The sequence below is a fragment of the Lutra lutra genome, chromosome 3, assembly GCF_902655055.1.
Source record: "Lutra lutra chromosome 3, mLutLut1.2, whole genome shotgun sequence".
NCBI lineage: Eukaryota > Metazoa > Chordata > Mammalia > Carnivora > Mustelidae > Lutra > Lutra lutra.
The window spans coordinates 136,015,942-136,088,030 of NC_062280.1; the positions used below are offsets into that span (position 1 = coordinate 136,015,942).

The following is a 72,089-nucleotide window of genomic DNA, read 5'->3' on the forward strand; positions in this document are numbered from 1 at the left end:
ACTTCAGCTGGTTCAACTGGTGGGACTAGGGGTGACAGTGTAAGTGAGAATTGTTATGTTCTCCTGCCTGGACCTAGAGAGAGAGAGGGGAGAAGTGTCTTTGATTCAGAAGAAGCAAAATATACTACAACACGAAGGAAATACAAAAGAGACAAGGCAACTGGGGGTACACTAGAAGGAGTACATCTTGCAAAAAGCCTTGAAGGTGAGAATTTCATCTGGAAAGGAAGTCGGGAGTCCCCACTGCTGGAGATAGTGCGACAAAAAGTCAACCAACTCAGCTAGCAACCTGGGAAAACCAAAGGTGCGCGAAGCCAACCCAGACTGAGAATGCCTCTGGTCCAGCGCAGCTAGATTATGCAAATTCCTACACAGTGAGATGCTCTCACGGGTAGGTTAAAGAATACCAACACTTGTAAGTTTAGCTATCTAAAACCATTATGTATATTCACATATGATTAACTCAGTGTCAATATCGTTTCTACCATTAAATTAATAGCTCTGTGTGGAAAGCCCCAAGCAAAATAGTTTCCTCTGGACTTAAAGGAGAAGTACCAGAACCTACGTGACTCCTACTGAGTCACGGTCTTCATATTTAGGCAGGGCTGGTCCTTGACCTATTCTTCCAAGGTACCAGTTTCAGGAATCCTTCAGTTCTTGAACAATGACCAATAGTCTTAAATTGGTCATATTTATGAGTACTTACCATGTGCTGGTACTGTTCTGAATGTTTTAATTCATTCTTTTGTTCAACAATACACACAACAGCCTTGTTTGGATCCTTATTTGCTTTGAGGGAAATAGACACAGCGAAGTTCAGCAACTGGCCCAACTCCCAACCCAGTTGAAAGAAGTGGAGTCAGGATTCCACCCGAGCCCGTAGTTTTAGGTAGTTTGATGTGTGTTTCCAGGGAACCAAGCCCCACAGAGTTGTGGTTGGAGAAACCCACTCTATCAGGGAGATGTGACAGATGCCTGACAAAATTAAAGGCCAGAGCACCCTGGGAAGAGAGTTGGAAATACATCACGCTAACATGACCTGTCTTGTTAGCATAAATACCACCTACCGTCTAGGACTAAAACAAATGTCTCTGGGAGGCCACTTTGGATCAAGGTAGTAGTAGTTCCTCTCTCATAGAGAGGGTTTCCCAACTCCTGAGATACCACAGAAGTACATTTTTCTGGAAACTTATAACTCAGTTGAATTACCATTGCAAGCACAAGCCCAGGTGAGCTTGTTTTAGATTTGTTTTTTTTTTTTAAGATTTTATTTATTCATCAGACAGAGATCACAAGTAGGCAGAGAGGCAGGCAGAGAGAGAGAGAGAGGAGGAAGCAGGCTCCCGATGTGGGGAGCAGAAAGCCCGATGTGGGGCTCGATCCCAGGACCCTGGGATCACGACCTGAGCTGAAGGCAGAGGCTTTAACCCACTGAGCCATCCAGGCACCCCGAGCTTGTTTTAGATTTTATCTTTAAGTTGCAATTCTATATGTAGTAACATCCAAGTAAACGAGTTTTCCATTTTATAATCCCTTAACCCACTCTATTTCCCATATTCCTCGACAATTATTCCATATTTTGTTACTTTCCTCAAACCTCTCATCATTTAACCCCCATCCGTACTCTCAGCTAATGACTTGCTTATGATTTACTTGAGAAAATCAAAGTAATCTGAAGAGATGTTCCACAAGTGTCCATAGCATATCTAAGGAACCCTGCAAACGAGATCTTACAGTCCACCTTCCTCTTTGTTATTACGGATGTACTATCCTGGCTCCTTGCCAAGGGCAACCCTTGCACTTGTATGTGAAATTGAAATTTCATTCCCTGGAAGACTCAAGGATATTACCCAGCAATTCTGTCCTCTCCTTCTCAAATAGTCAGTTTCCCTGTTACCACCTACTGAATAATTTCCATCAGCTATTACATATCCCATTTCTGGGCCATCTTTTTGCCATTTTTCACTGTCAAACTCCTTAATTGAGTTGCCTCTACTCAATGTCCCCAAATCCTCCCCTTCCATTCTCTCTCAAATCAATCCCAGTTATGCTTCTTTTCTCACTTCTACCTACACTGCTTTTGTCAAGGGCACTAATGACCTCTATATTATGAAATCCAATCATCAAAACCTAATCGTATTATTTAAACTACAAGCAACATTGTCAATCAATCCTTCCTCCTTGAAATTATCTCTTCATTTGACTTCCACATTATCATTCTCTAGTTTTCTGTTTATCTCTCTGGTTACTCCTTTTCAGTCCTGTTGGCTGTTTCACGGGGTATCTCTGGCCTCTAAAAATTGGAATGTTTCTCTTTCTTCTCCCACACTCAGAGCTCATCTCATCGAGTCTTATTGCTTTAAATGCCATACTCATGCACATGGGCTCCTGGATTTATACCTCCAACTCCTACTGCTCTCCTGAGCTAGACTCATTCATCAAATGCCCACTCAAGGAATGGACTATCAACTCTTAACTTTTGTTAGGTGAAAATGAAGGAAGGCAAGAATTGAAAAATAACAGGAAGTATATGTGGCAGACCCTGTTAGTAGTCTACTCAAAATCCGTTCTCTTAACTGTTCCTTGCTAACAGTATTCTGATTTTGCCTAGGTATCCATATTTCAGGAAAGTTTTCCCACCCTAGCTCAAGGATAAGTCCTATATAATCTTAAGCAATGAAGCAGCACCCATGGTAATCTTTGGTCGAGGAGAAGTCATTTCTGGACAAAAGATGCGAGGAGAAATATGATGGATGGATTCTGAGACAGGTTTCCTTGACAAAAAGACATGTAGAGGAAGGGGTGGTTACTCTTTTGCCAATGGATTCTAGGGTGGGAATGTTGGATGGGATGCCTGGAGCTCCTGCAGCCCACCAGTGGCACAGAGCCAGGGTTTGCCTGAAGACAAGCCCTATACTGTGGAGGGTTAATTAGGATGATGAGAAGAGAATGAGTCCCTGATAATATCAGCCTTTGAAATAACAAACCCAGGAGCTGCTCTACATAACTTCCTGTTATGAGGACATAAGTTTGCCTTATTGTTTAATCTCATTGAGTTGGCATTTTCTGTAACTTGTAATTTCAACATGAAAACTGGCATAGTGTGGAATTTTTCAGGGGTGTACATTTGAATGTCCTTATCTATGTTTAATTGGGATAGTCAACAACAGATTCTCTATTCTTTTCTGATCACCTGTTCTTTCAATCTCACGGCCACCAAAAAAATGACCCTGGGTTACCTGCTGCTTTCCATACTTGATCATCCATTGTGTTGAACATCCTCTTTCTCACCATTTGGCTTAGAGGCAAGATTGGAATTTTTCAAAAGAAATGATATAGAAAACTAATAGTATAGAAAAAAGAGTATGTCTTTTCCCCTCTCCTTCCTTTTTTCCTCCCTCCTCCTCCTTCTTCTATCCTTCATCTCCTCCTACTTCTCCTTTTTCTTTCCTTCCTTCCTTCCTTCCAAATTAAGAGCACAGATGAGACTAGTACTGCCTCTGGGCATTTATCTCATCCAGGTAGAGAAAAGCGCACTGCAAGGGTTTTGTAGCGAGGAGGAGCTGGGCTTGTTGAGGGAATAGGAAGCAAGCCAGTAGGACTGATGTAGTGAGAGAGGGACCAAAGAGCTAAACAGGGCAATCACATGGGCTTTGTGACCTTGGAAAAGCTTATGACTTAACAAAGAGTGCCATGGGAAACAAGTGGAGGCTTAATCAGGGAGGGATTCAATCTGATTTATATTCCTAAAGGTTTCATCTAACTACTCTATGGGGGAAGAGTCTGCAGGGACAAGGGAGGAACTGTGAGATCAATTCAGAGGCTACTTTGGTGCTCCAAGCAAGAGATGATGGTGGCTAAAGGCTAAGATGACCCATAATGGTGACAAGAAAGTGGCCTCATTCTGGACATATTTTGGAAGTAAAGCTAAAAGATATTGATAATTTCTAGGAACTGGGAGTGGGGTAAGAATAAAGGAAAAAGGGAAACCCAAGATGATCGCCAGTTTTCTACCTGAAGAAGTAGTAAATAACTGTGCCATTTCCAAAGATGAAAAAGACTGGGATAAAGAATTGATCAATGATAATCAAGTCATTAGGTATTTATATTAGAAATGTCTAGTGGATAAATGGATACATTAAACACACACACATTTGTGGAAATTTGTTACAGCAGACACAGAATTAATACAAACTTGTAACACATTACAACACATTACAGAGTTCTTAGTGGTTTTTGACGGTGGCTTAAAATATCTATTCTCACATAGTTCTGGAAACCAGAATTCCCAAATCAGTTTCACTAAGTTGAAATCAAGCTACCATGCTGCCTCTAGAAGCTCTGGGGGAGAATCTGTTACTTGCTTCTTCCAGCATTTGATGATAGCATTACATAGCCTGTGGTCAGTCCCTACGTGGTCTAATCTTCTTCTGCCTCTCTCCTACAAGAAGGTCTGTGATTGCATTTAGGGCCCACATGGATAATCCAGGCTAATCTCCCATCTCAAAACTGGTAATTTAAGTCACATCTGCCAAGTCCATTTTTGCCATATCAGGTTACATTCATTGTTATGAGGATTAGAATTTAGGTATCTTTGGTGGGGGGGAGGGGTGGCATAGGGAATGCACACACACAGTTATTTCACATACATAAATACACTCAGGGAAATAGACAGTTCCTGGCCTCCTAGAGTAAGACTATACTTCCCATCTAGCTCAGAGAATTTTCTTCATGGATGGCCAACCCATATATGTCCTCCATCTGTTACGGTATTCTCTGGCTCTCAAAGTTTTTGCCCCTGGTCTTTGGTTCCACCTTGTTTGGTTTCCTTAACGTAAGTATTTCCTGTTTGAATATACATCATTATATAATCAACTTTTGCTGTCTGGTTCACTGCTATACTCCAGTGCCTAGAAGGTTCCTGGCATGCAGTAGGTGTTCAATGAGCATTAGTTCATTAAATGAATGAATGAGGAGATGGCAGTGAACAAGCAGATTTGAACTTGATATTTCAGTTCATGTAATTTTAATGTCTTGGGAATTGAATCTATCAGGTGATGCTGGGTTCCTTTACTTATGATTCAGTTAGTGTCTAGCCATACATGGCTTTGAAGACAGTTGCTCCTGTTCTCTGGAACCTGGCCATATTAAATTAATTCATCAAGTGCCCAGCAATTGATTCCTTGTAATCTCATATTTCCAAGTGAGCCAATCCATTTTTGGGCACACTAAATTACTATTTCCTGTTGGAAGTGTCCCTCCAATCCTTACATCTTTGCAGCATAAGACTAATGGGAAATTCTTGATCGCAATGACGAATCAAATGCTGCCTAACCGCCATTATTCACTCCCTTTCATGGGTTCTTTGATGACCTTTGATCCTTTAGATCACATTTCATTCTGGAAGGAAGTATTCTTCTCAAATGCTTCAGTTACATGTACATTCACAGTGCTAATGGAGCTGGTTTTCTTTTTTTTCCTTTCAATCATACTTCTACAATAATAATAACAAAAATTCATCAGAGAGAAAGAGAGTTACTTGTTTAGCATGCTTTGTAATTTTTTGGCCACTCTGAAAAACATTCCTTTTATAACTAACCCCATCAAACTGTGAGACTAGGAAAGGGGTATGATAACTCCTGGATACTTCTGTTTCAAATGTGATCTTGAACTGAAAATAAAAATCCAGGGAAGCACCTAACAAAATAAGGGAATTGACGCCTTCTGGTGGAAAATGAAATTCAACATACATCTTAGAATTTTCAAATTATGCCTCTGGGAATAAACAATTTGGCCACCCAAATAGGCAAATTGTTTTTGAATTGTTTTCAAACTTGGGGGCACATTCAGGCATCATAGCAGACATACAAATAAGTGTATCTGCACCTATATTCATAAATCATTGGTTCAAGTAAAATGCCAATGTGTGTTAAGAAAAGAGAATTGCTTAAAAAAATTATTAGGCCACTATAGAAATTAATAATACATATTCAGCGTTAGAACCAGGATCTTTTTAAATACGGGGTCCAAAAATAGATAAACAGAAAAAGAAACTGACCAAGTAGGGCCAAATGAATGTCTTGGTAATAAAGGAGGAAGAGAACTGTGGGAAAGAAAGAATTCTTCAAATGAATGATAATTGGACTTGTTGCATCATTACCTTAAGAGTATCTTCAAAAGCAGAAATATGGTCTTCAGTGGCAGCAGCAGCAGCAGCATTGAAAACCGCTAAGAACTCTGTATCTTAATTAATTTATTTGACAGAGATCACAAGTAGGCAGAGAGGCAGGTGGAGGGGGGGAGGCAGGCTCCCTGCTGAGCAGAGAGCCCAATGCGGGGCTCAATCCCAGGGTCCTGGGATCATGACCCGAGCTAAAGGCAGGGGCTTTAACCCACTGAGCCACCCAGGTGCCCCCAAGAACTCTGTATCTTAATAAAAAAACATGGCACCATTAAAAGAGAATTTCATCATTTTTTTGGAGCTAATGTTTTAAAAGGAAGTCACCCTGAAATGTCTGCACAAGTGAAGAGCATACTGATATCTCCCAAAGTAAAAGACATACTGGCTTAAAAGGATTATAGAAATTCTCACCTCAAAAACAAATCCTGAATGGGAATTCTCTGCACGATCTTCTCAACTTTGCTGCTAATCTAAAACTCATCTAAAATAAAGTGTATTTTTAAAAGGCCTTTAGATTCTATGCATGTTGGAGGTGATTGAAATTGGATGGAATTTGCCAGGGTAAATATTACAGAAGGGCATGAAGAATGACAAGAATGTCTTTGGGTCCTTACCTACGGGACGCATTAGAGCCTTATGGAGAAAAGCAGGACTTCCACAGCAGTTTGAAGGAATTGTGGAAACCAGGGTGGTTGGTGAGGGATGAAGTCATAGCCCTGTGGCTTACTTTGAAAGAAGACTCACCGGTAGAGTGAGGAGCCTGGACAATAGAGCTTCTGCAGGCATGAGGCAAAAATACCATAAAGATCAGAGAAGAGACCACTAAGTAAAGGAAACTTGCTCCTTAATAACCAACAGTGACATTTTGGACTCAGTAAATCATTACCAAGTTTGCATGCTCTGAACTATCGCATTATAATTGGTGAGATAAGTAAAAATCTAATTTCTTTTTAATTACAAGAGAATGAGGGGACTTAACATTTCTGATTTTCTTGAACTTCTGAAGAGTTTGACTAGTTTAAAGTTAAAAAAAAAAACAAAACAGCTTTTGCAGGCAGTCAAAACATGGTATCATGCTTTGTTACCATTCTTGTGGAAAGTAACCCAGAAGGGGAGAAAGGCATCCTGCCATGTGGGTCAGCTTGCAGCTTGTGAAACCACACCATCCTTGAATCCTGCCACCCAGTGTCACCACTCAGATGGACCCTGTCCTTTTGCTTATACCTCATCAGCTCGTTCGTGGACACCAGACATAACTAACCAGTTTTGACCAGCTATTAGTAGAGAATGCTGAGGAGAGGGAAATTGGAGTCTGAGATATTACTGAGCTCCAAATTATATTAATATTCAACAGGAATCTTTTGGTGGTTCACTGGTTTTTAAAGTTTCCTTCTTAATCATAAGATGTTTTTTGTGAATTAAATATGTATAATCCCAAATATAAAATTGATAAGGCAGAGCTGATTGACATGGGAATGCGGAAGGGGCCTAGAGACCCAACAGCTTCATGTCACCCTCTCTCTAACCTAGGGGTACTTCGTAGAACATGAGAGCTGAAAGACGCCCCTACGTCTGATTCCCAGAAATGTGCAATGAGTTGTCCAAGGTGGGTCGTAGCAGTCAGGGCTGGGTGCAGACCTGCTTCCCCTGAGGTGTTTTCCCCACCACATCACTCCTATTATCTCTCTAGCAACCCTTTGTTAGAAGCCCTCCACACACCTGAGGTGAAGGATGTGTTCACTAACCTTATTGTGGTAAACATTTCACAATATGTATATGTAGAAAATCATCACATTGCACGACTGATATTTACATAGTGTTATATGCCAATTATATCTCAGTAAAGCTGGGGAAAAATTTAAAAAAAATAAAATAAAAAGGAAAAAGAAACCCTTCCCAGTGCTCCTTTTAGAGAAGCAGACTGGGAGAACACAAGGTGCGATGGTCCTGGGGAAGACACAGCAAACTATGAACACCCCAGTGGAAAAACCCCCTCCATGCCCCCACACACCTGCCCCTGAGCTCCTTGACAATGGAGCCAAAACCTCCTTTGGGATGTGTTTTCTAGAGGACATGAAGGGGCCCTGCCCGGGAGAGGGTTCTTCGCAGGCATTCCCTCCTGCTGGGGCCCTTTAGGGCAACTTGAATCTGCTGGCTGTCCAAGGTCACAGTGAACCCTCTGAGAGACCCTTTGATTTAACACATAAGGGAATTCCCACTGGCTGATAAAATATTTTTATATTTTATCATTTTCCTGCAGCTAGCAGCTTTTGGCATGCAGGGTATTTTTATGAATGTTATAAGTAAATATTATGGGGTCAGTCACAGAGACGAACACGGACCCACAAGCCTGGGGCTGGAAGACATTAGGCTTCACTGGAAAAAAAAAAGTGGGAATAAAAAAGGAATATATTGAGGATTTGAAAGGACTTGCAAAGCATTGCAACTGTGCTTCCAAAATCCAAAGTTAATATAATTAAACCAATAGAAGCAAATTGATCTTAAGTGATATATCTAGATATCTAAGAGATCGAATTCATATTATTTCGAATTTGTGGCATTTATTAGAAGGGAGTAAGCAAGGTTACACTTTGACAGTAACAACCATGAGTTTTGTTTTCCAGACAAAATTAGACCTTTCCAGAATCTTCCACAAAGCACAACAGACAGATTCCTAAGAAGCCAAGCCACTACTCAGAGTTTCCAGGGGCCACAGGCCACTCTTGGTCCAAATGTCCCCTTGGAAAATACGAGAAAGAAAACGTCAAGTGTGGGCTCTGGCGGTGGTATGCTCCAGTGCCTTCTTGAGTGGTGACGTCTCCATGATATGCTTGGAAGCTGATGTCACAAATATCCTCCTTGACACAGGGTGACTCAGTGCAGGAACCATATTCTTTCCTGGGAAACCACTAACCCTCTGTGCCTGTTTCCCAACCTCCCCTCCAGCCCCTCCACCTGGAAATCCCCAGGGAATCCATGCGTTGTGTCTGGGTCAGAGGCTCCAGAATGGCAGCTCCTTCTGGGTACTTCCCCAGACAGTCTTTTTCAGTTTCCTCTCTTCTCCCCTTGTCTCTGGCACAGGGCAGGAGGAACGGGAGGAGGGGCTCTACCATCATCTTGAGTATGCCTTGCTGCTTGAGCTTGACCCTCTCCGTCTTTGTGCACCTACTTCCTGGTGCTTTGCCATTTGCCCCTCTGCTACCCCAGTCCACTTCAAGTCCAAACCACTTCACCATCTTTCCAATTGGCTGAGTGCATTTCTTCAACACATCCTGTAAATGCTCTTCTCCCTCAGGGTGCTTTCAATACTGTTCACTGGCATCTTCAAATATAAGAGCTCAGCCTAACCCCAGATCATGAACAAAGTCTCAGTGCCAGGCATCCAGCAATAAATAGATTGGCAGGAAGGAAGGAAGGAAGGAGGGGAGAAAGGAGGAAAAGGGGAAAAGAGAGAGGAGAGAAGGGAAGGTGGGAGGAATCCGCCTAGAACACAGCGTGTAATCCTCCTGGGGGTTTGGAAACACTTGGTGAGCATCCTGATTGAAGCCTGGACCCCGAGACAGCTGAGGTCAGAAGCCACCGCCCATGAGGCAGTGTTGTGGAAGCAAGATGTCAGAAATGGCCTGGAAGGAAGGAAAAAGCTGACGGGTCGGATAAACTATGAACTGGGCTAACTTGACAGGAGAATGGTGTGAAGAGTGCCAGCCCAGCTCCAGGGAGGAAGGTGTGCCAAAACTCTTGCCATGATCCACGGCTCAGATCTCCATGGTCCTTCCCAGGATCCTCTGTCAACCCCGTTTGAGTGGGGCATCCTCTTAAGCTCATCCAAATGGGATAAAAGCCTTTTGGAGTCTAGGTATGATGGTGTCTTCTACTTCCTTTTTGCCTGCCTGGCCTGCGTCAGAAACATCAGGAAGAGTTTGTTGTCTGTCATGGAGCCAGTCTCTGCACACACTGGTGAAGAATGTTCTCACCCCTCCCCCACCCCCGTTGGCTACCAGCCATCTTCAACAACACCCACACTTACCCCAAGAGCTGAGTTCTAAGAGTTGCAAAAGAGACTCACAGAAAGAGATTGCCAGCCCTCTAGAAACTACTGTAGAATACTGTACAGTTGTTTCCTCTGCTTGGAAACCGGGGTACCAACTGGCCATGTGTGTTTAGGTCCTCCTTGGAGAAGCTCTGGTGGGGTTTCAAGAGAGGCTTTTCTGAGAATGTGGGAGGGGGAACCTACTAAGGGACATACTTACTTCAGCTGCAGGAAATGAGACTTTCTTGACTTTCCGGGGAAATCCTTCAAGGCTAGGAAATAGCTAGGGAGGGAATGGAGACAAAGACAGACGATGATTTTTTTGGCAAACCCTGTGTATTTAAAGGCAAGTTTTATTGTCTAAATATACAAAGTAGATCTTTGATGATAATTATAATATTTAATAAGATGAAATACTAAGTGCCAGGCAATGTGAACCTCTTCCCTCGGTCTTTACAAGAAGCCTATTAACTAGATTCTTTTACTATCTCTGTTTAACAGAAGGGGAAACTGAGGCTGACAGAAGTGAAGCAAAATGCTCGAGGCCACGCAGCTGGTAGATGGCAGAACTCGAATTTTTGAATTTGTTTCTAGTTACTGTTCTCTTCTCTTTGGACCTGGGGCCACACATATACATACACTAACTGGGTAAGTCCTATTAAGTAAATCTTGTTTCAAGATGAAAACCAATAATTGCTTTGTTCCTCCTCCAGACTGAAGAGTGTTTGGGGCTTGTATCTGCAGTGACTCGCTCTGGGGCAGGTTTGCTTACATACTGCATTTTGCCACGTGACAAAGTGACGAGACCCCTGTCCCCACCCTCCAGATCCATCCGCCAGGCCCCAGGGCATGGGCACTAAGTACTCCCAGAGATTTGCCCTTTCCAGTGGGTCTGGAACCCTGGACTAAAATCTCCAGCGGCTGCCGTCTGACTTAACATGGGCAAGCCACGGTCCTCCATTTTCTGTTTGTCCCCGAAGATTCTGCAGGGCCTTCTGGTCTACGGCTTCCAACTCAAGAATCGTTTTCAGAGAGAGGAAATTCTGATCAAGGAATTCTCCAGCCGTCTTCCCCCTGGACTCCACTCTGCTTTTTTGCGTTTGTGCGGGGCATTTTTGCAGGGAGGGGCTGGAAGGAAGGTCAGGTTTTGCTCACCAGTTTCTCTTGACTCTACATCTCTTTTCTGGGCTCTGGGCAAAGGAGGCTGCATATAAGGCTCAAGCCTGGTGTCTTGGCATAGCTAACCCCCGTCCCTCAAGATGAAGGCTGCACTCAGCCATTCTGTGGCACTGAGAGAAGGAAGGTTCACTGAAAGAGAGGCATATTTCTTCAAACTCTAATTTTTTTTTTAATTTTTAAAAGATTCCTATTTATTTATTTATTTATTTGACAGCGATCACAAGTAGACAGAGGGAGAGGAAGGGAAGCAGGCTCCCGCTGAGCAGAGAGCCCGATGCGGGGCTCAATTCCAGGACCCTGGGACCATGACCTGAGCCGAAGGCAGGGACCTTAACCCACTGAGCCACCCAGGCACCCCTTCAAACTCTAATTTCTTAACACAAGTAATTGTAGTTTCTTCCTATAGTGGGAGTTACAGAGAAACCGAAGCCCCTCGTAGCGACAGTATTATCCTGTCCTAGCCCACTGTTTCCACTTTCAAAATGTGCTAAAACAATAATAATAATAGAGCTATTCCAAATATGCCAAATCTAAAAAACCTGCACTCCCAGACTCCACTATTGTGACTGTTTCTAGCTGATATTTTATAATCTTATCACTTTGAGCCACACATCCACATACCACCCTGGGTTATTTATGAAGATAAATCTTCTGCTGAGATCAAAATTGACAATTATTTTTTGCTTTGTCTAAATTTATTTTTGCTGCCTTAAAAAAAAAAGATTTTGAAAATATTTTCCAGCGGGTTTATTTGTTTAAAGAGGATTTTGGTAAAGAAATTAACTCTGAACAAAAATATATCTTTTGGGTTGTCAGCTACCAACTACCACATATTTGGAATATCTTGAGTTATCCAGGAACTGACAATTCAGTTTTAGCATTATTTGCAACCTTGGCTGTGTTACTACGTTTTGATGTTTTCAAAGTTTGTCTAAAAATATAGCTGCAACAATTAATTTCTGGCTTCTTGTGAGCATGGGCTCACTAGCTAGTTGAACTTTGCATTACCCATAATTTATGAGTTTTGAGTTCCTCATCTCTAAAGTAGAAAGAATAATACCTATTGTATAGAAATTGCTGTGAGAATTAAAAGACTTCATGTGAAATAATGATTACCCACCACACAGTAAGTGCTCACTAAAGGGTAGCTTGAAAATAACATCTGAAGAGTGAAGCTTAAAATTAATTAGGTGACAACAATTTGTGGCCATGTCTTCTGTCCCCACAAGCCTGCAGGCTCTGGGGCGGTGGGCAGTGGCTCTGCAGACCTTCACCCTTTCCCAGTGTTCAGACTGGTCCTGACACACAGCAGTCTCTCCGTGAATCTTGGTAGAATGAAAATCATCTGAATCTCAGCCTGCCATTATCTTCAATGCATTGACAAGCAGTCGTGTATACTTGTCTATATTTAGAAAGGAATTATTTTCTCTAAACACATTTTTAAAAATTTAACTCTAATTGTAAAGATCCTGTTTTTGTTTTCCTCTTCTACTTAAGAAACTGAAGCTGAAATTCTAATGTGAATTCAGTAAATTAGCGTTAAATAAGTTCACACCTAAAATAAGTCAGCAGATAAATGATGTCATCGGCTTTTCCGGGGAGAGGTACAATCCAGACAACTTGGGAGAACAGCAGGAATTTGTTATTTGCTTTGGGGCTTGTCTCAGAAACAATGAGCTACGGTCTGGACAGCTGAAGTACAATGAAGAAAAGATTCGACCTCACACGGGAATGCATTGATCACTCTACCGGGAGGAGGCCAAGGTCATGAAGCCACCTGCTTGAAAGCGTCATTTAAAAACACACTGGGCTTGAACATGTTGCTTTTGCTCCATAAGGAATATATTTCCCAGCTTTTCATCTAATAAGCCTTTTGTACCCTTTAAATTTAAAAAAAAAAAAAGTGTATCGGCAAATGCTCCAAACTAATACACAAATATTATTTGGGGCTATTGCAATATCCTAAGCATATTTGGTTCAGATGCAAATTTTGTGTGTATGTGTGTGTGTTTAAAGCAAACTTCATAGGACTGTATCAATATTAGTCCAACAGCTATTTAAAACGCCCAATATATGCTATGAACGGTGCAAATAAAGCTAACGGTTTGGCACAAAAGAGTTCGAGGAAAATACTCAGATGCTGGAATGGAAGATTGGGGCCACATTGTGCGATGCTGTGCTTCTGAATTCAGAATATATTTTATCTTAAAGGACAAGGTTGGGAAATACGTTGGCCTGAAATGAAAAGCAATGTTAAGTATTGGCTACCTGGAGAGCCACGATGGAAAGTTTCCCAGGCTGAAAGCAGCTTTATTGGACAAGTGTGCCCTGGGAGACAGTAGTGGGAGTGGCCGCCCACCTGCTGAGTATTTGTCATTCTTTGTCCTGTGGTCAAAGAGTCGCTAGAGGTTCCTGGCAGAGAAAATGGCCTCCTCATCCTGTCTGTGCCTCAGAAAGGCCTTTCGATGGTGAGTAGAAAGCCTTTGAGAAGGGGCAGTTCATGTATTTGATGTCACCTCATGGGTAGCTCTCTTCTAGACACAGAAGACAATAGATATCTCCCTTTGCAGTTTTCCTTGGGCGCCTGTCTTCTCAGTTTATGGGAAGGCAGGACGATGCCACTCCCGGGAAAGGTTTCCCGTGATGCCACAGTGCTGCTCTGTTTTGCCTGCCCACAGAGGGAGGGTGGTCTTCTTTTCATTCACTTGTCTTGCAGGAATTGAATCGTAGATGTGTCCGCATTTCAGATTAGAGGACTGAGGCTGTGTGTTTAATAAGACACATTTTCTGAACCCCACGCGGAGACTCAGTCTTATAAATATTACTAAGTTGTTCAGGAAAGTGAATTCTTATCTTTTGACCCAAAGTACCCTCCAGAATCTGCTGGTATCTGAGCACATTATTTCAACATCAGAAGCATTTCTCTGAGAGAGAAATAGCAACAGTAGCTCTGTGTGTCCCTCAGATTTCCAGCAGGAAACAGATGGCACTCTCCAACTGAGTAAGTGAGGGATGTTAATAAAAAAGTGAGTTACAAAGTTGTGGAAAGATCTGGGCATGTGTACAAAGGATGGTGAAGGACCTTGGGGCTAAGACAGTAGAAGGTGATGGTGATTGGTAAGCTCGTCCTTCCCCCGGGGTCTGAAGGGGCCTGTGCCAGTTCCAGATCTCAGGGTGGGTAGCCATAGGGAGAGGGTCACTGGAGGAGAGTGTGACATTTGATGGAAATTTGTGGCCAAATTGTGTCCACAGCAGGAAGGGAATTAAAATTCACAGCCTCCCTCTCCTCCCACTGGGGCTGAGAACCCATTGATGTGGTTTGTGCAGATCAGCCTGCCGGACACAGACTAGGACAGAGAAGGGTGGAGAGTATATCTGGAGGGCAAAGGGAAAATAACCAGCTGGGTGCAGTTTTGGTATGCAGTAAATCCACAGAAAATAACAGTGATGGGACATCTGAAAAATGTTGGACTAGGAAGCTCCAAGTTCATGCTCCTCCATATAATCATGGGGAAAAAAACCTCAAAAAACCTTTGTACAAATGGCAACCATCTTAGACTCAAGGGGTGGCAACTCAGTTCCCAGTTCCACTCTTCAAACCAGTGGGAGAGAGCAGAACTTACTTGCAGATTATTATGTACATCTGTTCTAACCTGGCTGGGGATGCATGAAGAACTGACTTGCTCTCTCTTTCTCACATCATTCAGAACACAAGTAGGAAAAGCTGCAGGCTTTGCTCCTAAAAGCAGCCAGAGAATACACGCACATAGACACCCTGGGCAACAGATTCTCACTGGAGGCATACAACAAACCATCGAAGGGCTGGAGGAGAAAGTGGGGTAAGACTCTCTGAGAAATCAGGAGATTCAAAAGTGTTTATATAAGGGAATCTAGAAAGCCACATGCATACCCAGGGAAGACATATGCTCACAAAAATCTGGGAAGATTTTAACCTTTCACCTAGGGCTGATCCCTAGGCTGAGAGCAAGCCTAACTAAGGGAGAAGTAACCCAGCACAGAGCCCATCCGCCAAGGTTATGAGTGGGGTTTGCTCTCCACCCCACCCCTCTCTCTCTCTACACACACACACACACACACACACACACACACACACACACACACATATATAACTATCTCTATCTCGGTGTTTTCATTTGTATGTTTCAGTTCCTAGCATAAGAAAATCTCTATCAAATTGTGTTAGCTCAACACAAGCTCAAATAACAGAGGCTTCAGTGAGCACATGCGGCAAAGAATAGACTTTGCAAAAATAGTCTGGAAAAGTCTCAAAACAAATGGACTATCACAGTCTCCAAAAATCAAAAAAAGCAAGCCCTGGGAAAAGGGAGAAATCTAATTTCCAGAATTACCATATTATAATAATATAATGCCCAATTTTCAATGATGGCGATAGCAACAACAAACCCAAGAAAATATGGCTTATTGAAGGGACAAAATAAATGGGCAGAAACTGTCCCCAAGAAGGCTGTCAATGGACTTACTAGGCAAAGAGTAAATCAATTCTTCTTTTTTTATGTAGCCTCCACACCCAGTGTGGAGTTCCAACATGGAACTTGAACTTACAACCCTGAGATAGAGACCTGAGTTGAGCTCAAGAGTCAGACGTTTAACTGACTAAGCCACCCAGGTGCCCCAACAACTCTTTTGAATATGCTTTAAGTGCCAAAGGAAAGCATGGAAATCAGGAACATAACATATTTAAAAAATGAGAATATCAACATAGAGATAAGAATTTAAAAGGGAAATAAACAAATTCTGAGTGAAGAAATGTAATAACTGAGATGGAAATTTTACTAGTGGGCTGCAACAGCAGAGATGAGCAGGCAAAAGAAAAAATCAGAGAATTGGAAGATAGGACATCTGAAATTCTCAAGTCTAGGGAGCAGAAGAGAAAGGATAAAGAAAGTGAACTGAATCTAAGAAACTTAAAGGATACCATCAAAAGAACCAATACTGGCAGTGTAGGTTCAGCCTCAGACTGCTGCAAGAAAGTGAATATTTCAATAAAGTGAGCCAAATGAATGTTTTGTTTTCCCATTGTATATGAAAGTTACATGTATACTACACTGTAGCCTATTAAATGTGCAATAACATTATGTCTAGAAAAACAATATATATTCCTGAGTTAAAAAATACTTTATTACTAAATGCTAACCATCATCTGAGCTTGTAGTAAGTAGTAATCTTACTTTGATGTTAATGGTTGCTGACTGATCAGGGTGGTGAAGTCAGGCTAACTGTGGAAACCTCTTAAAATAAGACAACACTGAAGTATGCCACATCAATTGACTAACATTTTACTCACATTAGAACTTCTTTCAGGGTTTCCTGGGCGGCTCAGTCAGTTAAACATAGCCTTTGCCTTAGGTCATGATCCTAGTGTCCTGGGATCAAGTCCCCCATCAGGTTCTTTGCTCAGTGGGGAGCCTGCTTCTCCCTCTGCCTGCCGCTCCCTGCTTGTGTGCTCTCTCTCTGACAAAAAAGTAAATAAAATATAAAAAAAAAAGAAAGAAAAGAACATCTTTCACACTTGGAGTCAATCCACTCAAAACCTGCCACTGTTTTTACCAATTAATTTTATGTAATAGTCTAAATCCTTTGTTGTCGTTTCAACAATCTTCACAGCATCTTCACCAGGAGAAGTTTCAACATCAATAAACCATTTTTTTTTTTTTGCTCATCCATAAGAATCAACTCCTCATCTGTTAACATTTTATCATGAGATTCCAGCAATTCAGTCATGTCTTGAGGGTCCACTCCTAATTCCAGTTTTCTTGTTATTTCCTCCAAATCTGTAGTAAGAATAAATACAGTATGCATCAGTTAAGTTTTCTAACTTATGAAAGTGTGGTTTTGTGGCTCCTTAAAACTCACAAATAGTAATACCACTGATCATAGATCACCATAACAAATACAGTAATAACGCAAAAGTTTGAATTACCAAAAGTGTGATAATTACCAAAATGTGACAGAGACATGAAGTGACCAAATGCTTTTGGAAAAAAGGTGCCACAAACCTTCAATTTGTAAAAATTGCAGTGTCTGTGAAGCAAAATAAAGTGAAGTGCAATGAACAAGGGAAAAAAAAAAAAAAAAGAAACCTGTATGCAAGTTATGGGAATCCCAGAAGAAGAAAGAAAGTGGTAGAGAGTTTATCTGAAGAAATAATAGCTGAAAACCCCTGGATTTCATGAAATACGTGAATATACAAATCCAAGAAGCTCAATGAACTTCAAGTAGGATAACCAAAAGAGATATACGTTAGGACACATAATCAAACCATCAAAAGCCAACATCAAAAGGAACCCTGAAATCAACAAGAGTGAAGCAGATCATCATGTACAGGTGATCCTTGATAATATGATTCCCTAATTTCTCAGCAGCACTCTTGGAAAACAGAAGACAGTGGGATGATATGTTTTGTAAGTATTGAAAGGAAAAAGAAAACAGAATTCTGATAGAGAAATTAAGACATTTCCAGAAAAAAGCAAAAGCTGAGAGAGTTCATTACTACTAAACTTGCTCTATAATGAATGTTAAAGGAAGGCTTTCGCAGATGAAGGTTTTTCCAATACCACCACATAATTAACTTAGTTCTGACACTATCTACCTGAAGATCATGTCAGGTACAAGAGGTTAAATGTTCCATCCTATAAGACTACTCCCAACTTTCCCACTTAGATGTCAATCCCAAGTCCAGTTTGTCACCTATGCTTCTGAGTGATCAGATGTTCCCATGATCCCTGCTTGGGTTTCATTAAGTTACTGGCATAGCTCATAGAACCTAGAGACACATTTTACTTTCTAGAGTACTGGTTTATTGTAAAAGGGAAAACTCAAGAATATGCAGATAGAAGAGATGCATAGGACATGGTCAAGGGCACAAAGCTTCCATCGTCTCTGAGTACCTTCCCATGGTCACCAACCCAGAAATTCTCTGAATTCATCCTTGAGGCTTTTATGGATGCTTCATTACATAGGCATGATTGATGAAATCATTGGCCATTTATTCAACTTTCAGGCCCTTTCCCTCTCATAAGGTCAAAGGATGAGACTGAAAATTCAGATCCTTTAATCGTATGATTGGCTTTCCTGGCTACCAGTTCCCATCTTTGGGTTATATAAGGACTTTCCAAAAATCGTCACATTAACACAACGAAAGACAACTTTATCACTTAAGAAATTCCATTGGTTTGGGGAGCTTTGTGCCAGGAATGAGTGAAAACCAAATATGTGTTTTTTATTATAAATCATAACATCACACCTTCAAATAGAAATGAAAGAATCTTCGAGAGTAAGATAACTCAAACACAGATGAACATACAATGACCTCTGGATAAAATATATATATAAGAAAATATAAAAGCCAGTGTTATAATAATTTTGGATTTAACTCCACTTTAACTTCACTTCAAGATTTATGGGACAAATGCATACAGTGTAATTGTAAATCTATATAATTGGGTATATAGTGTATACAGATATAATTTGTGACATTAATAGCATAAGGGGGTGGAATTGTTATAGGAGTAGGGTTTTATGTGATTGAATTTAAGTTGGAATCCGTTCGAATTAGATTGTTATAACTTTAAAAGTGTTATATGTAATCATCATAATAACAACAAAGAAAATATATATAGAATATCCAAAAAAGGAAATGAAAAGGGAACCAAAATGTTTCTCTACAAAAATGAAACACAGGAAGAGACAGTAATGGAGGAAATAAGGGACAGAAAATGATATAAGACTTATAGAAAACAGCAAAAAATGGCAAAAGTAAGTCCTAACTTATCAGTAATTATTTCATATGTGAATGGACTAAACTCTCCAATCAAAAGACATTGGTTGGCAGAATAGATTTTTAAAAACTGAACTATAGTCTGTCAACATGAGACTTACTTTAGCTCTGAAGTCAGAATTAGGTTGGGAGTTAAATGATGAAAAAGATATTTCATGCAATTAGTAACTAGAAGAGTGCTGGAATGGCTAGTATAAACCAAATAGACTTTAGGTAAAAAAATGAGCACAAGAGACAAGAATACATATTGATAAAAGAGTTAATTCACCAAGAAGATATAAAAATTATGAACATATGTGATATACAAAATATCAGAGCTCCAAAATGTATCAAGCAACATTCATAGAATTTAAGGGAAGAAGTAGCTTAAGATAACAGTAGGAGACTTTCAAAAATGCCTACAACAACCAGACAGAAGATCAATAAGGAAACAGTGGACTTGAACAGTACTACAAACCAACTGGACTTAACAAGACATACATAGAACACTCTACCCAATAACAGTGGAACACACAGTTTTCTCAAATGCACATGAAACATTCTCCAGAATAGACTCTGTGTAAGACCACAGGATAAATCTTAATACATTTTAAAAGACTAAAATCATATGAAATTTCTTTTCTGACCACAATGGAATGAAGCCAGAAATCAATAATAGAATGAAAACTAGAAAACTCACAAATATATGAAAATTAAACAATGTACTCTTGAGTAACAGATGAATCAAAGAAGATAAATCACAGGAGATTTAGAAGTGAGTTGGGGGAAATCGGAGGGGGAGACAAACCATGAGAGACTGTGGACTCTGAGAAACAAACTGAGGGTTTTGGAGGGGAGAGGGGTGAGGGTGAGCCTGGTGGTGGGTATTAAGGAGGGCACATATTGCATGGAGCACTGGGTGTGATGCATAAACAGTGAATTTTGGAACACTGAAAATAAATAAAATAAAATAAAATGGAGAAAAAAGAAAAAGAAAATACCTTGAGACAAATGAGAAGGAAAACAGAACACAAGATACAAAAACTGATGGGATGCAGAAAAGCAGTGCTAAGGAGGAAATTTGTAGCTTATATGCTTATGTTAAAAAAAAAAAAAAAGGAAAAAGATCTCAGATCAATAACCTAAACGAACTCTTTGAGGAACTAGAAAAAGAAAAGCAAACTAAACCCCAAGCTAACAAAAGGAAGGAAATAAGAAAAATCAGAGCAGAACAAGACAGAGATGAGAAAAACAATATAGGAAAAACAACAAAACCAAAATTGTTTTTTTTTTCCAAAATTTTATTTATTTGTTTATTTGGAGAGAAAGAGCGAGCACATGCACAAACTGAGGGAGGGAGAGAAACAAACAGATTCCATGCAGGAGCACAGAGAGTGTCCTGGGGCTCAAGATCCCATGACCCCGAGATCATGACCTGAGCCAAATCAAGAGCCAGATGCCCAACCAACTGAGCCACCCAGGTGCCCCTAGAGTTGGTTCTTTGTAACAACCAACACAATTGACAACCCTGTAGCTAGACCACGAAAGAGAGAGAAAACTCCAATAACTACATTAGAAATCAAAGAGAATGTTAAGAACATCTGTATGTTTAGATTAGATAATCTAAACAAAATGGACAAATTCCCAGAAATGTACAAAACTGAATCATGGATAAATATAAAATATGAATAGACTTACAGCTAGTAAGGAGATCACTCAATAGTCAAAGCCCCAACAAAAAAAAATGTCATGGGCTAGGTGCTTTCACTGAAGAATTCTGCCGACACTTAAAGTTAACACAAATTTTCATCTCTTCCAAAAAATTAAAGCCGAGAACATCCTAACTCATGCCATATAGCCACAACTACCCTGATAGAAAACCCAGCTAAGATGCTACAAGAAAATAAAACTACAAACCACAGTCGCTTATGAATATTAATGCAGAAATACTCAACAAAATACTAGAAAACTGAATTCAATGGTAGTATATAAAAAAGATTATATGCCATGGCCAAGTGGGATTTACTCTTGGAATGCAAGGATGATTCAATGTACAGAAGTTAATCAATGTAAATACATCACATTAGCAGAATGAAGGATAAACTCCCATGGGACCATCTCACTTGATACTGAAAATGCATTTGACAAAATAACAACTATGACTTCTCTTTATTTGGGATGTGCTATGTACGAAGCTCTACATGAGGCATTTAATAATGTTTTGAATCCTCAAGCCAACACCCTCAAATATGTAATAGGATATTATTGCATCCCTCTTACATATGAAGAAGCTGATGTTTGGTCTTCAAAAATTGAAGTCATGGGGCGCCTGGGTGGCTCAGTGGGTTAAGCCGCTGCCTTCGGCTCAGGTCATGATCTCAGGGTCCTGGGATCGAGTCCCGCATCGGGCTCTCTGCTCAGCAGGGAGCCTGCTTCCCTTCCTCTCTCTCTGCCTGCCTCTCTACCTACTTGTGATCTCTGTCTGTCAAATAAATAAATAAAATCTTTAAAAAAAAAATTGAAGTCATTTGTCAAAATCATATCTACACAGTAAGGAGTAGAGTCAGTAGGTATGTTCTAGATTTTCGCGTTATAAAGTCTAAAGCATTTCTCATGTTTTGTGGTTTTTGCTCCTTTTTCTAAAGAGAATCAAAGTGAAGTTTCCAGGAGCTGATTTGCAAAAAGTCAATCAGCAAAAGCCCATTGCAAAAAGTCATCATTAAGGTGATGGGCTAATAAAATGGCCTTTGGTGTCTTCATCCCTGTCCCCATCCCCACTGGTAACAATGTGCTACTATTTTGGTTGCATGTTAACTTTTGTTGCTGACTTGAGGGTCTGACCCAAGTCACTCCCATTCTGACTTCGGACTGCTGGATGCCATTCCCCCCGCTCCACCCCCTCAGCTCCATCCAGGGCTAGAAGGGTTTGCGTGGACCCAGCAGCCCAATAATGGAGCAGGACCGCGGCACGCAGCTGCAGAAGCAAAAGAAAACACAAAGGAAGTTCACAAATTGAGAAAGCTGGAATCAATTTGGTTTTGACTCAGAGTCATGCTCTGTCTCTCTAAAGGATTGGTGCCAGCTCCCTGAACTTGGGTTATAAATAAAAGCCTGAATTAAGAGTTTCCAACTTTTAATGAGTTTTAATAGGTATATTGTCTAATTTCCCAACAAACTGATGAAATGCAGATCTGCTAAATTGTAAAAATGCCTACGACATTTGTTTACTTGGACTATTACAAGAAAAGAGATCTTTTGAGATTATATCCTTTTTGTCGTAAACCTCAAAAATATGCTCCCGAGGACTTCTGACATGGTACATCTTAAACTTTTACAATCCCTTCTGAATGTATTCCCTTGCGTTAGTACCACCGCAGCTGGGGAGACCGCATACCTGTTAGGCCGGGAATCCCTGCTTTGTACCTGGGAAGGGGAAGAGCAGATGGGGACTCAATCTTTGTGGTGCTTAGCCTGACACTTGGGTTTTTCTCTCACTTGGAGATCTGGGATTTCTGGGGAGGAGACGCTGGAATGCAAACTAGTTGTTGTTGGGAGTTATGCACAGAAGTAACTCCACATTTTGCTTAGGTACCATTTATTGACCTCTGCCTTCTGGTAGTCTTACAACATCCTTGCTCTGTTACTGGCCACATGCATAGAGGTCATTGGACTGACAGTAACAGGAGAAGCCTTCCCTGTAAATCAAGCGATTAAAATGGACCCAAATGCTATGCATGATGTTAATGGTGGCTGCTCTACCAAGGAGGTTTCATATTATGCCAGTTTCATAATTCCAACCCAAGTTCTCTTACAGGGACCTGGTTTATTAAAGATAAAGCCCAGGCGCCTGGGTGGCTCAGTGGGTTAAAGCCTCTGCCTTCGGCTCAGGTCATGATCCCAGGGTCCTGGGATTGAGCCCCGCATCAGGGTCCCTGCTCAGTGGGGAGCCTGCTTCCTCCTTGCTCTCTGCTGCTTCTCTGCCTACTTGTGATTGCTGTCTGTCAAATAAATAAAATCTTTAAAAAAAGAAAAAGAAAGATAAAGCCCACCTCCCCTATCTCCCTTAAGAAAATGGAAGGTTAAAAAAGCGGGGGCTAAGAAAAAAAAAAGAAGACAACTTTCGTTTATAGTTCACACCAGGTCAAGTGACTTCTGCTATCTTCTCTAGGTTGCACGTTTTAACCACGGAAATAGAGCTGCATACATTAAGCAAGAATTTTCCTATCACCGAGGAAATCTGCTTATTAGGTTTGCCAGAAGCTGTCCTGCCTCCCGGCCAAAATGACAGACTGGTGAATCCTCGGCCACTGGGTGTGGGAGGCTTATCAGCTTCTCATCTCTGAAGATAGAGGGTACAAGTAGGTCACAGGCAAAGGCACTGGTGGCCTCGTTTCAGTCCCACCTCCAGATTGAGGAGGTTTGGCTTCTTAAGCTAACCTTCGGGGTCGAAGCAAGGGGAGGGGGCGAGTTAGCAGGTGTCTCTGGAGGCCAGGTATCTCTGAGCACCAGCAAGAAGAGGGGCAGTAAAAAGCCCCCTCTGGTGCTATTAGAACCCCATCTCTTCCCTACCAAAATTCTTCCCAAGCCTTTAAACAAAAGACTAGCAAATCCAAAGATCAGTTCTGCTCTCTGGAATTTTTCAAAATCCATCCCACCCTTGTGGGTTGGAGGAGACATCGTCCTTGCCCGCAGAGAGGACTGGCCACTAGCCTCCAGTCATGCCATGCCCGGCTGCATTTCTGAGTTCTGACCAGCAGCTAACTCTGCTGTCAGCGTTAACTTTTGTTCAAGTTCAACTCTGGAAATATCCTTCCTTTATTCTCCGTTTTCCCTTCCTCAACCCACTCCACACTCCCCTGTCAAAGAAAGCCTTTGTAGAGCCAAAAGTAAAATGCTGCTTCAGAGCGGTCTCCATTCCCGGGGGTAGCTGCCATTCTGCAGAATGGAAGAGGAATGTGCCCTTTCATTGTATAATCATCACGTCTACAAACAGCGGAGACACCCCTTACTATACTGGTCGGTGATACACAGACGCATGGCTGATGAGTAATCAGCGTGACAGTCATCTGGGGATAAGCAAGAGAGAACAATGAGTAAAAACGGATCCCAAAATATAAAAATGACTATCACAAACCTCGAAAGATGTTTTCATCGTAAACTGAGGTTTTTGTTCCTTGATCAATTCCTCTGCTCTTTTATTCTTTATTTCTTAAAGTCTGAAGAGCTGCCCCCATCCACACCTGCTCTTCAAGAGCAAGTGGGAACCCTCACTCCCTGGTGCTCTCTGATGCAACCCACAGCGGGGCTCCTGGAGGGGTGGGATCCCACGACAGGTGCAGCTGGGTCTCCCGAAGGTGGGAGTGCTGCGAGCCTGCATCCTTCTGGTAAAGACACTTCCCCTCCACTTCACAACACTAAACCCACTTTCACAATATGTAATGCAGATTTTCAGGTGACTCTTCAAGCCGTCATTTCTCCACTGCGAATTTAGGATACTCTAACCAGCAATTTGCTCATTTTCAATAAAAGCTAACACGAAAGCAAGAAATACACAATTTCAGGGAAAAAGGACAGAACTTGACTTCTTTCCCTAATTACTACCTGTGTTTTTCCCCTTCTCCTGTAGATTACGAGCATCAACATTGATAAAAGGGCAAGCGTCTTGCCTTTGGGGACCAGAGTGTTTTTGACGGTAACAGCACAAGAAGTCTTGGGGTGGAATGTCTTGGGAGCAGTTAAAGGTTAGCAAGAGAGCCGATAGGCCGGCTACGTCTTTGAAGAAGGGCGGTGTTGTGCACTGTGGGGCCAGGAATGAAGTTACGGGAAGCTTCCAGCCTCTTTCTCCAAATTTCCAGACACAGCAGGTACTGTTGCAAGTTGCCTGGGGCCAGGCACAACGGCACCCTGGGGGCAGACGCGATGTCACAGGCTAAGAGTTGCTCCAAGCTGAAAGGCTCTTTATAGATCCTAAAGACTGACTTCCTTAATTTACTGGCTAAGGCCTATGTAACCTAACTTGGATTATGCACAAGTGTATTTTCAAGCCTTCCATACCTTGTTAATCATTTTCACATATATGACGTCATTTGTTTCTGTCCCCACAATTTGAAGTACCCATACTCGTCCCATTTTGCAGTTGGGGAAGTTGAGGCTCAGAAAAGATCAGGGCTAGTTCTAAATCATAGAACAGCAAGTGGTGGGGCAGAGACTTGAGTCTCAGTTTTATAAATTCCGGGCCCTTGTCCCTTTAGGCCACCCTGTCCGTACCTAGAGCAGCATGTCCTCTGGGGAACATTTATTTTATGCTTTCTAGGTGTCTGGGACTGTGCATAGCTCATAATCTGGGCTCCTGCTATGTGTGAGCCATTAATAAAATAGTGTTGATGAATTGTAATAAACTTTATTTTTTTGGTTATTTTTTAATTTCGTTAAGGAAATCAATAAAAGACTTGGATTTTGCCCCCCTTCATTTTCTTGTACCGGTAAAAAGTCCCATTTTGGCTCATCCCATGAAGTTGATACAAATGCACCTTTACACAGACAATGATACAATCTCCTGGGAGGTACCTGGGAGAGTACTGAATCCAACTTTGTCATCTTTAGAGAGGAGAAAATTCACACCAGGAGCTTCAGTTCAGTTCTCCGAGGCCACCCAGCTAGCTAGCTGCTGAGCCAGGACTGAAAATCAAAATGTCTGATTGCCAGTTCAGTTTATAAATAGTTTTTAGCCAAGAGTAGCTTGGTTGTTTCATATTAGTGCTTCTCTTTTCAAGCTTTTCGAAGAGGATAGGATAAAAAGAGACACTTTTAGGTCGAAATGTGTGTGTGTGTGTGTGTGTGTGTGTGTGTGTATCCAGACCTACAAGATCAACAACTAAGCACGTTCATCTGAAAGAAGATGAGAAAAAGAAAAACTAGGAGCATTTCTGTTCTCTGTTACATTTGTCCTTCCTAATCAAAACCATGTGAGAAGCTAGAAAAGAACGAAGAGCCCCGTGTGATTGCCAAAGACAAAGAAGGGACAGTGGAGAAAGAAAAATGAGGGAACAGGGAAGCAGAGACCCAGTCTGATTTCCAACATTTTAGCACACAGTCACACTTCCAGTTCTTCATCAGATAAGAATGTTTTGCGCAAATTGGGGCAATTTATGCTGCACAGGAAAGCCTGTAGCTGTGCTCTCAGCCCACCACTTCCTGTGGGAGTCAACGAAACAAGCTCAGCCCTTCCATTCCTTTGACCAAAATGCTTCCAAGCCCGAGGAAGAACCTCACCGCTCATCCTGCCATTTGGTGGAAGGAGTCCATGGTCAGCCCCTGACAGCTGTTAGGGAAATATTGTCCACTTCTCAGGTGTTTTCTTCCCCATCATGCAGGAGTGCATGTCAGTAAGAAAGCTTAACCTTCTTTTGGCTCCCTGCACTCCAATCACTCATTATTCATGCAAGTTAATTCCTTGCAGTTGTAATTGTAAATTTCCTTTTTCCATGACAATGCAAGCACTTTTAGGTATGGGAAAAGGCCGCCTACTTGCTTGCAGCTGACCTCCATCCACAGTCCCTTTTCAGCAGGGCTCCAAAACCTTGCATTCAGGACGCTGAGACAGGAAACGTTCACGGGGAGGCTGCCTGCTGAGTTTCATTCCTTGGATTTTCATTCTTAGATCAACTTTTCACGAGGCCAAATGGCAAAGACAGATAAATGATGTGGCGTCATTTAATTCATTTTACACCAAAATTCACAAATTTTCATTCATGATCATCTTCAAACTTCTTTCCAGTAGTCTTCTGACCTACTCTTCTTTGTTCCTGCTTCCCTTTCTCCATGATCAACCCCTTGCTGATAATAATAAGATCCCATAGTGGTTTTCCAGGTGCCACCACAATCGCCAGGGACATTCTGTCATCCCTCCATCCCTTTTGATGTCCCCGTGTGTCTGAGATGGGAATGGGAAGAGAGTGCAGCTGACTCACCTGGTTCCAGTCACCTGGTCCAAGAGTGCTATTCTTTCTGTCTGGTTCTTCCTTGAGTGTTTTCCTTGTGGGCTCCTGCCCCTCACCCCAGTCTGATCTCCTCCTAGGAAAAATGCTGCTCTGGTTGGAAGGTTCTTTGGGCCAACCAAGAGCCCTCAGTGTCTCCTGGTCTGCAATAACAAGAGCTCACCCCAAAGCTGATTCTAGGCTGGCTCTACGTGTATAAGAAGCAAGACAGTAACTCTTTGTTCAGGGATGGAAGCCTGTGAGATGAAATGGCGTGTCCACCATCCACACAATTAGTGCAAACCACAGGACTGAAAAGACTCAGCTCTGAGCTTTAAGTCAGTTCTCTTTCCAGCATCCAAGTTCTAGTAAAGCCAAGCTGCATGGAGCATCAGCAGAGGGTCAGTGGGAAAACTTTCTGCTCAGAAGACTTTGTCCTCTGGTTTTTTTTTATTACTTTTCTTACTGAATAAGAAGAATTATTTATTTTCATTAGGAAATCTAAATGAGTAGAAAGCCCAGAAACCCTGGGTGGGGATTGCATAATTTATAGAGAATTCCATGGAGGGCAGGGGACAGGAAAAGAGGATGACTGAGGCAACCAAAAATTCCAGAAATGAAAGGAACCTAAAGATCTTCTTCATAAATTCCAGATTCTTCATAATCTGAAGATATTCTTGCTCAGTGCTTACACCATTTTTAAACCCAGGTTCTTAGATAATGCTTTTTTCAGTGAAGCCTCTATGTATCTTTATAACACAAGGTTTTGAGTAATTTCTCTTGCATTTGGGATCATGAAGATATGCACCCTTATAGATTCTTTTGTGTCCCAGGAGGACTAGGTAACTTGCCTTCTACTATCTACCAAGGATTCCTGTAGCACGATGTTGCAGAGAAAGACAATGCCACGAGATGGCCTCCCTATAGATGGTTAGCTGCCTCCCCAAGATAAGAACAGGTTTCCTGTCTTCAAGTCAAGAGCTTTATCCTCTATAACATTCTGAGTCCCTAGAGTTCAAATGTATCAAGACTGTGAGATGTACTTAGTGTTTTCAATTCTTCAAATTCTTTAAAGTGCTCAAAATATTTCCTTGGGGAGAGTTATTCTATTCTTCTTCTGGGAAACAAGCACATGGTATATCCATCTTCCACATGATTCTTTAGCCAGAGAGAGAAACATTGATGTTAGAAGCAGAGAATAGAGCCCCAGCCAAAGTCTTGATCTGCCTCTCAGCAAAGGGGAGGGACGTGAATGAGGATGAGACCTGCATAAAAGAAGGCCCCCATGACCACTTGAATTTGGCATAGTAAGAAATGATGAGGACATAGCCCAAAGCAGCATAAAGCCTAATTTCCAGATTTAAAATTTTAAGAATAAAACTAATCAGGCAAGTGAAACAAGAATTAATAAATGCTTGTAAGTGCCCCAGGAATCTTTAGAAATTTAAGCAACACTCTATAATTAATACATATGGGATTTTTTTTTTTTTAAAGAAAGAAAAAGTACAGCTGTACAGCGGACTCACAAAGGAAGACAGAGGGTTTCATCTTGAAAGCTATAAAATGATCTCTCTTTGAGAATATGAAAGAAGGTAGATTCAGACTGGAGCAAGCCTGGGAACTGTAAGGGACAGGAAAGGACAGTAGTCCCTGGAAGGAATGTGTGAGCAGAAGGGTTATAAGAACTTTTATGAAAGGACTGGAGAGAAAAGAAACATGGGAGGCCTATTAGCAAGTCACAGAAAGATGGATTTAATGACGAACATGACATTCTTGAGATAATGAACTCTATCATTAAATTCATCTTTTAAAAGGAGGAAAGAAAATATATCCCAGGAATATGAATACATATATATTTGGTGGGAGTGGGATAGGTAGAATCTGAATCTTTGTTAGATTGGCCACTAGTAAGCAAGCAAATTTTAAAATAAAATGAGTTCAACAGCAAGCAAAACTACCCTGTGGTGTGGGAAGTGGAGAGGGGGAAAACCCTGAAGAGGAGGGGTGGGGCATCGGGGATCCGGTGATGTCCTTTTTCTGCACCTGTGCCAGATTACAGAGGGGGTGTTCTTCATGAAAATCTGGTTGGCTGTTCACTGTGACCCATGTGCTTTTATGTATGTGTAACAAAGGACTAAAAAGTAAAAGAAAAATGAAATAAGATGGAAGTTTTAAATAAGGTAAACCTGAGAAGTATGGTGATATATAAACCAGAATCAAAGGTGGGGTGGTAAACTAATGAAGTCATAAGGCAGCACATAGATATTTTTAAAGATCAGTGGTGAGCTGAAGATGAAAAAAACATCAATCAATCAGGGTGCAACCACATTTTACTTTTTTTTAAAGATTTTTTTAAATTTTTTTTATTTAACAGAGAGAGAAATCACAAGGAGGCAGAGAGGCAGGCAGAGAGAGAGGGGGGAAGCAGGCTCCCTGCTGAGCAGAGAGCCTGATGCGGGACTCGATCCCAGGACCCTGAGATCATGACCTGAGCCGAAGGTAGAGGCTTAACCCACTGAGCCAACCAGATGCCCCACATTTTACTTTTGCCAGGGATATATTTCTGTGCAATTTTACATATTTAATAATTTATTTTAAATTTTAATTTTAAATTTTCAAATTTAAATTTTATGGTGGGTGGTTCTAATTAATAAGAATCTTACATCCCATTTGAAATTAAATCATCACTCTCTTATTTTTCTTTTTAAAAATAAATTCAAGTTTCCATATATACAATTTGTTTAAAATGAGACCTATCCAAATTTGTAGAAAGGAATGAAGTCATATAGCCTAATGTGACTTTCAGGGAAAGACTGGTCAATCAACCAAAAATAAATTGATTGCTAATTAGGCGGCCAACCCAACACTAGTTATCATCAAGGATGCAAAAGAAGTAAAAGTTTGTTTCTATCAAGAACGAATAATCTAGATGGGGAGAAAACACTAATAAATATGAATACTTTTTCATCACTCAATGTTGTCTCTGTACAAATGATAATATGAATGTGGTATGAACATATGTTATCTTTTTTTTTTTTTAAAGATTTTATTTATTTATTTGACAGAGAGAGATCACAAGTAGACGGAGAGGCAGGCAGAGAGAGAGAGAGAGGGAAGCAGGCTCCCTGCTGAGCAGAGAGCCCGATGCGGGCCTCGATCCCAGGACCCTGAGATCATGACCTGAGCCGAAGGCAGCGGCTTAACCCACTGAGCCACCCAGGCGCCCTGAACATATGTTATCTTAAATAAAGCATGACTTTGACTCTCCTGATAAAAAATGTTGAAGATGTTGAAATAAAAACTAATACGTTGACTGAAATTTGTATAGATTATAAACTAAAGGCTATTTATTTATTCCATAAGAATTATGTGATGGAGATCAAAATTAGAAGTCATCTCCTTAGATGAGTTCATTACAATATTCAAAGAATATTCAAGGAATTTCACGAAAATGACATTTGTAGGTGGCACTAAATGACAGCATTTTGTGAAAACCCTAGAAAGTTTTAAAAAGAGGAAGGGGAGGAAATAAGAAAAATGTCCCAAGTTAAATGTCAGTACCACTGGGAATCAATTACCTACAGGATAGGTGGGAGAACATTGGTCAGCACCAAGTGCCAAAGGCAGTGTTGGAAATAAGAATGTAAACCAAGCTACATCAGGCTTAGGAACATGATTTAGCAGGAGATGGCAAAACAAATAGCCAGAGTCTATGTCTCCGTTTCCCCAGAAATTAAAAAAACAAAACAAAACAAAAAAACCTCTCATATTGAGCAATGAAAAAACAGTCTAGTAGAATGAGCAATGGATGTTGGTAATGTCCATTTTTCAGCCCTTTTTCCAGTCCACAGTCTGTGAGTGAATCAGAATTTTTCCCTTGGTTGAGTTGACTTCTGGCTGAGTGTGGTAGGCTAAATAAGGGCCCCAGAAAAACATTTATGTCCTCGTCCTTGGAACCTGTCACTGTTCCCTTATATGACAAAGGGGGCTTTGCAGATATGATTGATATGGGCTTTGATACAGGAAGATCCAGGGAGCCCAGTGTAGTCACTTATAAGAGGGAAGCACGAAGGAGAGATGATGCCAACAGAAGCAAGAAGCAAGAGCGATATGAGGAATGGTTCACAAGCCAGGGAACACAGCAGACTCTAGAAGCTGGAACAGACAAGGAGAAGGATCCTTCTCTAGACCCTCCAGAAGGAACCAGCCCCAAGGACATCTGGACATTAGCTAAGTGCAACTGATTTCTGACTTCTGGTCTCCTCAACATATGGAAATAGACTTGTGTTGTTTAAAGCCATTCACCTTATAGTAATTTTGTATAGCGCATTAAGAAACTAACACATTGAGTAAAGTGCTCAGTCTAATTAGACCTGGTTTTCTCTAGGATGCTTCTCTTTCGGGGCAGTTGATCAGTGTGTCATTTTGACAGAGGGACAGGTAAGGAAATTAAGCAAGGTTTCTTGCAGCCCTTTTTGGGGGAATTTTTCCTTCTGTCTTTGTGGCTCTAGAATCTTTAAGCTTGGAGCCTCAGCTTTTTGTGCTCCAAGCTTAAAGATTGGGCAGTTGTCCTGAAATTCATGTCTATCAATAATGCATAGGGATTGGTACTCCAATTCCAGGGGAAAAGAAACTGAGCACATGGCTTAAGAAAGAAAATTGGCAAGTTATAGATTAAAACACCAACTCTCAAGTGTAAGTCTTCAGATGTTTCTATAAGTATTCTTTGACTCGAATGTCTTTTTGGTATGTGATTTTTTTCCTCATCTTCACAGCAACAACCAAAGTGTGAAAAGGATACTTGTAAAGAAAGGTTTAACACATTTTTCTCCCTCATTGGATACTGGGCTCTTTGAGGTCAGAAACCTTGAGTTATTACTCTTTGTTTCTGCAACAACTGGTGGAGTACTTAGTGAATAGCAAGTGACAAAACAGGTATTCCATGGAAATAGGAAAGAAAAGAAGGAAGGAAGGAAAAGAAGAGAGAAGGAAGAAGAAAGAAAGAGAAGTTGTATTTTCATATCTTTTTTTTAATTGAAACTGAGTGAACTGGAGGGCCAGAGCAAATTTCATCAACAAGAAGATATATAATCTTGAAATTTATTTATAAAAAGCATTACATTTAGTTTTGTACCAGTTATCAGCCTACCAAGTAAGCTTACTACTGAGCCTAGATTGGAGGACAAAAATCAGATATAGTGGTCTGGGTAGTGAGAAATCATAAAGGAAAATGGTGGTGCTCCAAAATGAAGTGTCAAATGAAATTTGAAAGGAATATTTTGGATATTTTAAGCCTAAATAACTAAGCTTCTACTTCTTTTGTGTGCTTTTTTAAAATAAAACTAAGGTAATCATAGACAGAACCTTGGGGAGGTTTCCCACACATTGTACAACCATGACAAGATTGGCATAAGAAAGACACTTGTCAATCATTCTAGGAGAATGATAAGAAGCTACTTGATGGAAAGAAAAAAGTCTTGTGCTTGAATAGGAAGGCCTCAATAGATATTTACGGTTGGATTAAACCTTTAGTAGGAAGGGCACTGGGAAGAGAAACGGTTTAATGTGGAGAAGGAAATACTTGAGTTACTGGCTACACAGATGCTGAAAGGAACTTGCCCCCAATGTTCTGGGCTTCATTCAACTGTTCTGGGCGTAGCATTTCTTAAGCAGGCTCCAGAGTTTGTAGTGTCCAGGCAAGGATGACACCGCATATTGACAAGTGTGGTTGACATGATTTGCATGTGGTGGGGCATTGGGCTAGCCTTGTGCCAGGCTGTAGGATGGCTTTGGCCCTTTCCACAAAGGGAGGACATCTTGGCAGCAGAATGGAGCAGCAGGAAGTCAGGAAGCCTGGATTCTAGTCTGATTATAACCCTGTGACCATTCCTGACCACCCCGAGACTAAAGTTTCCTCCCTTTGGCATGAGGAGGTTGAGTCAGATCAACTCCAAAGTCCCTTCCTATTCCGAATTCTATAACTCTCCTCTTGGCCTAGAGAGCAGTGTTGTGCATTAAAAAGGAATTTTATCCTCTGTCGGGTTCTTCTGCCCCAAATATTTTAGATCCTGACCTGTACACTGTGAGGAACAAATAGCATCTCCTTTTGATCCTGTGGTTAAAAATATTTAGTTTTTTGGTGTTTGAAACATTCTCTTCAACTAAATATCCTAACCTTGACATAGCTGAATTTGTACTTAACTGTTATAAACACATACTACTGGCAAGATCCTATAAAATAATTGACTTACAGTGACCTTGGTACTAGTGGCATAACAGCTCAAGTTTTTCATTATCATTCTGTGCCAGATAAGGGAATTTTCCTCTCGTTCAGCTGATTTTCAGCCTTTGTTGGGTAGTGGGTAGTCAGAACTTTAAAATGCTCTCATGGAATGCTGCGATGTGAATTTCAGCAGCCTATTTGGGTAGCTATTTTTAGTCTCTTAATACATGATTAATGTGACCATTTTCTCCTTATCACTATCTTAGATTTAATTAACAATCGGTGTGATTATTCTTCCAGGTTGTGATGCAAGGTGTTGAAACCTTTGAATCATGATCTCAGCCTTAGAGATTTAAAAGCTACCAAAACTGCTTTTGATGGGACAGGGGCGTGATTTTCTCTGCAGACTAGTGAGTTTTGAAAAATCTCTTTACAGAGCTACATCGTTATTGATTGTAAAATAAATGTGAGCAGGCCCGTGGTTCAAACACTGCAACAAAAAGGAATTGTATTGTTCCATAAAATCTCACATGTAGGGCGCCTGGGTGGCTCAGTGGGTTAAGCCACTGCCTTCGGCTCAGGTCATGATCTCAGGGTCCTGGGATCGAGTCCCGCATCGGGCTCTCTGCTCAGCAGGAAGCCTGCTTCCCTCTCTCTCTCTCTCTGCCTGCCTCTCCGTCTACTTGTGATCTCTCTCTGTCAAATAAATAAATAAAATCTTTAAAAAAAAAAAAAAATCTCACATGTAAATTTAATGAGCATTTCCTTTGCATAGAGTAAGATTTGGAAAGATTCGTTCTCAGCTCAGGTTATTCTTCTTTGTGTTATTCCTTTCCATAACAACGGTGTAACCCAGAAAGAAGCCAACCGTGGAGAGCGAGCTGGCCACCACTCCGATACTGCCCCACCCCAGTAAAGACCGTTCCTCCCAAGTTAGACTCTGTGCTCCTCCTGTGAAAAGGTGAGCAGCAGTCCCTGGGGATAGGATCCTGATTTCCTAAAACTGAGATGGATGTGTTTAGAGCTATCTCGGAACCACGTGACAAAATAGAACTTTTAATCAATTTTCAGGTGGTAGGTAGAAACTGGAACCCCTCTTTTCCTGCCCTTTCCCACTTATTACTCTCATCACCAACTGAAAACAATATAGCAACCAAAGCAGTTGAATCCCCTTCTTATTTACTCCAAGTAACCCAAAGCAGGAATTTCCAAGAAGTCAAAGTTGCGGGACCTTGAAGGAAAAATGGTAAGAATAAACAAGTGCTAAGAGTTTAGTACAGGGTCTGGTACATTTGAGATATTCAGGAACTGGTGACTATTATTAATGACCTAACGGCTACTATTTCAAGGCACTCACACACCAGTCTTGTGTTCTCTTCTATTCTCGCTGCCTAGGAATGTGAAGCCTAAACAGAATATTCACTACAGCAAAATTCTACTCCAGGTAATTAATTAGCACATCCCATAAAGTTAATCACAATGGGATCTTTAACTGTGTCTCTGAAAAATGTACTATTGCATTTATAAATAAAAAACCAGTTTGGGAGAAGGGTTCAGATGGAGTCATTTCTAGAATCAAAGGTATATAATTTTACTTTTATAAGATATTGGCTTGTGGGAAATAATGTTATTTATTTTAGAAAAGAAATTGTGTACTCATAAAAATCAGTGAGCTTTACAAAGTTACTCAGAAGTGGATCATTTGAGCTTTGAAGGAAGTTTAATCCATGCTCTAGCATAAAGTTGTTTTGACGGTTTAGGAAACTCGGTTAAAATGTCTGCCTTAATTTCTTTATCTATAAAATGAGAATTATGTTATAATACCAGATTAATTCTTATAATATTATGGTAGAAGTATACATCCCTGGAGGAACAATCCCCAAATAAGGTCTTAGCATAACAGTGGAAAGTCATTTATGGTTGGGAGCAGGAAGATGGGCCAGAAGGATTGTCATGGCACAAGTATCTCTGTGATGTTAGGAACCTACAATTGTCCCTGGGGCAATGCGACGACCAGTTTTGAGCAACTGAAGTCTAAGGGCTTAAAGAGAAGATATCATGGTTATGGGAGAAAAATAATCTGAATCTCTACTTTGTATTGCCAGACAATAAAAATTCGCTTCTATTCAAATTTGAAAGAATACACCTTTTATTTATTTATTTACTTACTTACTTACTTATTTTTAAAAGATTTATTTATTTATTTATTTGACACAGAGAGAGAGAGATCACAAGTTGGTAGAGCAGCAGGCGGGGAGTGTGGGGGAAGCAGGCTCCCCATTGAGGAAGGAGCCCAATGTGGGGCTTGATCCCCGGACCCTGAGATCATGACCTGAGCTGAAAGCAGAGGCTTCACTGACTGAGCCACCCAGGTGCCCCACGAGTACATCTTTTAAAAACCAAAAATATTTACTGGCTGATTATAGAGCTGTGATAGTAATGATGCCAAATCAGGTTGGGTAAATGATGCCGGTACACAAAGGCCTTCAGTAAATGTTTGTTAAATTAAATCTGAATGTAGGTGATACAAGGTACTTTGGACATAAAAAATACCACGAAATATTAAATATAGAAAATACAAAAGTCAAGTATTATTCAGAAAAATATTAGAGTAAAGCTTAAATGATTTGATTCCCAATCAATGATTCATTTACAGGGGTTTTCTGAGAAATATTTAATAATCAGTGTAAAGGCTTTAGATTTTAAAGTGTAACCCAGTGATCTTTTTTTTTTTAATTTATTTATTTGTCAGAGAGAGAGAGAGGGAGAGAGAGCAAGCACAGGCAGACAGAATGGCAGGCAGAGGCAGAGGGAGAAGCAGGCTCCCTGATGAGCAAGGAGCCCGATGTGGGACTCGATCCCAGGACGCTGGGATCATGACCTGAGCCGAAGGCAGCTGCTTAACCAACTGAGCCACCCAGGCGTCCCTAAAGTGATCTTTTGAATGTATTTTTCTGCCTTTTAGATCATCTTATGAATTTGTACATTTTGGCTTCTTTTTTTTTTTTTTAAGATTTGTTTATTTATTTTAGAGAGACAGTGGAGCGGAGGAGCAGAGGGAGAGGAAGAGAGAGACAGGAGCAGACTCCCAGCTGAGCACAGAGCAGGGCCCTACCCAGGGCCAGATCTCAAGAACCTGATACCATGACCTGAGCTGAAATCAACAGTCAGATGCTTAACTGACTGGCCACTCAGGCACCACTGCGCCTTTGGATTTTTGTCAACAAGTATTTATGGGATGACTACCAGTTCACCCCAGGTGTGAAGGACTTTTCGAAGCCCTGGGGAAGCAGAAGTGGACAAAACAGGAGAAAATCATACCTTCATGGAACTTAGGCTAGAGTAGGGGAAACAAATAAATATGTAAATTATATAGCATATCAAATGCTAATAAATTGTATGGAGAAAAGCAAAGAAGGAAAGGGGGTGAAAGATGTTAGGAGGAAGGTGTTTTCAACAGAATGGCCAGAAACGCCTCCCTGAGCATTTGAGCACAGATATGATGGAAGAAGGAAGTGGTGAGCCCTGGGGGGTCTGGGGGACAAGCAACCTACACAGAGATAACAGCAACACCCAGGGAGATGCCATGCCCTGCGGTCTTGAGGATAACAAGGAGGTTGCATGGCTGGAGTGGAATGAGCAAGGGTGAGAGCAAAGGAACTTGTCAGAAGGGTAATGTGGAATCAAATTGCATAGAGCCTTTAGGTCAAAATAAGAATTTAGTCTTTTATTCTGAGATGGGTGATCTTTCACTTTTTTTTCCTTTTAATTGCAGTAAAATGCGTATAACATGATATTTATCATTGCGGCCATTTTTCAGTATACAGTTCAGTGGCATTGAGTGCCATTTACTGTGTATTACATTATCATCATCTGTCTCCAGAACCTTCTCATGTTGCCCAGCTGAAACTCTATACCCATTAAACAACAATTCCCTATTCCTCTGACTCCCAGCCCCTGGCAACCATGATTCTGCTTTCTGTCTCTAGCAGTTTTCCTCGTCCAGGTACCTCAGCTAAATGGAACCATATCATATTTATCATTTCGTGACTGGCTTATTTCATTTAGCATAATGTCTTCATCTCTTCGAGTCTTCCAGGCTCATTTATGTTGTACCATATTTCAGAATGTCTTTCTTTTTTACCACTGAATATCCCATTGTATGTATATGCCATATTCTATATATCCATTCATCCACTGATGAATACTTGGCTATTATGGATAATGCTACTGTGACTATCAGTGTATAAATATCTATTCAAGTCCTTCCTTTCTTTTTTTTTTTCATTAATTATTTTTATAAGTCCTTCCTTTCAATTCTTTTGGGTATATACTCAGAATTGGAATCATTTCAGGTTTTTGAAAAGAAGGATGTCTTAGGTTTTTCATATTACTCTGGCTGCTGTGAAGAAAATAGGCTGTAAAGAGACAAGGGTAGGGTGCCTGGGTGGCTCAGTGGGTTAAAGCCTCTGCCTTCAGCTCAGGTCATGATCTCAGGGTCCTGGGATTGGGTCCTGGGATTGAGCCCTGCATCAGGCTTTCTGCTCATCAGGGAGCCTGCTTCCCCCTTCTCTCTGCCTGCCTCTCTGCCCATTTGTGATCTCTCTTTCTGTCAAATAAAAAAATAAAATCTTTAGGAAAAAAAAAAAAGAGAGAGACAAGGGTAAAGGGGAAGACATGTGAAGGAGATCCTTACTGTTGGATCTTGAAAATCTTTTGAAGGAAAAGACCACAAGATTTTCTGGCAGATAGGTTGCTGGTTATGGGGGAGAAAAAGATGAGTCAAAGATGGCTCCAAGATTTTTTTCCATTACAATAGTCAAAGTGTTCTCTACAGGCTGTTTGGAAATAAAAATCATCTAATGCAAGTTTCTAAATGGACATATTTCTGCACATTTCAAAGGCATATTACATTTGCATGGAAGGTGCCAGTAGAGATAAAAGACTTTGCATTGATGTGTCTCCCCAAAGGCTCACATATTTTATGGGGGGGGGGGGAAACTGAGGCTTTATGAGACCTCACGAAAAGCAAGAGATGATGCTGTGGGCAAATATGACAAAGCTTAATCACTTATAACCTAATATTGAATGACCAGGAATCTGACGTGAGTTTGGCTTATTTTTGAGCAAATCTATTAGAGCTAATCTCTAAATGTTTCTTTTCTTTTTTCTTTTTCTTTTTTTTAAGATTTTTATTTACTTACTTGAGAGAAAGAGCAAGAGAGCATGTGCATGAACAGGGGAAGAGAATCTCAAGCAGATTCTGCACTGAGCACGGAGTCTGAAGCAGGGTTCCATCTCACAACCTTGAGATCATGACCTAAGCCAAAATCAAGAGTCAGACGTGGGGCACCTGGGTGGCTCAGTCATTAAGCATCTGCCTTTGGCTCAGGTCATGGTCCCAGGGTCCTAGGATCAGCCCCGCATCAGGCTCCCTGCTCAGCGGGAAGCCTGCTTCTCCCTCTCCCACTCCCCCTGCTTGTGTTTCCCCTCTCGCTGTCTCTCTCTGTCAAAAAATAAATAAAATCTAAAAAAAAAAAAAAAAAGAGTCAGATGCTTAACTGACTGAGCCACACAGGTGCCTTTAAATGTTTATTCCCAATAAAACCTTTCATATTTAATATTAACAAGATCACATAATGTTTTAGTATGAAAACACTCAGGGTTATGAATCAACAGAAAGGTCACTAGCTAGGCTGTACACAAATGTTCTGTAATCATAATTTGTGAAAAAAAATTACAGCCAGAAGTTCTTATTTTATCATCCCAACAGCCGTGGGAGCCTATACAATTATTTTACACAGGGGTGACTGAGTCTCTAAGAAGTTTAAGAAACTTGCCCAAGATCACAAAGGTATTTTTTGACGCTAATAATTTGAGCAAATATTTTGGAGACTGGTTGAGAATCCAAGCTGATTGAGCCTGATTATTATACCCAAGATGCAGCCAGAAGGCAGGCAGGAAAGTTTGATCGATACCTGTACCGACTTCTGCCAGAGTGACTCAGAATGAGATGTTGTGTCCATCAAAGTGCACCAGTGGGAGGAACAACTTTTCTGAAGTCTGCAAACTTTTCAAGAAGGTATTTCCTTCCAGATACTCAGTGTCATCGTGGTTTCTCTGGAGAGGTTACCTGGGGATGACAGGTGAGGCTGCTAGGTTTTCACCGCGTGAGTCCAGCGTGAAATACACAGCATGAAATCAATAGTGTCGCTCACTCAAAGTGCATCCAAACTACATAACGGTGTGCGGCAGTCAGTTATCTCTAGCATCTAACCTTCTCTGGCTTGACTTATCCAGGCAATCGTCTTCAAAGGATAGCAAAGTCCCGCAGGTGATAAATATATCTGTGCCTGCGAAATGAGTGACATCTAGTTCTTTCCGTGTGGTAGCGCACTATACAAATTATAAGAATTGAGTCAAATGTAGAAAATATGATTAGCCCCACAACAAGCTATGGCTACGTGAAGCCAAACAAGAGTAATGTTTAGCCAGCCATCAATGGTCTAAAGAAAAGCAGGTATTCAGATATTCAGATATTTGCAAATTTAACCATTCATGAACTTAATGCATTCGATAATTCTCCTGGCTGCACACAAGGTGGGGTGACAGTCAAGAGAAACAGTGGCTCCATCTTTTACACCCTTTTAAATTAGTTCCTTCTCTGGGTGGCTCCATTGGTTAAGTGTCAGCCTTCTGCTCAGGTCATGATCCCAGGGTCCTGGCATCAAGTCCCACATAGAGTCCCACATCTGACTCTTTGCTCAGCAGGGAGCCTACTTCTCCCTCTGGATCCTTCTCTCCCTGCTTGTGCTCTCTCTCTGACAAATAAATAAGTAAAATCTTTAAAAATAAATACATAAGCAAATAAATTAATTCCTTCTCTTTGGTATTCAAATCATCTGTCCCTTATAAAAATCTCTCCTCTGATGTTCAGCAAACATCCTCTTTCTTCCTTTCTACACAAAATTTTCTGAAAGAAAAAGTAACACTCATATCCTCACTTACTCTACACCCTTTGCAAGCTGGCTTTGGCTTTAGGATCTCTTTAAAGATTTCTGTCTTAAAGATATCTTATTTGGTAAATAAATCCAGAATTACAAAATTGTCTCTTCTCAATTCACAGTTGTGATATCCTGATTTAAAATAAAAAATATACATTTGATCTTCCTCCTGGTTTCTGGCACAGAGCAATAGATGAAAGCAATAAAGATGTCTTTTTTTTTTTAATATATTAAGGAGGTGACTTTTGGACCACAGTGAGGGGAGCTGGTTGCTGGTGGAACCAACCTTGTGATGAGAAGGTTGGAACTCTCAGTTCTACTCTCCAAACTCCTGGAGGGGGTAAGTTCTGGGAATTCAGTTCAGTCACCAATGGTCAATGATTTCATCAACCATGCCTATTGTAATGAAGGTCTCATAAAACCCCAAATGGGTCTGCAGATCTTCCATCTTGGTGAACACATGGAAGTGCTGAGGGGTGAGCTCAGAAGGAATGGAAGCTCTATACCCTTTCCCCACACCTTGCCCTATATATCTCTTCCATCTGACTGTTTCTGAGTTACATCCTTTCATAATCAACTAGTAGTCTAACAAGTAAAAGTGTTTCTCTGAGTTCTGTGAGCTGCTCTAGTAAATTCATTGAACCCAAGAAGGGGGTCATTGGAACCTCTGATGTATAGCCAGTTGGGCAGTAGCATAGGTGACAGTCTGGACTTGTGATGGCATATGAAGTGGGGGTCCCTCTTGTAGAATGAAACCCCTAACCTGTGGGATCTGATGCCATCTCCAGGTAGACAGTGTCCAGGTTGAGTTGACTTGCAGGCCTCCGAGCTAGTGTCGGAGAGTTCCTTGGTGGTGGAGACACAAACTCCCTACCTCTGCATATCATAATTGGTGACCATAATGTTAGTAGTGGGTTGATAATGTCATTAACTGCTAATCAATTAACTCTTTTTGGAATCATTTCTCATGTTTTGGTTTCAATGATGTTATTCTTCTATTTCTTCTCTTGTAACCCTATACTCCTATTCCTTCTGTTAGTATTTTATCAACCTCTTCTTGGTCTGCCTTGGTGTGGACTCTAGTTTTGTTTGTTTGTTTGTTTTATTTTGTTGTTTTAGTCACTTCCTTAAAGAAAATATTCCTGTGGTTCCATTCCCACTCTCTCCTCTGGTGCCTCCACATGCTCTCAGATGGTGAGTTCATTCATTCCCAAGGCTTAAACTTTAAATCTATCTCTGACTTAGTTCTGCTATCTCATACTTTATTTTCAGTAATCTTTTCAATAGTTAAGCCATGGTCTTATGAACACCATGTTGCTGAAAAAGTCACAGAAAGAACCCAGAAAAAGTCACAACCTCTCTAGACAACTTATCCTCTTTGTCAAATGAAGGAGTAAGTCTTTCAGGTTTCACAGGGATCTTATCAGTCAAGGATCTTGTATGGAGACAGAAACTTAAAGAGAAAGTGAATTTATTATAGGCTACCTGCCAACTTTAGAATTGCTAGTAAGGCTGAGAGACAGATTTTAGGGCAGAACAGGGCACCTCCAGGAGTTTACATAGCTAGAATTACAGATAAGTCAAGTCCCACCAGAGGGAATGTTTGGCTTTGCTGGCAGGCTAGCTCTGCAGACATGACCACAGGTACTGCTGCCTTCATCACTGCGACTGCTCCATGTACAATGAACTGACCATTGGTCATGGTCCTGACATCCCACACACAATTCAAAGTCTCCAGTTGGAACATCCCTTTGGCTGATCCTACGTCATACTGCCTGCCCCTGGGAGTTGGCAGAGGAAGGACCTAGCTGACCCAACCCACAAAGGGGATTTTGACCCAATGGCAAAGGGTACTGGGCATGGGACAGCAAATCCTCTCCTACTAAGAAGTGTGTACCATAGATATCTCAAATCTACCTCAGACTCAAGACAGTCAAACCAGAACACCATCTGTTACCCAGGTAACTTAAGCTTCAGACATCTGCTGTAGGCACTCAGAATACGGATTCTTGCTTCACAAGTCTTTGTTTTAATAGTTGTTCAGTTTCATTCAGTAACTACTTTGGTCAGGTTGTTAACTTTTTGAATTTTTGATCACTTCCTTCTCTTCCCTTCCAGTTCCACCCATTGGTTTTGTTAAGAACTGGTTACTGAAGGAGTGATTTAGGGGCTAAAGGCAACACCAAGCAAACCGCAAGGCATAGTTGTGTCAACCTAGGATGAAATCATCTTGACTTGAAGTCTTGCTCTTATGTGTGATTTTCAGGACCGTCTCTCCCTTGCAATTTTCAATGAGCTTCATTTCCCAAGTAATGCTTTTTGAACCCCTGAATGGTAATCACAGAGAACAGAACCTGGTGATTAAGGGCCTCCCTTCTACTAGAAAAGGAGAGTGTACTAAGGCAACCCTATCTCTGGTCTTTGATTCTTTCATGGTGAGGCAGATCACAGCACTCTCAACGCATAATCATCGTCATCTTTTGGAAGTATATTCAACTCAAATATTTAAACATTTTCATATGTTGATGAAAGAAACATCCAATAAATTGGGTGTGATCTGTACCTATGGCAACCTACAGATGAAGAGGAGGTGGAGGTGTGTTATCACTCAAATAGACATATTTGCCTTTGCTTTTGATTGTGAAACTCAACACATCCCTTGCATTCAGAAACAATAAAGGAGATAATGCAATGTTATTTGAACATCTATAAATATCCACGGAGGATAATAAATGCCTTTGCTACCTCCAACCCCATGTGTTATGTGCATTTTCAGTGTCTAGCAGTTGTCACAGATGCACTTTATGGTTTTCAAGCCTGGGAGCTGATTATATACTCAGTGGACTTTTAACTGAATTACGTCTTTGAAAAAGCAAACAACCCACCATATTTAAAATTAGAACCTGCCCCTACCACCTTGGCATTCCTAATCCCCTGACCCAGCTCTGCTTTTTTTTTTTTCCCTAGAACAACTTAATCACCTTCTGAAATAATATATGATTTAATTGTATGTGTCTATTATCTATTTTCTGTCCCTTCCTCTGGGAGGACAGGAGACTTTATCTGTTTGATTTACTTATGTCCTGAGAGCCTCAAACTACCTGACACATTCTAGGCATATAATTAGCATCTGTTGAATGAGAGAACAAACAACACCCAGATAGCTCTGAGACCAGTTGAAACTCCTGAGACAGTTGCCCTTGCTGTGCCTTGGTTTGCACTCAATTCCTGGTCCATGGTCCCTTCCTTATAAAAACCTGCTTTTCCAAAGGGTCTTAAAACTCACTTACTGCAAGCTTTCAGTGACTCCTCACAGTTTAATGCACTTCTATTTCCTGGAATTATTGCATTTCAAGCTAAAAGAATTTTTTGACACTTTTTTTAGAGCATTTTTACAATCACAGCACAATTGAGAGGAAGGTACAGAAATCCCCATATAGCTCTGGTTGCTATATATGCAGACTTCCTCAAGGTTAATACCCTTCACCAGAGGGCACATTTGTTCCAATGGTTGAATCTACAGTGACAAGTATAACACCCCAAATCCATAGTTTATCTTAGAGTTCACTCTTGGTGTTGTACATTCTATGGGTTTGGGCAAATGTATGATGACATGTATCTGTCATGACATCTATCATACAGAATAGTTTCATGGACCTAAAAATTCTTTGTGCTCTGCCTGTTCACTCCCAACCTCCACAATCCCTGACAATTCCTGATCTTCACACTGTGTCCCTGGTTTCCCCTTCTCCAGAATGTCATATAGTTGGAATCATAAAGCATGCGGCCTTTTCAGGTAGGCGTCTGTTACTTAGTAATATGCATTTAAGGTTCTTCCGTGTCTTTCATGGTCTGATAGCTTTTCAGTGATGAGTATAAGTCCATTGCGTGGATGTACCCCAGTTTATTTATCCATTCACCAACTGAAGTGTATCTTGATTGCTTCCAAGTTTTGGTAATTATGAATGAAGCTGTTGTAAACATCTGTGTGCAGGCTTTTGTATAAACATAAATTTTCAACTTCTTTGGGTAAATACCAAGGAGCACAATTGCTGGATCATGTGGTAGGAGTACGTATAGGAAACCACCAAAATGTCTCCAAAAGTGGCTGTACCATTTTGCATTTCCACCAGCAATGGGTGCCTGTCTCCACACATCTCTGCCAACATTTGGTGTGGTAGGAATACAACTTTAATGGCTAAATTTCCACCACACTTTTGTCTCTGGGGGCAGCTTAGATATTCTAGCAGGGGGTAACTTTTGTGTGAAGAGAAATACACTTGCTCCCTCTGAGTATGACATAGGATTGCTAATTTATGCCTTTGTTGTGAGAAGAAAAGTGTCCAAAGGGAGTTGTGTCATGACTGAAAACTATGTGTTATATAGAGAACAAAAGAAGTATAAGTCATAGTCTAATCACAAGTTGCTTGGTATTTTTATCAATTGTTCCAGAAGACCTGGACTTAATAATTCACATTGTGTTTTTCTTTAACACTCTTTTTAAAATCTATAATCATCATCACCATCCTCCTCATCACCATTATCATCATCTTCATTTCCCATGAAGTTTGATATTGAATTATTTTAAATTTCCTAACCAAAGTACAGGAAAACCATACTTATCTAAAGGCCATAACTGGAAACCACAGCACTCTGGGAACTGAGTCAACAAATGGTCTCTAGCTGTGTTGAATCACCTCATTAAAACTATCTCTTCAAGATCTCCTTTCTTTTCTTTTTGCCAGCTTTTACGTTCTGCTGGCTTTTGGACTCCAGTGGAGGTCCTCTGGAGCAATCTGCTTTCTTGCAGCCATTTGGCCTAGGGTGTTGAAGGGAAGAATAGCGTCGTCCAGGAATTAGGAAGGATGTGGCTAGGGCTGGAGCTGTGGAGGAAAGCAAGGCCTGAGGGAAACACGATGTGGCTCCGCTATTGTTTTCTGGGCTAATCCCATTAGTGAATTAAAAAAAGTAAAGCTCTTTAGTCCTTTGAGATGTCTTTATTCCACCTTTACACTTGACTTAAATTGTTTGGCTGGGTATTAGAATTTAAATTAAAATTTGTTTTTTCTTTTGATTTTGAAGGCATTTCTCCTTTGGCTTCTAAACCTATTCCTTGTGTTTGACTATTTTTTTTTTTTTTTACAGTTTTTTTTCCTTTATCTTTAGAGCTCTGACACTTCTAATTGATGAGTCTTTATGTAGGACTTTTTACAATACAAAGTTGTTTTAGCTAAGCATCTGAAGAGCCTTTTCAGAAGGTAGACCTGACTTCTTCAGTTTGAGAAATTTTCTCCTGTAATTTTTCTTACGTTATTTCCATTGAAATTCACCATAAAGGGATGGGGCAGGGATTAAGCCTTTGAGCCAAGCACCTTCGAATGTCAGCGTGCCTCAGACGCCTTTGTTTCTCCATCCTTCAGTTTATCAAGAAATGTAACAACTTTTATTTAGTACAAATGGTCAGCTCCTTGATGATTTGGAAATTGGTTTTGTTTTAAGTTACATATTATCTAAGTTTCAGATGAAAAAGGATAATTCTTTGATGTGTGGCTGGAAAATTCCTTCTGTTGATAGGTTAAGAGCATTATTTTTCACCAGCTGGCTCTTTGTCTAGTGCTCTCTAACTCTGTGGGTGGCGCCTCCAATGTCTCAGGTTAGTTTTCTGAGTTGCCTAAATGAAGTACATGAGGGACAATCTGTTGCATCTTTTCTCCTAGCTTCTGGTGCTTTGCTGTCAACCTTTACCATTCCTTGGGGGTGGAGACCACCACTCTGATCTCTGCCTTCATCTTCACACAGAGTTCAGCTTGTGTAGATGTTCGTCTCCAAATTCTCCCTAATTATAAAGATACCAGTCATATCGGATTAGAGCTCACCCTAATGAACTCATTTTAGCTTGATAGCTTCTGGAAAGCCCTATTTCTAAATAAGATCATATTCGGAGGTACTAGACGTTAGGACCTGAACATACAGATTTTGGGGTACATGATTCAACCAATGACATTTCAAGAACTTAGATATTATTCCCGACACCTCCCTCCTTCTCCTCTCCACATGTAAACTGTCAGAATGTTCTTCCCATTGTACCCAAATACACATTGTGTCTAACTATTTCTTTTTATGTTTACCCCAACATTATCTTTCTTTCTCTGGCCCATGGTAATAACCTCCTCCTGGGTCTCCTGTTCCTGCTCTAGTCTCTCCTAATTCATTTTCCATTTGCCAGAGGTCCTCCTGAAGTGATTATTTGATTATATCTCTCCTCTTTGTACAACATTCACTGGCTTCCCATTGCCTAAAGATAAACTTAAAACTCCTTCATGTGGCTTACACATGATCTGGCTCTAGCCTTGTCTCCCCTATTTCATTTTCCCAGTGCTCTGAGCTGGGGCCAAATGGGAGCTTCTTTCAGTTCCTTGATTGCACCACACTCTTGCCTCTGGGCTTTGAACATGCTGTTCCCAGTCTGGAATACCCTCTGACCTCAACTCCCCAGACATTGACTCATCCTCTGGGCCTCAACTTTAATGTCGGCTAACTTTAGGAAGGCTAGCTCTCTGCTGTAGGCTGGATGTGGACCTCAAGAGGACACATCCATGTCTCAATCCATGGAAACTGGGACTATCCCCTTGTTTGGAAGAAAGGTCTTTGTACATGTAATTCAAAGTCATAGCTCTACCCCCAGTTCCTAGCCCAATGCCAGGGGTATATGATAGGTACTAGTATTTAATATTAACAATAATCTATGATATACCAGAAACTAATACAATATGGCATGTTAACTATACTGGAATTAAAATTAAATAAAAAAAAAACAATACTGCTAACAATAACTTTCCCTCACTAAGTAAACAGTCAATCAATGTTTCAAACTCAGCACTATCCAAACGGTACAGATTTGAAAAACATCAGAGGTCTGGCACCTATGAACACCATAGTTCTGACCCTCCTAGTATCTTAAGAAACTTGCAGCCTCCCTAGTAGACAAAATGCTCACATCTGGCAAGATGCTTTTAAGAGCCCCCAAAGCAACACCACTCCCCCAAATGAAAATAAATAAAATCTAATCTGATTAGTAGTTTAGGGATCCTTTTATCAAGACATTTGTCAAAATTTATTTTGTATGGAATGCCACCTTTGTTACTTAGAGCTGTTTTTAGAGGATTAACATGATTCTTAACCTAGGACATTCTATAGTGCAATAAGAGAAAAGAAGAACTATAATTTTCTTCTTATAAGCAAATAGCAACAATATATGAGAAGACATATATTCTTAAAGACTAAAAGAAAAATAACAAAGACAGGAAGAAATAATAATAAGCAAATTCACAAGTTCCATGTCTGTTGACCTCCCATTCATAGCGTTAACCATCTTAACCCTTGGGACTTCCTTGTATGCCAACAGCTTTTCCTTTCAGAAGCTGCTCCTTCCTGAAGTCCTATTGAGCAATAAATCCCAGGACCCCACCTCTTCTCCCACAGGAGAGGCCAACTGGGATACCTTGCCCCTAGATAGGGTGATTGCTTCCGTGGTAAGCATACATCTCAAGTAAGATCAATCAGATTTATTTTCAGGGATTGCTATGGATTTCACAACAGAGAGGGATGATTTTTGTTATTTTCTTTTTCTTCTGAGACTGCTGGTTCTGAAGACGTATAATACACTCTAAGCTCCTAATGACCAGCATGGCCGCATGTAGTGAGAGCCTTCCTGAGAAGGAAACCTACAAAGGGGGGAAAGCAAAGCAAAGACAAGCAATGGAAGTGAGACACAAAATTTTGCTGAAGCTGTTTAAGCCCCTGCATCCAGGAGAGCCTGTGACTCAGTCTGCCCTGGGATGAACCCCATCCTTAGGTTGTGCTACAAGCCACACAGGGATCTATATGATGTGATAGAGGATGGGTGGAGGGGATGTGACAGAGATGGCTAGATGCCCCTAAAAATGAGTGCTCCCACTTCCTCTGTGATGTGGAATTGTCACTGGGCAGTGGCTGTCTGCGGGATTACCTCTCTCAGCCCCTGGCATCTAGATGGGGACATGTGACTGGTGGTTGCAAATGGGATGAGCGTGGGAATGAAGTGTGTCCCTTTATGTGTTTATTTGGTATGAATGGACTTGAGTTTTTTAAACGTTTTGAGGTTCCATACGAATCATCCTGTTAATATGAGCAGCAATTTCCCCCAGGTTTATGGAGTTGCAATTGACATGTGACATTATGCACATGGACAACGAAGTATGTCCCTTTAGAGCCTAGGCAGTTAGGAACGGGATGTGTCTTCTCTACCCTCTCTTGCCCTCTTTTGTTGGCTAGACTCCAATGGTTTCAAGGGCATTTTTATTTAAAATCAATAGAAAAGGGAGTAGACTGCTGATCATTAATCTTAATGCAAATGAATTTAAGACTGAACTAGTATGAAAGACTATAAAAATTCTCAGCATTGAAATGTTTGTGCCCTTTTTGAATTAAAAGAAATAATCAAATCTGCTTAATGATGAAGACCATTAAATGATACATCAAGCCATGTCCCCTCTACCTGAGTGCCTAGCATTAAAACTTTATGTTCCAGGTGTGGGCTTCTGTTGCTCATGAGCAAACCATTTGGTTTGGTCGCTTCTTTAGGTCTTGGTGTCATCATCACACAGATGTCATAGTTTCCTTCCAGCCCTGCAGCTCTGACTCCATCATCTGGTTGCCTTATTGGAACTCTTGGAACCATAAGCTTCTCACTTACCAGGAGATACTCCAGTCAAGACTGTCCTGGAGCCAAAGAGCAAAATGGACAGGCTTCTGTAGCTTGTAGGCTTTTCTGCCCGAGCACTCCTTAAAAAAACATCGTCACATTTTGTTGTCAATAAAGCCCCCTCTGTTCAGCCTAGGTTGTTCTGCTGTCTTTCTCCTTTCTTTAAAATGTGTGCAAATTTGAAATTTAAACTCCAGTGGACCATGGGATCTATAACTGTATCCAGGAGGCTCAGAAAATATTTGAACTTTTGAGTTAAGAATTCATCAGTTAGCCACAACAAGAGAAAAAAAAATGCTTCAATTGGTTTAAGATAACAATGATCCTATTGTTTTGATTTGGAAACTTTGAGGAAACCTTCCAGAGCCTATTAGAATTTGAGGATGAGTCCATTCATTGCCACGGGCTAACGTGCACGGTAAATGCCAGACCGGGAGAATATTTGTTAAGCTTTATGAGGCAGCAAATTACAGGTCCCCTGGAGCCAGGAGAACTTTTCTCTTTTATATTGTCCATGTGACTGTCTATTCCAGAAGCATCCCTGGAGGTCATGAATGTTGCATGCTTGAGAAATATTCTTTCTTCTTCACTGAGTCAGTTGTTGGTAATTGGGTTATTACTAAGAGATAGGCAGACAGTCGGAGTATCATTAGCTTGATGCTGATACTCTTTCCCATTCTTTGGATAAGTGCCCATCTACTTTTACCTATCTTGTCATTACAGGCCAGCCCTGAACTCGTTTGGCTAGCGCTGGAATGAGTTGAGGAGTGGTTCATGGGATTGGTTTGGGGAACAATAGATTGAAAAGAAAAAGGTGTCCTGAAGAAGAACATGGGAATGAAAGAGATGAGGGGAAGGGAAATTGAAGGGTAGGAGTGGGGAAAGAAGATTAGTCCAGAGGCGCATATATATATAATACTACACTATTATATAATACTATTATATATATAGAAATAGCGAGAGAGAGAGAGAGAGGCTCTAAGGAGTTCCAGGGTTGTCTGAACAAAAAATATGGCAAAGGACATTGGGACCACCCATCCATTCATTAACACACATAATAAACCTTTCTTGAGTTGCCTACTACATGCCAAACTTTAAATCAGTAACCACATCTTGTAAAAGGACAGCATTATTTTACATCAGTATTTGTAAGTATTTCACAGGAATTTCCAAGACGACTGACACTAATATGTATATTTTGCAGAGGAGGAAAAGTGAACCAGTAAGAGGTTAAAGGACTTGCCTAAGGTCACAAAACAAACTACTGGCTGCATAGTGATGAGGAGCCAGAGACTTTAAATTTCAAATGTATGGCCTCTGGCTGGATAATAACTAAAGTTTAATTCATCTAATAGAATTTTTAAAAATAACTTTCTTTTAAGACCAGGTTTATAAGCAAGTATAAAGCCCTTTTCTGGGACCATTCCCTTGTGGTGTGAAGTCAAAAACATTTAATGCTAATTACTCATTTGATCATTTTTTAAAAACTTATTATCGGATGATGTCCTTGGTGTAGAAAAGGCAATTTGCTTTTTTTAGTATGTTCTTCCAAATCAGTGCAAGGGCAGCGACACTGTAAGCATCCTGGCTTTCTTCATAAACATCAGCCTTTTGTGTCTGTCATTTTGTCCCCTAGACTAAAAGTGCCTATAAAATTGGACCCAAGAGCATCACCAGAGAACAAAGCTTCAGGAATCCAAACTAAGATGAGCATGAAGAGAATCATAAATCAAGGAGTGACAGCTTTAAGAGAAACCAAATAATTTGAACTCTAAAAGTATATAAATGCTCCAGTAAGATTATGTTGCATGTAGAGATAAACCAAAGGACATATAAAAAGTGAGAAAAGATTGGGCAAAATGGCCAAGTGTTGCACATTACCCTAAGATCCCCATCAACTCCAGCCCATGTTGGTCACTGGATGGAGAATTAGAGTCCTCTTGGCCTTGATGAATATCATCTTGCATGTTTTAGGTTTCAAGGATAATAGCCATTTAGTCTTATTCAATGAACAGTGATGCAAGCTGATCTCTCTTGGTTGCTGCTCAGTGTGGCAATAACAGTTCCCTTGATTTATACACCCTCTGAGAGGGACACAGCCTGACATCCTGTTTGTTGTCGTAGCTATAAATTGTAAATTAGATGACAGCCATACTCTTCTATTTAAAGGACATCCTCCCATTTTTTTTTTTTTACAACTTTTCTCTGCCTATTATTCTGGTTTAACAATCTTTGAAGCAATAATCTGAGGCATGAGGATTTCCCTCAGTAAATGCATCAAGCCTCAGTATTGACCAACAGCTGCTGTGTGAAAACCTTGAGGCCACATGTCAAATGACACGTTGTCTCCCTGACCAGAATGTATCCGTGAGCAGAAACCGCTAGAAATTTCTTCATGTGAGACACAAGTTTGAAAATTACCCTACCAAGAACTCAGAGTTCCCTACTCTTTATTTTGGAAATACAGAATTCACATTCCATACTCACAAAACCACGAATGATTTGTAGGGAGTCCATAAGCCCTGGGAATTTAAAGCACAACTTCTTCTCTGCATTTTTCTGAGACAAAGGTCCATAGCTTTTAATAATTTTTTAAGAAGTCTGGGACCCCACTGTACTATAGCTTGCCTGCCTAATTGTGCCTTTTGGATCTTCTTGAACCAAGTCTGGTACCCCATATATTATTTGGCAAGAGGACTGAAGTGTGAGTGCTAGCCCAAACTCTGTTTGTTTGTGTCAGATTAATTTTAAGTAAATGTAACCAATTTAAGAGGTTTTTCATGCTGATGGGAAGAAGTATAAATAATACAAATAAAGATGATTAACATGCTGATATTGTGTTTAGAATCCAACCAAGAATTCACATTCTATAAAACATACAATCATAAGCTCCTAGCATTTCTCATTGTGTTCAACACAACTCCATCTTGTCTTGAACATATCTTTGAGAGTCTGTCTTGTCAGACAGTTGAAGGAGTAGGCCTTGTGTCTTTATGAATAATTCACATAACTGATAATGTTTTCATGGTTAATTGAAAATTACTCAATTCTTTCCCTTATGCAATGAATATCTCAGTCATGTCTGCTTGATAGGAATCAATAGGTTCTGCTGTGGGAAAAGAGCCCTGGCCTGCATCAGAAAAGACTGGAAGGAACACTTCATGAGGTGGCCTTTTTGCCCACCAAGGTCCTGTGAAAAGGTACACATCTGTCCATGACCACTTCTCTGTGGCGATCTATGAAATGTCTGCCTTTTCACATAAGCCCATCTTCTGCCGAGTTCAAGAAAGAAGTGGATGAGGAAGATACTCTTCTTACAATCTGAGACAAAATAATTCAGACTTTTTTTTTTTTAAAGATTTTATTTATTTATTTGACAGAGAGAAATCACAAGTAGGCAGAGAGGCAGGCAGAGAGAGAGGAGGAAGCAGGCTCCCTGCTGAGCAGAAAGCCCGATTAATTCAGACTTTTTAAAGTGATGACTTATTTTTATATTTCTCCTTGAACAATTCAGGGCTCTTTAAGTAATAATGCATTCCTGTATTTCCCTTCTTGTTTTCCTTTTAATTTGATTTCCAGCAGCTCTCTTCCTGGGATATAGTCGCAATCCTCATTTTTGTCATCTTGCAATAAATGTGTGATGTGGGCAGAGACTATGCAAAGGGGCTCAAACTCGGAAAAGGGGGGGAATCTGGTGCTTTTTAACGGGTGTCCACTGAGCCACAGCAGTCTGTATCCAGACAGCTGAGGAAGGCATATGGGCTTTGGAACTTTGTTTAGGCCTTTCTAATGTGTTTTCTCAGTATAGATTCTTAAAAACACAAACCTTGACTATATTGAATCTAAGAGAAGGGGGACTGTCCCACACTCTGTCCAGAATAGTTTCAGGTTTTAATGCCAGGTGAAAGGTAGCAGCAGACAAGCAGCTCTGAATGGGAGGAGAGCCAGCGGAGTGAGGAGATGGTGGGGCTAGAGGGAAAGGACGTGGGAAGCCGGGATAGACTTGGGCAGGCAGAGGAGGACTGCTGCCTCCCCTATCTTCCAAAGGAGGAATTCTCTAAATGGCGCATGCCCTTTCTCCTTCCTCAATCAATTAAAAATAGGGCACATCACACAGTCAATGGTATTTAATAGGGTTGAATGATAATAGATGGTAGCTACACTCATGGCGAGAATAGCATAACACATAGACTTGTCGATTCACCATGTTATACACCTGAAATTAACGTGTGTCAACTATACTCACAACTATACAAAACAAAACAAGACTAGTGCTCATGATGTATGAGTAGAAGCTTCCCTCCTGCCCAGACCAGATTTCCCAATGGTGTTTAGCAGCATTTCCCTACATTTCAGTGCTCCATTTCCACTGCCCCCTCCTCCCTGGCACAATTCGGGGTTGGGGGGAGTGGGGTGGTCCCTTTCTCTATTTTGTCCTTATCCAATCTTCTTTCATTCATTAATACCTTCTAATTTATCTATCCCTTATACTTATCCATGTTTCTCTTTCTGTGTTTCTATTTATATAGATCTGTTAAAAAATCAAGATTTTATTAAAAAGCAGAGCATAAGGAATAGAGCCAATGATATCGTAATAGGGATGTACCATGTACCAGGACAGATGGTAGCTACACTTGGAATGAACCCAGCATAATGGATAAATTTGTCAAATCACTAGGTGGTATACCTAGAACTAATGCAACACTGCATGTCGACTATACTCAAATAAAAAAAATCAAGATTACATTTTATGCAATTTACAGAAAATTATGTAATTTGAACAATCAAATAGTTTCCAAGGCTTATTGGGAAAAAACAAAAACAAAAAACCTGAGCCCCCTCCCCTTTTCCTTTTCCCATTTCCAAGAGTTGACTATTTTTGACTTTAAAAGTATTTACCTCTACATCTCCAAACTTTATCAGTTTGGGGCATATTTTGACCTCCTGTTTTAGGTGAGGATTTACTCCCTTTCAGCCAGGCTGGCTCCCATTCCCACGCAAGTCTTACACAATCAGTGATTACATAGTTATTGCTATCATAAATGCTGCTTAGACGTGAATCATGTGAAAAACAGAACTTTTTGTGTGCAACTTTATATTCTCTTTGGATCAATAACGGCCTTGGTTTTGCTTCTTAGGTTCTTTATGTTTTCATTGCCATTCATCCCCAACCCCAGTCCAGTTTTTCCACTGTGTGTTCTACAACTCCTAATTTTTGGGTGTTGGTCATCCTAGACCGATCCCCTCATTGTCTTCTCTTTTCTTTTCACTCCTCCTTTTTGGAGATTTTTCAGCTTTGCTATCCAGTATCTCTGTTGAGTTTTTCATTTCTCCCGGTACCTTTTTAATCCCTAGGAGTTCTTTTATTCCCCTATTCCCCGAATGTTCTTTGTAAAAGACAATATTCTTTTATTGTGTTTTATGGAACTAAAATCTTCTGCGATCTCTATAAGAATACCGATGGCCTTCTTTTTCAACACCCTGCATAGGTTCTGTTTTCCCCAAGTTGCTTTCTCCTCTTTGCTGGTGTTAGTCTTTGTTATGCATGTTGGAGACTTTCTTCAGATATCTAGGGAACTTCAGCTGTCTGTTTATATTTTAAAAAAATGACCTAAAAAGGATAAAAGGTAGCCCTTGTGCGTGGTTGGTACCTCCTACCTTTGGGGCACCCAAGAGGGTAATCTGGGATCTTCTGAAGTTAATTTCTTTGGATGTTTCCTCTTGAGGTGGTCAGGTTCTAAGCGAAGAAACTTCTTTTCTCTGTAGGGTGTGTGCCTGGCTACTGGTGCCTAGAAATGGAGTGATAATACATGATTTACAGTCCCAATGTTCAGTAGCCAAATAGGAGTGCAGTGGGGGGCTCTGTGGTGCAGATCACGTTGTTCCTAAATTCTCCCACTGACAGTTTAATATTCACCTTTTTATAATGGTCAGAAGTAATTTTTTTTTAAAGATTTTATTTATTTATTTATTTGACAGACAGAGATCACAAGCAGGCAGAGAGGCAGGCAGAGAGAGAGAAGGAAGCAGGCTCCCCGCCAAGCAGAGAGCCCGATGCGGGGCTCGATCCCAGGACCCTGAGATCATGACCTGAGCCGAAGGCAGCGGCTTAACCCACTGAGCCACCCAGGCGCCCCAGTTAGAAGTAATTTTAATTAAATCCATATACATAAGTTTTTTGCAGAGAACTATACATAATAGTTCACACAACACAACAGTGTATTAGTTTTTGGTGTACAACATAGTGATTTGATACCTGCAAAATGATCACCACAGTAAGTCTAGGTAACATCTGTCACCACACATAATTACAGAATTCTTTTTTCTTGTGATGAGAACTTTAAAGATCTCCTCTCTTAGCAACTTCTAAAGATGTAATACAGTACTGTTAACTGTCTGTCACAATGCTGTACCTTACCACCCTACGACTTATTCATTGTATAACTGACAGTTATTATCAAAAAGACATGAAATAATAATTGTTGGTGAGACTGGGGAGAAAAGGGAATCCTTGTGTACCTGGTGGGAACGTAAATGGGTGCAGCCACTCTGGAAAACAGAATGAATTGAGTTTCCTCAAATAATTAAAAATAGAACTACCATATGATCCAGCATTTTTACTTCTGGGTATCTATGCAAAGAAGACAAACATACTAACTCAAAATAATATCTGGCCCTCCATGTTCACAGCATATTATTTGCAATAGCCAAGACATGGAAGCAATTTAAGTGTCCATCCACAGATGCAGGGATAAAAAATGTGAGCTACACACACACACACACACACACACACACACACACACACACACACACACACACAGGAATATTACTCAGCCATCAAAAAGAATTAAATCTTGCAATTTTTAGCAACATGGATGGAACCTGAGGGCATCACGCTAACAAAATAAGCCAGAGAAAGACAAAAACCATATGATCTCACTTATAGGTGGAATCTTTAAAAAAAAAAAAAAATTAAAAGCCAAGCTCATAGACACTGAAAACAGACTGGTGGTTGTCAGAGGGGGAGGGGCGGGTGGGTGAAATACGTATCCGTTTTAATTTCTGCTGTTTCACTTCTCAGTCATCTTTTCACTTTCAAGCTTTCATAATTTTATTTCCATTTCTTTCTCTCCTATTCTTTGTCCTTGTGGGCAAATGCCTTAAACTTCTTTCCTCCACTTTCATTCAGGTGAGGTTTCAAGAGAGTGAGCCTTCTATATCTAACCGTAAGTTCTCCTGTTATCTCTAAAAGTTTTCTCAGGAACAAGAGCAGGGTTGTCATGTACAGTTGTGTGGGGTGCACAGTGCACAACTTTAAGGGAAACCATCCCTGTCATAAATGTTATCCCTTTCTATATTTGTTTTGACAAATTTCTGGCAAATGAGAGTAAATTGTCTTGCTCTGAAAAAATAAGTGTAATACGGCAATGATTTAATAGATAGAGGTAAAGTTTCTTCATGAAGGGTTGACGTTTTCCAAATTCATGCAAAGGAGTCGCGTGTACTAACGCCCGATCTGAATAAGGAATTTGAACTGAGACTTCTGGTTTCAAAGATATTTCTGAGTCTCCTAGTTTAAGTTGGACAGACTGATTTCCAAAAAAGGACTGAGCGGTCTCACAACGTCAGGCAAATGGGGAGTTTCAACAGGTGGCCGCTGAGTAGGCTGATTGAGATTTTTTTAAATGTCTACTCTGAGGGGAATAACCAAACTTTTCTTGGCAACACAGTGAAATAAGACCTTACTAATTGGTAATAGTTGCAGACAAAATTGTATTAAAAAATAAAATCCGTGGCAGATTTCTGGCTAAAAGTCATTTGGCCAACAGATCCTGACATGATCTCTCCTTACTTCCTACTCAAATAACCATAAAGACAGCAAAAAAAGAAAAAAAAAAAGAATATTTATACAAAACGAAAACTGACAGCCCACATATTGCCAGAATCCTGGAAGGAATTCCACCACTGATGAGATACATGAGGGACAAATAGAAACCAAAACTGTTGACCTAGGTGTGCTTTTCCAGCCAACATGGAACTGAGCTGTTGCCACTGAGGTAGGGAAATTTGTCTCAGTGCTCTACCCTGGCTCGTGGATCTAAAGTCCATATGAAGCTGAAAACAGTGTGGCCTCCATGCAGTGGTCTGGATACTTTTGGTTCACAGAGCTGATCCTTTCACATACCCCTAACCCCATCAGCAATTTCTCTTCCTCATGCTTTTGGAGACTTTAACTTCTAGGAGGACATGTAGCAGGAAGTGTGTATGGAAGACAAGCAGCAAAGAAGGAAAAGGATGACCTGGCCGTGGCATGCTGCACTCTGGGAGCTTAGTCCCAGCAGGGACTTAGAAGTGAGAGCTGGTACAAACTGGGATTAGCTTCTCAGGACATAGAACCAGACTTTGGGTATAAAAGAAAGTCTAAGTTCAGGGCAATTGCATTAGGGGTATATGGGGCCGTCCTTGGGAATTAGGCTAGAAACCATGTGCCTCAATTGGCCATCCAGTCGTAAATCATTTCCAGCTGCAAATGAACCACACACAAGGGGAAGGGCAAGTCACCGGCCATGTCAGCTGGAAAACAACTACTCCATCAATCTCATTTTCTTCTCAGATAAGTAGACAGGAAAAAACACAATTGCACAAGGAGCATATGAGAAAAAAATACTATGGAAGAATAAAATGGAGGCATGGAGAAAATCTCACAAAACATCTCAGAATGATTTACTGGACATTTGGTAAAGGTGGTATCAAGGTTTCAAGTTTTATGCACACAGTTACAATAACATAGCAGGAAAGAAAAACAATATTTAACAAAATGGAGAAGACACAGTTGTTGCCACCCCGAGATGCACATCTCTTTGGACCAGAAATCAGAGAGCAGGCAGGAGCTGCTTAAGCCCCATCTTAGGACAGATCAAAGCGACTAGGGGTTGATTCCTTTAAGATATTGGAAACACAGGGTGCCCATATGTGTCAACTGCTGAGAACCAGCCCCCTGTTTGAAAACTGGCTTGTGGGGAGGGGCACCCCAACTCTCAAAGGACGTGGGAAAAGTTACAACTGCTGCGGAGAGTGTTGGCTTACATCAGGCTACTTACAAGGGCTGTAAAGAGGCATCCAGACAACTGCGTAACCAGGCATGGGTCCAGCTGCCGCCGGCTCTGGGACTGGATCTCCGATGTTCCTCAGTCTGATTATGGAAAGAAATCAAAGCATCAGTCCAAAACCTGGTTCTGGCTATACTACTAGATATGGAGGGGGGAGTCTGTGTGTGTGTGTGTGAGTGTGTGTGTGTGTGTGAGAGAGAGAGAGTGAGAGAGAGAGATCAGATAAAATAAATATTAAGAAATATGAACAATAAAAATGTCAAGAGAATAAGCTCCCGAAGAATGCAAGTAACAGAGCAATGTGACAATGATTTATGATAAAGTTCTTATAAACTATGTCTGAGAAAGTATAGTTCATCATGAGAGGTCTGGATCCACACCCTTCAAAACCTAGCTTCTTAGCTGTATGACCTTGCTGAGCCTTGGTTTCCTTTGTGTATAGGGGGGATTAAAATAATACCTGTCTCACTGACTTACTGCAAAAATTAAATTCATTCCAACAGTGCCTAGCACATGTCAAACTAAAATGCAATGGTAGCATTCAAATCTTCATTGGAAATGGTAAGAAATCAGAACTGGTGACAGAAAAGCTAATTGGTAACCCAGAGGATAAGCTTGAGAAGTTCTCGTAATGTTTCTAGGAAAATGAGAAGAGACAAAAAAGAATTGCAGAAAATAAAACAAATATAGAGGACATGGAAAAACGTCCCGATTCGGATGTTTAATATAAGCATTCTGACGTTTAAGTAAATATGTAGGTGACTTTAATCGTTATTGATAACCTTCAGTTAATAATGTATCAATCTGGGGGTTCCTGGGTGGCTCAGTGGGTTAAGCATCTGCCTTCCGCTCAGGTCATGACCCAGGGTCCTGGGATCGAGTTCCGCATCGGGCTCCCTGCTCTGTGGAGAGCCTGATTCTCCATCTTCCTCCGCCTGCCTCTCTCCCTGCTTGTGCTGGCTCTCTCTCTCTCTTTCTTTGTCAAATAAATAAATAAAATCTTAAAAGACAAAAACAAAAAACCAAAACAATGTCTCAATCTGTAGGGAAAGATAATTTCCTTTCTTTTCAAGGACCTGTGACCACAACTCTTGATCATGTACTGACAGATTGGGCTCTGCAAAGCCATAGGGTTTCAAAACAGCCTTGGGATTGCCTTGGTCGAAACTAAGAGACCCTAATTATGAGTTTGTTTGTAGGCCTCTCAATTCTCCCTTCAATAAAATATGCTTTGCTTTTCATCTTTTTACATATTGTGGTTTCAATTAAGGTTTATTTTTTTTAAAGTGTGGCATTGATTCAGTAATAACAATAGGGTGAAAATTGGTGCCCTAAAGGTTAATAATTCCTGAGAGTTGAAATAGGGTGGGTAGACCCAATTCTCAAACCATGAAGCGATACCAGAGATTAGCAATAAAAGCTAAAAACAAAATCAAACCCTCTGGTCATTTGGACCTTTAAATTACTCTTCTAACTCATTGTTGATTCACAGAGGTAGTCAAACTGCACTGCAGGCCTGCTTGAAAATTTAAACATTACAGGGCAATCATAATCTCAGTTATTTCCATTAGAGAATTTGTTTAAAAAACCAGCATTCCATTCTCTCATTAGAATTCTTTTAAAAATTGACTTAAAGAAAAAGAAAATTTTAGGGATAACGTGAAAACAAGTGAAAGTAAGAAATGAAAAGTATTACCATTGATAAATTTTTTTTTAAGAATTTATTTACTTATTTGACAGACAGGGATCACAACTAGGCAGAGAGGCAGGCAGACAGAGAGAGGGGGAAACAGGCTCCCCACTGAGCAGAGAGCCTGATGCGGGGCTCCATCCCAGGACCCTAGGATCATGAGCTGAGCTGAAGGCAGAGGCTTAACCCACTGAGCTACCCAGGCGCCCCCCGCCTTTTTTTTTTTAAGATTTTATTTATTTATTTGACAGACAGAGATCACAAGTAGGCAGAGCAGCAGGCAGAGAGAGAGGGGGAAACAGGCTCCCTGCTGAGCAGAGAGCCTGATGCAGGGCTCAATTCTAGGACCCTGGGATGATGACCTGAGCCAAAGAGGCTTTAACCCACTGAGCCACCCAGGCGCCCCCCCCCACCACCCATTGATAAATCTAAGAGTTCAAATCTTTGTGAGTAAAAAACAAATAACAACCAATGGGTTGGACAAACTTCTGGCAATTTGTTTTAAAAGGGGAAAAAAACCCACAAATTTAGAAAATTTGTGTAGTAATGAGTGGCAATAAGGTAATAATGAGTATTGATCTATAGTCATGAGGAAGCATTTAAAATCACAGGCCCAAACAAGATCAAAGTTTTATAAGGAAATATATGTACACTAGGCAGGGAATATATATGATTCCATATATCAGAAAAGGATTTGATATAGGAACAAACATTCTTCAAAAATATACCAACTCTTTGACTGAGAAATTTGTTTCTAATAATTGACAAAATTATTATAGAGGTGAACCAAAACCTATTTAAAAGGGAGTTGGTTGTTGTATTATCTATAAGAACAAAACATTGAAATTTTGTAAGTGTTCAACAGTAAGAGACTATGAAATAAAATATGGTATATTTATCCAGTGCAATATCATATAACCACTAAAAAGTTGTAGAATATTTGACATATTTATTTCACTGCAGAAAGTAGAACAGGCAAGCTCTGAAACATCATTCCAGGCTCTTTGGGGTGGATTAAATGACTTAATTAATCTGTCAAGTAGCTGCTGGGGAAGACATTCAGTATGTGTTAGTTTTCCCTCCCACACAGGGTTATTTTGAGAGCTAGTTGTACACAAAGTGGGTAGTCCATGCCTGGCCCATGGTCCTCACCCATCAGAACTTTAGGTCCTGGCCCTCTACCTCTTGTCTGTGTTCAGGAGAGCCAAGGTTTCCCCCTAGCACACACTGGTATTTTTGTTCCAGGATGCAGTGAGTTGAAATGTGGTTTCTGATGTGGTGAGGAAATGACAACATGATAGCTATGTGTTAACCTCTTACCTACTGCTCTCTTTTTTCTTTTCTTTTTTGTCCAGATTTTATTTATTTATTTGAGAGAGAGAGAGTGTGTGTGTGTGTGCACGAGCATAGAGTGGGGGCAGAGGGAGAGGGAGAAGAGACTCCCCGCTGAGCAGGGACCCCCCCACCCCGCCACATGGGGTCTTGATCCCAGGACCCTCGAATCATGACCTGAGCCAAAGGTCAACATTTAACCCACCGAGCCACCCAGGCACCCCTTTGCCTACTGCTCTCTTTAAATATACGTTTAGCATAGACCATCTTGCTGATATTCAGCAAAGGGCAGCTGTATGAAAACCAGAGGTCATTCTAAGCTCTGACAAATATTTCATAGTTAGTCTGGCCATGAGCCAAGCCCTCCCCAGCACAGCTCTGTGTGTAGTTCTCCTCTAGATCTACAGCATGTTTTCAGAAAGAAGGAAGCTGGGATGTCTCGCTGAGCTGTCGGTGTCCCTTCCAAGACAAAACTTCCTTTATTATTGTATTCATTAAACTGGGTGTAGTTTACAAGAGCTTTTATAAAACTCTCCAGGTATAGAGTCTGCCACCACTGGAATTGGTTTTAACTTTTATAACGTGTTATGTGGAGTTGTGATTGGACTTAGTCTTGCTGGAAGGACTAGTGTTACTGGGATATTCAAAGTATGAGTTTGATCCCAACACCCTCCTTTGCCTCGGCATGGTCAAGGTAATGGATTCCCATTATGTATGTTCAGTAGAGGTTCCAATGGGAAGCTCTGGCAAGTCTTTGCAGGGTACCTGAGCATTAATGACTGTTATTTATCCCCGCATCAGCCCTGCATAAAATACCATCTTTGCAAAGTGTGATGCAATAACCTGCCTAGATTTCTATCCCACAACAATGGTGAGTTTTAAAGCTATCCTTGCAAGAACCTGTGGGAACAAGCCCTTCGGATGCATGATTCATTACATGGCCTACTGACTAGGATTGCTTTTGCTTTCCATCCTTCAGCATTTCTGCCAATCCCAAGCACTATTCTGGATTTATTTCAAGCTTTCAATCATCCTCCTATTTTGTGTCTATAGGGTATATCTTTATTCCTAATTCAGCCACCGTCATCACATCCGGACCTTGGACAAGATATTGTTGCTGCTAGTGGAGGACCTTTGGAGTCATTTGTTTTCTTGGTAGCGCCCAGAGAAGCTTATTTCCTTTCTTGGAATTGGGAAATCATGTGGCATCGACCCACCAAATGAGAAGAGTCCCAGGAATCTGATTTATGAATGTACAATCAGCTCAGGCTCCAGGGCCTTGGGGCAAATGTGAGCTCTTCATGGAACGAAGACTTCTGTGGTGTAAGAAGCAGAGTTCTAAAGATGCTCGAAAGGTTTCCTGGTCACCTCAATGATCTTACAAAACAACGCTTGAATGATTTAAGTGTAAATAGATTGGACACATCTGGGTTGAATTTCCCTTCAAATACACATGACTTGTTAAAATCCAGGGGAAAGAGCTTAGGGCAAAACGTGTTTTTAGTTTCTCAAAACCCAAACATTGGAAAATAACAATTGGAACATTTGTCTGGCCCCCAAATACCGCTGGGTCGGCTTATCCCTTACTGTCAATTTACAACCTGTTCCAGGAAAGCAGAACATGGCTCATCTATTCTCGTCTTCTGTGATAAAAGGCTCTGGAAATAAGAGGACTTCTTGGGGGGAAAAAAAAATCTTTGAGAAAAACTTATCAAGCTTCCCAAATGGTTTTTCAGCTAACAGGGGATCCTGCGCTCTGTCCAAGGGCAGCTCTGGTATCTCTCCTCTAACGTTCAGGACCCACTTCTGGTTCCCACCCCTGGGTCTTTGCATTTGCTTACTTGGTATTATTGGGGAGTATTTGCAGCTCCTTGTGGAAAAACTCTCAACAGTAATCACAAATTGGGTAAAAATATGCACAGCTTTTCAAAGACTCAACAAGTTCTGAAAATAAAAGCACTTTGAAATGCAATATAAAAATGTTTGCATCTCTTTAAGTCCAGGAACCCGGCTGACCCAATGTCCCTGCACCTCCTCCTGAGCTCTCTCCTTCCAAGAGGTCAAGTGCAGCGGGTCACCCTGTCTTCTTAAGGTGACGTGTTTAAGAGGGGCCGGTGATTGTGTAGCCAGTGAGGACAGTGGGTGTTTATGACTTGCCTGCCAAGCAGAGAGATGATTCTCTTCTGTGTGTCATGTGTAGTGCATGTGAGTGTGTGTTTGGTGGGGGCGGGAGGGGTGGGGGGCAGACCATTATACCCAAATCACCAAACAAGAGTTCTGAGTAGGGAAAATGTGACTAAGTAGTAAATTGAGTCAATTTGTTGTCAACAGACCGTGTTTTCAGCCCATTGTAACCTTTTTGATTTGGCACGGGGTGTCCTCAGCTGATGGTTAGAAATATTTACATCTTTTTTCTTTTTACAAAGACAAGGGTGTTTGGGTTCTACAGTTGCAGATGCAAGCTACATATAAAAAGGTACCTTGGTATTGGAAATTCTACAAAATTGGTATTTATGTAGTTCTCTCTGCTAATATGGTGATAGAGTCAGCACAGCTGCACATAAATTATATCAGTTGATAATCCACATTATGTATTAGTCAATAATATGACACCCCATGGCACCGAGTCATGTTATCGGAAGTGCTCACCGGGAAGGTCATAATGACGGTGATAATTTTGAACGCCGATCAAGTGCCCAAGTTTACTGTTATCGATCATCGCCCAGACTCTTCCAGTTAGATACCCTTAACGCAATTCTCTGAATGAGAAAACTGAGAATCAGAGTCTGTAAATGACTTGACGGAGGTCACACACTTGTAAGTGACAGAGATAATACTGGAAACCATAATTGGGTGATGACAAATCCATTCTGTTCCCTTTCCAAGCCTCTTATCAATCCTTTGGTTAAAAGTGGTCAGGAGGAATGGCACAACTACGAGACTGGGAATAAAATAACAGCTAATGGTTATTGAAATACGATGCTATGAGAAGCAGCATTGAGGTTCTGTGTGACGCCGACTACATCACAACCACATTGATTGTGTGCTCATTATGTGACAGATTATGTATTAACCTTCAAGGCACTGAATCTGTTAATGCTAACACACTCATTAACTGCTTTGATTCTCATGTGCCAGAAACATCATCCTTATGGGCTAGAAAATGAAACTAACTAGGTTAACTTCCTCAAGGCTACCCAGCTAGTAAGTGGCAGAGGGAAGACGAAAAAGCAGGGAGTGTGATCTGGAGCCTCAGACTTATAATCTCTGTAATAAAGTCTTTCTTAGACAAGCTTCTTCCAAAGGCTAGGAATTTGGTTATATCAAACTTGCAGGAAGAGAAAGAGGCAATATTGGCAAGACAAGCCTTCCTCTGGATTAAGAGTGATAGGTCCGAGTTTGTGTAGACGTGCATGAGGCACTTTAGATGTTCTGAAGGGCTGTAGGAGGACAAGGCTTTGATCAGAGGGAGATGGGGAGGTTGGAACAGGGATCTCACAAATCATGGAAGGAAAATGAAACAATCCTCCCAAGATAGGCCAAAAAAGAACCACTGGGAAACCAGAGGAACTGCAATGGACTCAGCTTTGCCTCTGCCAATGGAGTTGGTGGGGAGACAATCATTCTCACAAGGTCAGGGCTGAGGGCTGCTTTTCCAGTCTCGGATGAGTCTGTGCTGAGCCACCCACTACCACCGCCCCTCTCCACAGACAAGAGGTTGAAGCAGATGCCGGGCATGGGGAGGGAAGAGCTTGTGACTCTGGAGCAGGGAGGGGTAGATGGCCTGCTGGGAGGTGGGACTTGTGGGTTTGTCTCATCCTCTTCCCACTGGGCTCAACCAAGGCGGTCACCTGCTGAACAAGGCTGGGCATGTTGCCTACACCCAGGGACCAGAGAAAGTCCTTCCAGCAGAAAAGTTCCCAGAGACTTACTACTTCAATGTTGCTATTTCTTCAAATTTCTAATAGAAATCTCAGTCTGTAGAGTGACTGGGATTGCTCTATTTTTTTCTGAATGGTACTAATTAAGTCTGGAATTGAATCTGTGTCCCCATCCTAGGAAAGTAAGGAGATATTCCACTCCACTCACCTTAGGTTTGGCGAATATCTAGCACACCAGTCCTGACTCTAGGGACATAGGACACTAGCCTGACTCTCTCCATCTCTGTCTCTGTGTACACACACACACACACACACACACACACACACACACACAAATAATGCCAAAAAGTATCATTTGTTCACCTGCTTCCAGGAGCTATGAATTATGCAAGAAAGTTTCTACACTCCAGTTTCTGCTGTTTCCTTAAGGGACGCTCCCACCACAAGCCACTGAGGAGCCAGCTGCACAGACTGAACAATAGGAAATGTATGACCATGTAACTGGAAATACACAAAGGGGGACTTCGGAGTCCGTTTCACCCAGTGGCTCCATCAGCCCGCAGTTCCCCCGCCTCTGTGTTCTCTGTGGGCTGACTTCACCCCCACAGCTGGGGATGGTAGCAGAAGTCGCTACAGTAGTTTCTGACTTCACACCCACTTGCTGCCATGTCCAGAGGGGGAGCAAACAAGGATCTCTTCTAGTGGCTCAGTCTTAAGAGATAGCAACCTTTTGGGGGAGATCTTATCACACTTCCTTTAGCATCCAATTGGACCAATGTCCCTTGGCCCAGGGAACTCCGTGTATGGATTTGCTTAGTCCTGTCGTCTCAGCCAACCCAGCGGAATGGGGATGGATGCAAGGCCAAGACCAACCGGGTCCGCTCCTGGCCCTGAAGCGCGTGAGCTCTGAGAAGAGACGCGGATACCAGCTGGAAGCTGGGCTTCCCTTAACAGAAGAAAGGGGCAACATGGATTTGGGGCAGTTTATGCCCTGAGAGGCACGGCGGGGTGGAGGTGGGGGGTGAAAATGAGGAAGAGCGCACAGTTTAGCAGCTTCCCAGAGAGCGGAGTTCCGCAGGCGGCCGGCCTCAAGGAGGGATGAGCTCCGCACCGCGGTACTTTTGAAGGGACGTCCTCCGAGCACAGCTGCCTTGCTCCGAGGAGCAGCTTCCGGGGCTGGATCCTGTTTCATGCCATGGCAGCAAAGAACTGTGTAGAGGCTCCACCCTTGCCCTGCTCCTGTAAGGGCCCCTTCCTGGGATTTGGGTTCCTCCAGTGGTTTTCGCCTAGCCCGGTGCATTCTGACAGCAGACACTAGAGGGCTCCCGGGGACGCCTTTCAAAGCTGCCCTCTAGAGGTGGAGCCGAGAAAGGGGGTGCTACGCAGTGCTGGAGCTCAGAGCCCCGGGACGGGGGTGGGGGTGGGGGTGGGGGGGTAAGGCGGGTGATGGGAGGGCAAGCGGGCACACGCGGGAGGTGCAGCCACAGGGACCAAAAAGCTGGTGGAGCGCCTAGAGGACACCTATTAGTCACCCAGGAGAATGACAGCCGGAGCAGCTCCATCTGCGGCGGCCAGTCTGTGGCCACGAGCCAGGTGTGGTCATTGAGCCCTTGAAATGTGGCCTGTCCAAATGCAGAGGTGTCCACGCTGCTAGATACACACTGGAGCTCCAAGGCTTAGCAGCAGAGGAAAGAGTATCAGATGTCTCCAGAGTTTTATGCCGATTATATGTCGAAACTATATTTTGAACCTATTGGGTTAAATAAAATATATTGAAATTAGTGTCACTTATTCAGTACCATTTATTTCAAAGAAATTTAAAATTGCATGTGTTTGTGGCTCACATTATATTTCTGTTGAACAGTGTTGTGCTAAGGCCTTTGCTAAAGAGAAAGAGTAACTTGATGGGGTGGAAGACTGCAGGGGGGAGGCCAGACACACTCAGGGGAGGGGGGCGGAGCTTGAGCCTATTCCTGAGACCCTTCCCACATGTTCCTGGCTGGGAGTGGGAGGGTGTGATGGCAGACACTTCGCATGAGTTTGATGACATCCACAATGACTATCCCTTAATGAGAGATCCAGCCTCTATCAGGAGCCACCTCCATTCCTGTGGGCACTGCTGAAAAGACACCAAATCCCCAGGATGCTCATGTCACCACCATAGTTTCTGATTTCACATTGCTGCAGATCACTTTCCTCATCCATAAAGCCTCCGGCCTGATGAACCTGTCCAAAATTGCACCATTAAAAAATTCTCTGTGTCAGATTAAACTCAACACCCAGTATAGGAAAGGCATTCATTCCCCGGTTGCCCCAGAGTTTCTGTGTGAATCAGAACAGGTGACTAATGTCAAACAGACATTACAGAAAAAAAAAGAATCTTACACATGCATTTATCATTCTCCACCACTCCCCACCCTGCCAGGATAGAAGTGGTCGACCATTTAGCATTTTGAGACTGGTAAGACGAACTTTCCTGAAATATTGCTGCTTGGGTGATCTGTGTCTTCAGAGGCAGACACATCTGACCTTTCTGTTAACATCACCTATCACTGCCTGGCATGTGTCAGACAGATAAGTATGTTATGCGTCACCTCCTTTTTCTGAACAACACGATGGAAATCTTCCAGCTCCTTCCTCTTGCAGAAGGCAGAAGTTCATTATTTTCCAATACTTTTTATGTAACTTGCTGAAGACAGATGAATAATAGAAGCTGTTAAAACAGAAGTTTCCTAAAAGGTTTGGCCAAGGGCAGGGTGAAGAATCAGAGCAAAGAAAAATGGAAGCAATGATGAGAAGTCATGAATAATATGGTGACTTTTAAAGATTTTATTTATTTATTTGACAGAGAGATCACAAGTAGGCAGAGAGGCAGGCAGAGAGAGAGGAGGAAGCAGGCTCCCTGCCGAGCAGAGAGCCCGATGCGGGGCTCCATCCCAGGACTCTGAGATCATGACCTGAGCCGAAGGCAGCGGCTTAACCCACTGAGCCACCCAGGCGCCCCAATAATATGGTGACTTTTAATTCTAATTCCTGCGGCATCAGTGTGGGCGTCCCTAAGATTCTCAAAGGGGCAGGAGCTGCTAGTGTCAATACCCAAGGTTCTGCTTCCAGAATACGTCTCTGGTCTTCCTGCTCCCGGCCTCCATGATGGAGCGTCCGCAGCTGACCCCAAAAGTAATGCCAAGGCCATCCCAAAGGGTACTTCTTCCCTCTACCTCTCCCCTCTAACCTTCCCAAAGTAAAGAAACCAAGCTTTTTCCACCGGCCAATCAAAACTGGGAAATCCTTTTATTCTAGGGTAAGCAATGGTAATAAAAAGGTATGTCACATTAAGAAAGGGTAGGGTTGGCATTTAACGATGAATTGGGTTTCGTGTTAGAACAGATACAACAGAACCGTGTGCATCTTTCAGCAGCATTTTCGAGGGATGATTTTAAAACTCTCCATACCTCAAACGCACTCAGTCCCCCAATGCTACAACTCTAAAGGGGGCATCCCTCGTTGATCAGATAAGTTCCAGGACCTCCGACAGAGGGCTATTAACTCTGGTTACTAGCATTGCATTCCTTTTTGCCTGAACTTGATCTCGTCCCTTTCAAAACAAAAGCAAAGCTCATTTTGTCTTCTGTTGGCGGTTTCTCAGACATTTTTTCAGAACTACTGAAGTGATAGCTCACCTACTTTTGTACCCACATTTCAAACCCAGTTCAACTCCCCAAAAACGAATAGTGCAAGTTTGTTGACAAACACAAAGGGTTAAGGGGGGTTAATACAAAGAGGGTAAGATGCCTAGTATGTAAGATATGCTTCTTGATCTTGTTTAGATCCCGAATATTTCCTTCATCAATCAGTTCTAGTTTCTATTCTGTCCAAGACCCTGAAGTAGAAACTATGAGAAACTACGAGAGATACAAGTGTCCATGAAGAAGAATTGCTGCCTCAAGATGCAGTTAGTGCAGAAAAAGGAACTAAACAATTACACAACGAACTATGGGAACGACCCAAGGTGCGGGTGCCCAGGGTGGACACAAATCAACAGAACTTCAGAATCCCACTGCACAATTTCAGTTTTTAATGTCGAACCCATATCTATTGCTAATTAAAACTCTTTTTAAAGGCGAGAAATGCTGTAATCATTTGCGATAAAGTTGGGACAAGTGCACTGCATGTCCTGCCATGAGCTGTCTCTGTTTCGTTTTGTCGCCAATATTTTGTGCCTGCAGGGCGGGGTGTGCCTGGAAGCTACAGGTGTTGCAGAGGGCCAGCTGTGAAGCCCAGGTGGGTGGCAGGGGAGGGGCAGGAAGGAGAGGTCGAGAGGGCTGGGATGGGAGCCAGCGGGAGTCTGGGGCAGGGAGGGGAATGGTGGGAAAGCAGAGTGGGTAAGACGGAAGCCTCAGGTTTTGGCAGAGGCAGAGTCAGGGCCAGGAAGAAGGAGACAGAAAGCTACAGTGTGAAGGGTGGTGCTCCCAGAGCTGCGGTGTGAGGCCAACTATGTAACAGGAACACCGTGCAGCTTTTGGTTGAACTGCTTCACACTGCTCTCCTATCAGCCCAGTGCGCAAGAGAAAGCGTACGATTCCCTATCCTGTTTATCAGCACAGTTTAGAGTCTTACGGTGCCTGAAACTTTTAACAACTCAACACATCTCCTCTCTTTAAAAGGCTCTCAAATGTGTGGTTCTATCTCCTGAGAGACATTCGATAGCTTTGTGTTAGATTTTAGTTTTACATTTAGGCCAAGAATTCCTTGGTTTTCAAATAATTTTATTTGTTATCATGCGCCAAGTCGTTTATTCTAGAATCCTGGGATCTTTCAAATAAAAACCCAGAGAACTGATACACAGTTGACAGGAATGGTTGCTTTGGTTCTTGCTATTGTTAAGGTGAATATTATCAGTATATTACTACCCGTAGCAATAGAGGTGCCCTGAAAAGCAATGAGGAGATGAGGTTTTTTCACTCTGCAGGTCCTTCTGGAGCAGCAGAAAGATAGTATCATGTTTTTAAAAGGAAGAACTAGGATATTTGAAATACAGGGTCATCCCGCTGCCTGAAAATATAAAATAGTGCTCTTGGCCATGATAGTAATTTCATACGATGAATAAACACTAAAACCACTAATACATCTGAAAATACAATTTACCAAATTTTACTCACTGGTAATTATAGACTACATTGAGTTATTATGACAAATGTTAATGGAAGATGGGAGGCTAAATGCTGTTTTCCCATTGGCTGGTGAATGGTCTTTAACTGCTAGGGAAGACCAGCACGGTAAACAGGAAGTCATCTCCATGGCAACAGGCCATTCAACTTAACTTTTTAACACATGAAGAGGTAATTACCTTATTTTTTATTTCCATTTTTATAATTTTCACAGTTTATAATAGCAGTGAGGACCTTTGGGTCAGGCATTTCCTGGCTGTTAATAACAGGCTGATTTAAGGCCACCAATGCTTAAACGTTGTGCCAATTTTTTTTTTTTTTAATGAAAAGAGAGCTATAATTTTTTTTTTTCCTTCCTGAAGTCTGTAGCATAAATAAATGACAGAATTTTATGTTCACACACATGGTGTTTTGATTTCCTGCTGACGATAACATCAGGGAGTGGACTGATCATGGTGGGGGGTGGGTAGGGAGGCGGGTGGTGTGGGGGTGGGGCTTGGGATGGGACAGACACAGGAGGATTCCTCTGGATGACAGGTTGGAAGACGAAACCAGGGAAAGCCAAGACTGAGGGCCACGCAGGGCAGAACTCAGAATATGAAGACACATAGCCTTAGAGACCAGGGAATGTTCTGTTGGAGGCAATCATCAGTCCATGGTTCCTTCTGAACTCACCATAGGAGCCCAAGTCCAAGGCAGCTTTCCCATCCAGGAAAATCTGTCTTCTCTTCTAGGAGGTAACCTTAGTGATCTCTGTATTTAAAACTCTCAGGGCCACCTGCAGTCACAGGTTGTCTTGGGAACAAGAGAGGAAGATTGGGCAGCCATTACCTAAAGTACAAGAATAGCCCACAGTAGCCACCCTCTGTGGGAGAGGCAAGGCCCAGACAGAGGGGCACATCCCTCCTCAGCAGCCGGCAGGCAATGGTAAGGCAGCTCTAAAGTCTCCCACAGCTTCAGTCTCTGAAGGCAAGAAGGAAAAGACACAAGAGCTGGGAGGGGGCGGGGATGATGATGGAGGGGTGCAATCATCTTCAGCTTTTCCTGCACAGAGCACAATGTTGTTAACCATTGATGTGTGCTGGTCAAATGTGAAACACAGGAGACAGGAGAAAAGTCTCAGACGGTCTCACCTTCCGCAGCCAGAGCCCTGGAAAGCCACCCCACTGCCGCCAGGCGTCAGAGAGGTGAAGGGAAGAGAGATGCTCTAGAGGATGGGGGGGGGGTGGGTGTGTGGGGGGGGGATGCTACCGACCCAGTCTCCTCCCAGTCTAGAACTTAGACATGAAAAGGCTCTCAAAACAGGGAGATGTTCTCTGCAGGAAGAAAGGAAACCCTGATGCTAGAGAAGAGGAAAGAATTCTGCCAAAAATGGAGATACACAGCCCAAACCCAGAAACCCAAGACTCCCGGAGACGACCCGCAGAGGCTGTACTGCCTTGACAGATGCTGATAGTCTGGTGACTGCACAGTCTGAGATATGATTACTTTCTAGTTTTATTAAAAACAAACAAACAACAACCAAAAAGGAAACGAAAAAAAAAAAAAACAAAAAAACTCCAGACATTCATTTTATGTTTTTCCTCACATTGTCTGAGTAGCACATAGAAGGCATCGCTGCTGAGGGCTAGAGGCTGCTGACAGAACATCTCGGGAGCTACTTGATAGGGCAGGGGACCGGCCTTGCTCCCCGGGTCTGACAGGGCTCTACCTGGACTCCTTTTGCAGGGATTTTGTGATCACACTCATCAGCCATGTTGGCAAAAAAGCCTAG

General features: G+C 41.5%; 1 long non-coding RNA gene across 1 annotated transcript; it reads right to left on the reverse strand.

Moving 5' to 3' along the window:
- Positions 1–17,031: 17,031 nt before the first annotated feature.
- LOC125096184 (uncharacterized) lies at positions 17,032–58,321 on the reverse strand. Its single transcript, XR_007126096.1, has 3 exons — positions 58,236–58,321; positions 54,793–54,923; positions 17,032–17,203 (listed from the first exon to the last, which is right to left on the reverse strand). It is a non-coding gene; the product is annotated as an uncharacterized LOC125096184 (long non-coding RNA).
- Positions 58,322–72,089: the final 13,768 nt, after the last annotated feature.